The sequence below is a fragment of the Furipterus horrens genome, unplaced genomic scaffold, assembly GCF_987537825.1.
Source record: "Furipterus horrens unplaced genomic scaffold, mFurHor1.1.pri manual_scaffold_6, whole genome shotgun sequence".
In the NCBI taxonomy this organism is placed as follows: Eukaryota; Metazoa; Chordata; class Mammalia; order Chiroptera; family Furipteridae; genus Furipterus; species Furipterus horrens.
In genome coordinates this window covers 113,784,167-113,856,255 of record NW_028327176.1, presented here as the reverse complement: position 1 = coordinate 113,856,255, position 72,089 = coordinate 113,784,167, and the positions used below count along the sequence as shown (strand labels likewise).

At 36.3% G+C, this 72,089-nt stretch overlaps 2 pseudogenes; both read left to right on the top strand.

The window, feature by feature from the left end:
* The first annotated feature begins 25,785 nt into the window (after positions 1 to 25,785).
* On the top strand, positions 25,786 to 27,361 carry LOC150007259 (epithelial splicing regulatory protein 1 pseudogene; annotated as a pseudogene).
* Positions 27,362 to 29,294: 1,933 nt separating this feature from the next.
* LOC150007258 (podoplanin pseudogene) lies at positions 29,295 to 29,681 on the top strand (annotated as a pseudogene).
* Positions 29,682 to 72,089: the final 42,408 nt, after the last annotated feature.

Sequence of the window (72,089 nt, the reverse complement as noted above, 5' to 3'; positions counted from 1 at the left end):
GTTAAACATGACCCAATCCTACAGAATACTCTAAAATTCTCTCTCTTAACTATTGAACGTGCTTTAAACCATTGCTCCACTGACAAAATAATAGCCTTCATGAATCAATATTTGTGAGAAATTATTAATGCAGCTGCAAAAAAAGTGCCTACCTCACTTGTCCAACTTATCCAAATTACAACCCAAGGGGAATGTCCACACAGTTCCTGAACATTCTAAATTGCCTAATAGATCATTTGAGGTTTAGCAAATGGATTTTATACAGCTCCCCTATGGATAAAAATAAGTTTTAGTAATGATCTGCAGGTTTTCTTACTGGACCGAAGCTTTCCCTTGTAGACAAGCTACTGCTTTTTCTGTGGCCAATGAAGGTCCTTTTGGTAAAGATTATCCTTACCTGGGGAACTCCATTTGAACTCCATAGTGATGGGGAAATCCATTTTACCCGTTAGGTATTTTAACAAGTCTGTGCTATTTGGTCAGTTTGACAACACTTTCACTGCCCTTATCATCCTCAAACCTCAGTTTGAAGAGAACTCACTAACAACATTATTGAGATACAATTGGCAAAATTTGTAGAAACCTCCAGATGTGTTGGCTATAATTGCTGTTGGTCCTTCTAAACCTCAGATTCACCCTCTTGGAACTCATAAATTCTCACCCTTTCAGGTAGTGACAGGGAGCCCAATGTACCTGGCCCCTGCTTCTTTTGATCTTCAACTCATAAAAGGAGATGAACTTCAATACCATAAAAGCCTAATTGCTTCTATCAAAATGAACCATGTTCTGGTAGATCACAGGCTTTTCACAGCATTCCCAGGGAGACAAACTGTTAAGCAATACACTTTGCAATTTGGATATTTCTTCTATTGGAAAGGATACCTCTAGAAGAATTGTCTTCAATCTTATTTGAAAGGACCTGATCAGGTTCTTGTAACCAACTCTCTGTGCTGCCAAATCCCAGAGAACAGGCTTTGGGGTTCACATGACGCATCTAAAGAAAGCACCTGAACTTGATTGGACCGGCACACCATCTGGTAACCTGAAGGTGAAGATTTCCTGAAATAGAAGAAGATGGCACCTAATGAGAAAGCTTTCCCAACATATTAAGCCCAGACCAATTAGAAGATTTGTAATTCACAGAAGTCTCTCTTTCACCTATACTACTAATTGACTCTGGATTCCTACCCAAATTCGTAGTATCTGAGTTTGCAGCCTATAAGCTGAATTATTGATGACATTTTGTTTAACAGTTTATTTTGAGACAATAATACTGTTTAATCACTTCAGGTTTTATCCCTGCACTGTGTCTTTCCAAAGCACTCGCTTAATTCTTTCAGTTCTGCCATGTTCACTATTCTAAGATACAGATTTTAGATGGTAAATGCCTAAGAGATTTCCTTCTGACTTCCTTGTTACTCGAATATGACCACCATAGTTGTCCTTTCTGTGCACTTTCCCTCTGATGTGGCACACAAAACACAAAAAAGGTCCTTTCTGTTACTGAGGGATAGAACACCACTGAATGTGGAAAAACCTGACTGTTGATTAGCAATGCTTTCAGAGAAAGATCTTGATCAAAGAAGGAAATATGAAAGTTAATAAACAGAGGAGAGAACTCTCACACACCTGTCACTAGACACAAACTATTGGCCCCAACAGGAGGAGACATGCCTTGCATCTCCAGCAAAAAGTGATACTCCTCTACTGCCTCAGCAGAGGAAGAAAAGATCTTTCCTCTTTTAGTAACATCTAAGCCAATGGGAGACTGACATAAAACTCAGCCAATAGAAAGGCACTGTACTTCAAATTTTCAGATTCTTCCAGTGGACTCTTTGTTTATAATAGCCCCTCCCAAGACCATAAATAATGCTGCTCTCTGTAGTTTGTCTGGATTTATGAATGGTTTGTCATTAGGCTGCCTGTCCCAAATTATAATTTCTTGATGTTCCCAAATAAGCATATTTTCTGGAGAAATATCTGGCTGCCTATTTGTTTATAGTTAATATTACATGTGTGTGTGCATATATACGTATAGAGAGAAGGGAGACAGACTGGAAAAACTGTTTCTTCATGTATTTGTGCATGTGCACACACACACACACGCGTGTGCGTGCACACACACACACACACACACACACAACCAGAATCATAAGTATGAGTTAGTGAAAAAGACGATGCTTTAATTAACTATATCTTTATGTTGCATTAAAGTGGGCAGGAACGATTTGGTTCTTAGTATATAATTTTTTTTTAAATCACAGAAACTTAATAAAATTTGTAAACCTTTGATTTGTTGATTTTTGTTGATTTTGTTGATTTTCAAGAACTGAAAAAGGTATAAGCAGTTTAAATGAAGACACCAAACCTCTCATTGTTATATAATGACGTTGTCACACAAGGAAGTATTTTCAGGTTATATACTGTCTGCCAAATACCTAAATGTTAAATAACTTAATTGCTTTTTATTTTTTCCTAACATTCAATAAGCAGAATTTTTAAGTGTGGCTCAGTGATATTTTGGGATATTTATAGAAGCTGCCACTCATGCAAGAGTGTTAGTGTTAAAGTAGGGGAAGAACATCCTTATTGAATCAGCATTATATTGAAAACATTAATTAGATTATGGTAGCAAATGTAGGAAGATTTTGATAAATGATATCTTATGCTCCAACTCCATTTTCCTGTCTTAGGATCATCTTTCTAAAACTTATCTTACATGATTTTATGCTTAAAAGCATTTAACGGAAAGCTGCTAATTTTTTTCACATCAATATTTTGTTTGCTAAATTTAGAAAGAAATGAGAAGGAACATTTGGACTATAAAACACAAATTATGATCATTTTCTGAGCCTAATATTACACATATCTTATTATTTATAAATTTGAATATTAACAAAAAGTGAATATTCTATATTGACTTCAATAGTCAAGAAAGTATATAGATATGTAAGGAGATACATAATTACCAACCTTAAGGTCACAGCAAAATTGTATTCATGACTATGTCTTCATTTTTAACTTGTGCTGCAGAAATAACTGATCATATTAAGCATGTGTCTGTACTTTTGTTTTCTATTAGAGATAATAGGTTTTCCTTTTCTGTTTCACAGAAAACTGCAAAAACAGCCATTTTTCAATAGAACAAAATATTGAGTGCAGATTAAAGAATATCCATTTTTAACTCTGGGTTTTAAAAATATTATAGGAATACCAGAAACATCATATAGACTCATTCCTTATAGAAAACAGTGTTGCATGGCATTGAACATTAGTGGAGATATGTATAGCTTCCATAAGTTATAAATCAGTCAACAAAAACACATATAAAATATGAAACAGAAAATGATATAACTTATAGACAAGAAATGGCACAAGTATCACACTACATGTTTGGCTTTGAAAATCTGTCAGTTGTTTTCTCATAGTGTGTTAACTGAAGGAGAAAAGTAAAGCTCCAGGATACGTGGTCATGTAGCACTTCATCTGGAATCTCCTAATTGGAGAGGTTGAAAAGCAATTCATCCTTTCAGCTTAAAATGTGAAGCTTTGTGGCAAGATGGCAACTTAGGCAGGTTTTAGATTGAAGTCTTCTTTGCCTCATATGATTATATTACACTTGGTTTGCAGTTGTCTGTAACTTTTATTTGCCCAAAAGAATAAAATGCCACTTTTCAAACATCAAATTATACAAAATTTAAACTTCTCTGCTGATGTTTTCTTATAGATTTAATTTTGTTTAATTGGTTTTATATTATGTACAACTATAAAAAGCTCTTTGAAAATTTCATATATATATAAACTCTACTAGAGAGATAGATGGCATATGTGGCATTTATTTGAATTAGGTAAACTACAATTATAAAATACATTTTACCTTTCTATTGAATTAAATGCTAAAAGAAGGGATAGAAAACACAATTTAATGTTTCAAAATGATTTGTATATAATAATAATAGCCATGATAAAAAGACTTGAATATTTTAAAATGTAAATAGAAAATCCATATTGTAAGAATCCTTTTCTAAAATACTGAAGTGTGTATGATATACTTCATGTTAACCAAGTAAACATTTCCAAAAGAAAAAAAATTTGTCCTGAATTTTTTGAATATTTTAGCACACGTGCCTTTGGTTTTGTTTGTTTGTTTGTTTGGTAGTTCGACATTTTATTTATTTATTTTTAAGTATATTTTATGATTATGTTGTTACAGTAGTCCCAATTTTTTCCTCTTTGCTACCCTCTGCCCAGTAACCCCCTTCCCTCCAGTAATCCTGCTCCCATTAGTTCATGTCCATGGGTCATGCATATAACTTCTTTGGCTTCACCCTTTCCTATATTATTCTTAACTTCCCCCTGTCTATTTTGTACCCACCAATTATGCTTCTTAATCCCTTCATCGTTTCCCCATTTCTCTCCCTTCCCCCTCCCAGCTGACAACCCTCCAAATTAGCCCCATACCTATGATTCTGTTCCTATTCTGGTTTGCTTAGTTGGATTTTGTTTTTATTTTTTAGATTCATTTGTTGATAGTTGTGAGTTCATTGTCATTTTAGTGTTCAGAGTTTTGATCTTCTTTGTCTTAAGTAAGTCCCTTTGACATTTCATATAATAATGGTCTGGTGATGATGAACTCTTTTAGCTTTACCATGACTGGGAAGCACATCATCTGCCCTTCCAATTCTAAATGATAGCTTTACTGGATAAAGTAATCTTGGTTGTAGGTCCTTGCTTTGCATCACATTGAATACTGCTTGCCAGTGCTTTCTTGCCTGCAAAGTGTCTTGAGAAAGCAGCTCATAGTCTTATAAGCATCCCTTTGTAGTCAACTCTCCGCTTCTCTCTTGCTGCTTTTAGAATTCTCTCTTTATCTTTCACCTTTGGCATTTAATCATGATATGTCTTGAAGTGGTCCCCTCTGGGTCCAGCTTGCCTGGGACTCTCTGTGGTTCCTGGACTTGTATGTCTATTTCCTTAACCAAATTTGGGAAGTTTTCCTTTATTATTTTTTCACATAAGTTTTCAATTTCTTGCTCTTCCTCTTCTCCTTCTGGCACCCCTATGATTTGGATGTTGGCATGTTTAAAGTTGTCCCAGAGGTTCCCAAGCCTCTCCTCATTTTTTTCAATTCTTGTTTCCTCATTCTGTACTGGTTGACTATTTTTATTTCTTCCTAATGTTCCAAATCATTGATTTGAACCCCAATTTTCTTCCCTTCACTATTGATTTTGTGTGTATTTCTCTTTATTTCACTTAGCATAACCTTCACTTCTTCTCTTATGAGTTTGTTATACTCAAGCATATCTGTGAAGCCTGTAAGCATCTTTATCACCAGTGTTTGGAATTCTGTATCTATTAGGTTGGCTACCTCCTCATCTGTTAAGTTGGCTATCTCCTCATCACTTAGTTCTTCCACTGGAACCTTGATCCATTCCCTCTTTTGGACCATACTTCTCTGTATCCTCATCTTGACAGGCTCCTGTGTTTTTTGTCTCTGTGTCTTAGGTAGAGCTGTTGCTCCTGTTATGTTGTAAGGGGCAGAGCCTTAGGGATTCATCAGTACAGGGTGACCTGTTTCACCACATTGTGGCACTGTATGTTGGGGAGGGGTCAGAGAGAAAACAACGCCGCTTACTCAGCACTGGCCCCCTTTCCAGGCACTTCTCCCAATTCCGTATGGGACTGGTGCCTCTCTAGCTCTTGCCCTGGCTGTCATTCCCAGAGTGGATGGGTCTGCAGACATTCTAGGACCATGAGGGCCTGTTAAACAAGTGGACTCTGCTAAGGTCCAGCAGCTTCTGCTTCCAACCAACCTCCACTGGTTTGCACAGTCAGAAGCAATGAGGCTTAATTTTCCCTGGTGCTGAGACCATGAGCTGTTTGGTCTAGTGAGGAGCTGGGAATGCTTCCCAGGTGTCCCTCCTGACTTTTTAAAATGTGTAACTCTGCTTTTCATTGTCCTGCCACTGCCACCGCTGTTGCCACCACCACACCACATCCTCTCTGCCCCAGCTCTGTCCCTCCTACCTGTCTGGATGAGCATTTCTTCTTTATATCTTTGTTTGTTGGACTTCCATGCAGTTTGATTTTCTGGAACCTCTGGTTGTTTCTAGTTTTGAGGTAGTTGTATTCCTTCTTAGTTGTAGAGGGAGATGCAGTGTGTCTGTCTACACCTCCATCTTGGCCAGAAGTCAGTAGTGCAGCACTTTGAATCATAGACTGTATTTAGGTAAGTTTTTGTTAATTTTGCCATATTCTTTCAATTTTTAATGTGGATTCTATACAATTTAAATTATATAAAATAGTTTGGTGCCTTTGCTGTAGAAATGTGTTAGTAGTCTTATTCAATATTCTTCCAAAGAGCCAAAGGAGTCAACTGCAGTTCTAGACCAGAATTTGATTAATGTAATACAAAATAGTTCAGAAGCCCTTTTGCTTCTAAAGGATGTATCCATTTTAGGTCTTGCTATAGGTTTATCAGTCTTGTCATTTTTGATAAAAATCATGATATACTGAGTTGTGTCTGCATCAATTCCAGGTCTTTAAATGAAGCTAATGTTGCTGGTTCCAACCTAATTGTTTTGTCTTGCTTCTTGAGGCTACCTCATAGCTTCTCACTCTTACTCCTCTTTTATAAGAAGAAGCCACACTTGAATTTTTCTGTTAACTACTTCTATAGTAACTCAGGTAGACTTGGATGAATTTTCCAGGCAGTACCTCATCTTATCTTACTGTTTCATTTTAATATATGGATAGGACTTCTTTCACATTTTCTAACTGAAAACTATTTAATGTTGTAAGAGTTAGTCTTGTACACATTTCTAGTTTCTGGGAACATGTAGAACCACTATTTCCCCAGTGGGAACCTGTTCCACATGAATCACTCTGTGTTTTCTAGAATTTTTTTTTTTTCCAATTTAGTTTTTAGGTTATAAAGATGAATGGAGAATTACTCTTCTGGCCACTGGAGTAGGGTAAGCAAAATGATTCCATTCAAGGATGTGCTGTAATCTAGTTGGTGATTCTAAATATGTCAACTTCTCAAAGTAGCAGCATCCCTAGTTCTTATAAGCAATACAAGCAGCTATAATCAAAAGAAAATAAGAAGGGAAAAATAAGTGTGAAGAAAGAATGCTGGCAGCAGCCATTGATATATAACTTATAAAGGTAATGTTAAGAGACAGAGAACTGTCTAATTTTTAAAAGTTTACTAAGATTTGTTTGCTCGTGTCTTCTATTATCATAAAATATCATCCTGCTGCATAGTAAATAGAAGTTGATTTTTGCTTCCTGAAAATAACCACTTGACACAGCAGTGTAAGTCTGTGCACTTTAAAAATTGTTTTACCACTTCTCTCCAGGATGGTTATTTTACAATCCAATATAAATGTAATAATCTGGGTAGGAATGTACGGGGTTCTCACCATTTTAGAAACAAGAACTCTCAAAGATATTATTTCACTAATATTAATGTAGTAACTTCTAGTATTAAAAATAACAAATCTTTAATAGTAGAAAGATATTAGGCCTTTAATTTTTGTTTACCAAGCAGCCTTTCATGAGATTTCTAGCCAGCACCATTACCCACAGAGGAAAATTTCACTTTATACTAAAAATGTTATGCAGCAAACCTGTAATCATAACATTGTGTACATAAGATACACCAGTGAGGATTTCCCATTCAATAGTTCACACTCCTTCATCTTCACTGGATCACAGTAGAAATAGGTATTATATAGGACTTACCTAGCTAAACTTCTAAATTAAAAAGTTACCCCCAGCCATGATTCATGAAGTGCCCTTTTCTTCATTTCTCGTGTCAAGGATATTACTGTTGTCTTCATGTTAAATGCTATAAATACAAAGCAGCAACTCACATAGCTGCTCAAGTTTTTGGAAATATTTTATTTCTGAAAGAGCAGCCAAGAAATATTAAGGACCTGAAAAACTAATTTTATGTATTGAACCACTTACAGACTCAAGGGTTTTTTGTTTCTTTGAAGAGTTGTCCCTATGTGTTAATTCAAATACTCCTACTGAATTTCATGAGCCCAGAGGAAGTCAGTCTCTTTTTGGCAATGCTTAAAATGTGTACTTCACTTTAATATATTGTCAAAACCAAGGAACAAGATATCCAAGTGATGACACACACTTTTTAAAAAGTTTCTTACTCAGCCATCTCTTTCACAATCCATTGTGCCCAGGAGGAATATTAGAGAAATATAAGAGGCTAAATTTTAGAGAATTTGGTTGCCAGGAGATGGGGGGGGGATGCATGCATGTGTCCAAATAAACTTTATTTATGAAAACCAGTTTCAGTCCACTAGCATTAGCTTGTCAGTATAATGTATTTTTTAAATAAAAATATTGCATTATATTATGTATTTAGTTCCTGAATCCTTTGGTATCTTCTTAAATTTTATGTCTAAACTGAATGCCTTATTTGTCTCACCTCAGTTCTGGTTCTGAGTTCCTGAAATGAGTTGTATACATACTGAATTATTAGTGGTCAGTTTTGAACCCAGCGTGTTGATGATACCTCTTTCTCTCCTTTGTGCCTAAGGATTCTTTGACCTCCTAATGAAAGTTGTGAGTTATTAGTTACAGACCCAGTTAAATCATTAAATACATGTGTAGCATTTTGTTATTACTTTCATAACATTATTTCTATAAGGAACATATTTTAAGCTCCAAGTAATTATTTCTAAGATTTTTTGTTTTGGAAGATGTGGAAGGGAGAGGCTGAGGTTTACCCACAAAGGGTAGCTTATTTTCATTTTTAAGAGGTCTCTACAGTCATCTGAGGAACACATGATTTATTATTGGAGATGTTTCCTTCAGTACACACAAGTTTCTTATGACATGCAAGTCACCATGTTTTGGGAGGGAAGTGAGTTAATGCCTGTTTCCACGTTGAAAATACAGTTCCAAGAGTGCATGTGGTTCTACTGGCAAAAAAAAATACTCAAAATTGTTGGGGATCCCATTTGGGGCCTACACAGTCAGGGGCAGTTGCCAATGCTCCAAAGTGCCTCTCTGATCAGGTGGTCATCGTCGTCGGCAGCCGTCCGTCTCGAGAGACGATGGTGTAGCTTCTTCAGAGTCTATCTGCACCGCCAAGAATGGCTGTGCAGTCCGACTCGGGAGTGACATGGTATCTGTCTCCTCCCGTGTTGAATCGACATCTTGCGATGACGCTGGAGTGTCCTCTCCAGTGAAGCTGAAGCTACAGAGCCTGGGCAGGGTAATATGGAGGGTCTGCTGTTGCCCATGCAGCAGACCCCCCCTCTCTTCACAGCTGAAGGGTCCAAGGGAAAGACGGAGTCGATACAGCTTGGGTTCAGGTGCGCCGCAGGAGTTGCCGGTGTTGACTACAACGTCAAACCGCCTTAGGGACTCCGGCTCCGGATTTTCTGTCGGGGTTTACTCCCTTAGCCTTTCCCCTGAAGAGGTATGCCGCAAGGCAGCGGAGGTTTTTTGGAGTCAGAGTTTTCCTTCTCTGATGTACCCTGACTGGAAGATCGAACCAGCGACACTTAGCTCGCAGGCCAACGCTCAATCCACTGAGCTAAACCAGCCAGGGCAAGATCAGGTGGTAAACCTCATATATCTCATTTCAGCTAAAATGGCAGAGTAGTTCTTGTTTTTGGAATGACTGCCTGGGAGCTTTTATTTTAGCCTTTCCTATTTGTCCACATCATCAGCCATGTGGCATTGTTCTTCCTTACAAAATGCCTGAGAGATGACTATGGAAATAGGGGTGAAGAATACAACAGGAGGTATTGACACACAGGGTGTGTAGGATATGGGGTCATCCTTTGCTCTTTCCAATGCCCACCTCTGTTATATTAAGGTAAATGGTAATCACTTATGGTCAGAGTTTGTTGGAGGTGACAGACTCAGTAGTCACTTACATTTAAGGATCTTGCAGTGGTTTTGGAGAGCCACACAAGGGTGTTTCCCTTTGTGGGTGACATTCCAGGAATGATTGTAAAAGATAGAGATCATGAGTAGACCCCTCACTCTCCTGTAACTTCAGCAGGTGTTTCATCCCCAGGTACTAGGATGGGTGCTTTTGTTCTAATGCTCCTGAATCCACATGCCCCATTCCAATAGTCATAGTTTCATGTACACTCAATCAGCACTTACTGAAACCAGGTCTTTTATCTAAAAGCATGCATACAAAAGAAAAGATGGACTTTCAATAAAATATGCAGACAACTATTTTGTCCCTTACTTTGTGGACCACAATAGGAGGGGCTTGGCAATCATTGTACATAATCACATGTTCATTTTCCTTATGATGTAGTATCATATAAAGCCATCAAGAGAATCCAGGTAGCTGAACCAAAATTTTCTGCCACCTTGTAGCTGAACAGACAACTGAAGCTTATACCAACAAATCCAGCCTAGGGTTGCCTTTGGGGGAGAGAAATAATCTCATGCCCAAGAATGAGCAGGAAAAAATTCCAAATTTTCAAAATAGGTTATATAAAATCCCATATTGTTTATTCTGATTATTATTTAGAGAGTGACTGAGATGAGATGTTCCCTGTCTAAAGACAGCTACATTCAGTGATGAAAACCTTACCAATGTGTGTGGACTAGGAGGAGATGAGGGACATAGAGTCAAAAATTATTTTAATGCATTTTGAAGAGGGTATTTCAATACTAAATAACACAAAATGCCTGTGGATGTTAGAGTGTGTGAAAAGTCTATCAAAAACACAGGTTGCTGGTTCATTGTTGAGTTACTTTTGGGAAAAAAGATACATCATTATCATATGGAAGATTGTCCAGAAAACTGAACAGACAACACAGATTAGTTTCAAGAGTCATAATTATGTGGCTCAAGTCAGTTGATCACACTGGGAGAGCAGCACATAACATGAAGAAGTGTCAAATTTTGCATGGCTCTACCAAATAGTTCTGAGAATGGTCAAAGTTCTGGTACAGTCAGTATGTCCGGAGGAAGCAGGTGCCATAATATGCACCATGTTGTTATGAGACAAATAGACCAACTTTTTGGCAGGATTCACAATTCTGGCATGCTTTACTGACTTCTGCATAAAAAATAAATTTGTATACTTTGTGCCTGGTCTAGGATAATGGTTCTGTTGCCATGTTTGGTACAATTATGAATATAGATAATAGTGCTGATAGTCTGGGTATAGAAGTCTCTTAATTAAAAGCTTGACTTCATTTAGTCTTTTTAAATAAAGGAGCCCTTACTGTGGGTATCTATGTGACTAATCCAGAGAGTCTGATTAATAGCCATGATTTGTTTCTACCATGTTTAATATATCTCCCAGGAGTTATATCTTTAATATACCAATATGGAATTTTCCAAGTGAAAAACCAAGCAAGAACCCAACCTCTTGGTCAATAGCTCAAGAGTCAGTGAAAATACTCATACATTAAAAACCTAATGCCAAGATGATGGTTTTAAGAGGTGGGGACCTTCAGTCATGAGGGCAGACCTTTCTGGGAAGCGATTAATGCCCTTTTAAAAGAGACCACAGAAACTTAGCTGCCCTTTCCATTATGTGAGTCCATAGCAAGAAGTTGGCAGTTTACAATCAGGAAGGGTTGGTCACTAGAACTTGACCATGCTGTCACCCTGACCCTGAACCTCCAGTCTCCATAATTATTAGAAATACATTTTTGTTGTTTATAAGCCACCCAGTCTGGGTATTTTTTTGTTATATCAGCCTGAAAGGACTAAGCCACATACATCCCAGGTTTTAAATTGAACCTAGAGGTTCTTTCCCTGGCACTGAGAATTCTACCCTCCAGAAATTCTGAGCTGACTTTGTAACCTCACTTCAAACAGCTTAACAATTGGCTAAATGACTCAGAGGAGACTAATCTTGGCTTTCTTGTAGGCTTTTCTAGCTAGACCTTGTCTCCAAAGCACTGTGAGACTATGAGAGAATTTACTCCACCTTTTTGGCCTAGTCCCTGAGCCTTCTCCATTGACCCAGAAATCAGCAAATGTCTTGTATTGAAAAATCACCTTGTGTCTGGGTTGGGGGCAGATTGTACTTCCCACAGATGACTACAGCCATACATTCCATTCTACATGTTCTTCATACAATGAAATGTTGAGAATCTTTCCATTGAGGGATGGGATCTATGTTGCTTCCCCCTTGAAATTGCACAGGATTTTCTTTTAAGCATAGAATATGACAAAAGCAACATAATGTGACTTCCAGGTCTAGCTCATAACTGATTCAGCTCCTGCCTTTCTTTCTAGAATCCTTTCACTCTTACATCCTTCAGCTTCCATATTAACAGTTCAATTGCTCTGAGGACACCAAGCTGTGAGGAAGCCCAAACTATTCTATGGCAATTACACATATCAGCTCCCTCACACACACACACACACACACACACACACACACACACGTGCGCGCACACATGCACATGCATGCACACATTCACACACATACACACACACCACAGAAGAAGGGAATGAGAGAGAGATCCATGGAGGCCTCAGTTATTCCATCCATCCACTGTTCCAGCTCCAGCCACATCTTACTGCAACCTCTTGAGAGATGACTCTGGACTTGCATCACCTAGATTATACTATCATATCTAGCATTCATGCCCCACAGAACAAGAAAATTAAATGATTGTCATTGTTTTACATTTAAGTTTAAGCCTAAAGTTTGGAGTGACTTGTTTTAGAAAATGAATAACCAGAACATCTAGTTTCTAGTCTGTAATGCTGCAGGCCCCATAAAATGGTTGAAATCTCTGCTGTTTCTTCATTCCTCTGTAAAATCTATCTAGTAGGGTCACTAGAAACAACTTGTACCAATATCTGGCAAATTTCCAGAGGAAATAAAATAGTTGGCAATTATTATTTCTTTTCAAAGGGTTTTTCTCTCTCTGGAATTTTAGTGCATCCTTGTTGCTTCCATTTTTTTCTGATGTATTTAAAAATACATTTTTTTGAATTTATTATTTTATTTTCTAGTCACTAGTGTTCTTGTCCTGCCAATACATAATTCATCCTGCTCTCAATTCCTATTACCATTTCCAGCTTAGTTTTTTCCATTATGTCTGTCATATTTTGTATAAAAGATACACACTTGCACACACAGACACACACAAATATTTGCTCAGTTAAAATACTAGAATACTGATCAGTATAGAATCTATAATTTTATGACTACAAAATAAAGTTATAGATTTCTATTTCTAGTATTAAATGATGGATATTTTATGGTTTTTTTTTTCCTAAATGTCTAGTGATAAATTTCTCTACCAGTTCAGAGTGTTATGGATCTAGTTAACAAAATCAGTCACACCCACAGCAAAACGGATGCCTTCAGAAAGGCTGCTCATGTCTCAATGGCCCAGAATGGACTTGACACCCATACACTGACCAACCACCATAGTACGTCCTAGAGATAGTAATTGATATAAGCCAGTTAAGGCCCACCCTGAATTTGGAGGCAAGACAGTAACCAAGAATCTTGGAGTTCTGTTTAAGTGAGGGAGGATATGTGCCAGTTAGTATTCTTTTTTTTTTTTTTTAAATATATTTTATTGATTATGCTGTTACAGTAGTTCCAATTTTTTCCCTTTACTCCCCTCCACCCAGTATCTCCCTCCCCCAGCATCCCCCCCCAAGTCCATACCCATGGTTTGTAAAAAATAACTATCCCTCCCTCTCAGATATTAAGACCCTTTGTAATCTTGTAAAGGACAATGGGCGAAGGTCTCAAGCTCCTCTAGCTGCTTCAAGCTGGACATGGTCGTCGTCCTACCTAGCCTTGGGTCCAGAAATCCCTAATAAGAGTGGGGGTGTGGAGGGGAGGGTGGCCTTCCCACATGGGGAAGGATCGTGCAGACTTCAGGTCAGTTGGCTGTCTCCGGACAACGGCGTGCTTGGTTTAGCAGGCTGGCATCCTTGTTGTGTTCTGGGGGCAACAGATTTGGCAAAAAGGGTTAAAAAGCATCATTCAATCCATAACTACTAGGTGGCAAAAGGCAGGGATTAATTTTTCAATGTTCCACATTAGGAGAAAAAAAAAAAAAAAAAAAAAAAGGGCTTCTTTGGAGGAAGGTGTGCTAGGCACATCTCTCCTGTCCAAAACCCTTTTGCCCATTTTATTTAGTTTGGGCTGAGGGAAATAGTTTCTGTTTCCCCCCTCTCAGACCTCTGGGCCCTTTCTGTCCAAGCCATTAGGATAGAAAAGAGAATTCAGTTTTAAAGTGAAGCCCACAGACCACCCCATTCTTCACCAACTCAGCCATTTAGTTCAGCCAAACTGTTGAGTCTCCGGAGGCAGCGCTGCAGAGAGGATTAAGTGAGGCTTATGCGTACAGACAATCACTCAGGTAATGCGGTCATAGGCTTATGCCCTTTGAAAACAGAAAACACATGTTAATTTATGTAACATAACCAACAAAAAAGTCTCTAAATCTGTAAGACTGTCTTATTGGGAAGACATACAGTTGCAAGGCACTTGACATTCTACTTGCCTGCAACTTGAATCTCTTTGGTGATATCACAGATATGGTTTAATTTTCAAGTGAAACCATTTTTTAAATGAGAAGAAACTTTTAAGACGGTTAGCTGCCCTACTTTACAGTCTGCCACTGATCATTGTGATTTTCCTTGAATACTGATTTTTCTCCCTAAGATTACTCTCCTTGTCTTTAAAGGGACTACATTAAGTCCATTTTTAATTTATCCTGTTCATTTGCATAAGCATAACAAGAGCAGCAAATGATCACTTATGATCTTTAGTTCTGTTTTGCTGGAACTTACCCAAGGAACATTTAGGGTGGCCCTCAGTCTGCTCTTCAGTGCACAGAAGCTGGGCCACATACCTGGCATTCATCCTTGCCTGTACACACCTGTCCTTTCCAAGTCTTTCTGGTTTTCCATTGTGCCTTAAGGTCCCTTCTAGCCATCTTTCAGGAAAACAACCTTCGTTCCTTCCCTGGAGAGATTGCTGTGGACCGCACAACCAACCATGGCAGCAGGCCTTTTATTTCGCGGGCTTTTATTACCTTTGAAAGTCATTCCCAGTTCCTTAGGGCTTTTTGGTAACAACATGAGCCCAAGCATGTCTCCTTTAGGCTTGACATTCCAGTCAAAGGCTTGTTCAGAAAAAGGAACCTCTATTAACAACTGGTCTTATTAGGTCTATGCAAAGAAACTTAAGTCATTACTTACTTGTTTAGAATGCCAGACTCTGGAGAGATCAAATAGGGAGAAAAATATACAATGTGAAGGAAAATCTTTGTCCTAATATTCACTGAACTGGCATTTCCATTCTTCATATTTTCATTTTCCCCCACTAAAAAAAATTTTTTTGTTTGTTTTTCCATTACAGTTGTCTCTCTTTTTTTTTTTTCCCCTCTTGCTTCCCTGTATCCTGCCCCTCCCTTCCCCCACATTCAGTCCCCACTCAGTTGCCCATGTCTGTGGGTCATTTATACATGTTCTTTGATTTTACACTTCCCCTTCTTACCCCCTTTTCTCCCTCCCCCCTCCCCCCTTGTTACTGTTAGTCTACTCCTTGTTTACATACCTCTGGTTCAATTTTGCTCATTTGTTTGTGTTGTTCATTAGTTTCCTGTAATAGGTGACAGCATAACGTATTTTTCTTTCGTTGCCTGGCTTATTTCGCTAAGCATAATTCTCTCTAGTTCCATCCATGTTGTTGCAAATGGTAGAAGTTCCTTCTTTCTTTCTGCTACATAGAACTCCATTGTGTAAATGTACCACAGTTTTTTGATCCACTCATCTACAGATGGGCATTTAGGTTGTTTCCAGCACTTGGCTATTGTAAATAGTGCTGCTATGAACATTGGAGTGCATAGGTTCTTTTGAATTGGTGTTTCAGGATTTTTCGGATATAATCCCAGTAATGGAATTGCTGGTTCAAAAGGCGGTTCCATTTTTAGTTTTTTGAGGAAATTCCAAACTGTTTTCCATAGTGGCTGCACCAGTCTGCATTCCCACCAGCAATGCACCAGGGTTCCCGTTTCTCCGCATCCTCTCCAGCACAAGTTGTTTGTTGATTTGTTGATTATGGCCATTCTGACTGGTGTGAGGTGGTATCTCATTGTGGTTTTTATTTGCATCTCTCTGATGGCTAGTGATGTTGAGCATATTTTCATATGTCTATGGGCCCTCTGTATGTCTTCTTTGGAGAAGTGTTTGTTCAGGTCCTTTGCCCATTTTTTAATTGGGTTGTCTGTCTTCTTGGTGTTGAGTCGTATGAGTTCTTTATATATTTTGGAGATCAATCCCTTGTCTGAGATGTCATTGGCGAATATATTTTCCCATATGGTTGGTTTCCTTTTCATCTTGCTGATGTTTTCTTTAGCTGAGCAGAAACTTTTTAGTTTGATGTAGTCCCATTTGTTTATTCTTTCCTTTATTTCCCTTGCCTTAGGAGATATATCAGTGAAAATGTTGCTACGTGGGATATCTGAAATTTTCCTGCCTATTTTTTCCTCTAGGACTTTTATGGTATCGTAGACAGCATATATGTGGGTCATTCTTTCTAATCCATTCAGCTACCCTATGTCTTTTAATTGGAGCATTTAATCCATTTACATTTAAGGTTATTACCGATAAGTACTTATTCATTGTCATTTTTCCCCTTTGTACTCGTGTTCTTCTCTGTCTCTCTCTGTTTCTTTATCTTCTTAGAGCAGACCTTTTAGCATCTCTTGCATTGCTGGTTTGGTGGAGATGTATTCTTTTAGCCTTCTTTTGTCTTGGAAGCTCCTTATTTCACCCTCCATTTTGAATGAGAGCTTTGCTGGGTATAGTATTCTAGGTTGTAGGCCTTTGTTTTTCATTGCTTGGAATACTTTTTGCCATTCCCTTCTGGCTTGTAGTGTTTCTGCTGAGAAATCTGATGATAGCCTTATTGGAGTACCCTTGTATGTTATTAGTTGTTTTTCTCTTGCTGCTTTTAGGATCCTCTCTTTGTCTTTGAATGTTGCCATTTTAATTATGATGTGTCTTGAGGTGGGCCTGTTGGGGTTCATCTTCATTGGGACCCTCTGTGCTTCCTGGACTTGCGTGACTCTTTCTCTCATCATGTTAGGAAAGTTTTCTGTCATTAGTTTTTCAAAGAGGTTTTCTATCCCTTGCTCTTCTTCTTCTCCTTCTGGAATTCCTATGATACGGATATTATTACGTTTCATGTTGTCCTGCAGCTGTCTTAGAACCTCTTCAGTCTTGTTCAGTCTTTTTTCATTTTGTTGCATTGTCTGGGAGTTTTTGTGTAGGTTGTCCTCCAGCTCGCTGATCCGATCTTCTGCTTCCTCTAGCCTGCTTTTAATTCCTTCTACTGTGTTCTTCAATTCAGAGATCGTATTTTTCATTTCCTCCTGGCTCTTGTTGATAGCTTCTATGTCCTTTTTCATGCTCACGTAATTTTCTGTGAGTTCCTTGTAGTTTTTCTGGAGTTCTTTGAAGTTTCCGCTGAACTCATTCAGCTTCTCCATAATCCATGTTTTGAATTCCATATCTGATAGTTCGCTCCCCTCTATTTCATTTAGCACTCTTTCTGGGGATTCTACCTTTCCTTTTGATGGGAGGTTGTTTCTCTGTCTCCCCATTTTTTTGACTCCTATTGTTTGTTGGTGCTTCTTGGAATGATCTGCACTTCCTGGATCTGCCTCTGGTGGCGTCAGATCATGTACCAGTCTGGCCCTAGGCAGCCTGTTGGAGACTTCCAGGGATCTACTGCTGTTGTCTGTCTTCTTTGATTGTTAATCTATTCAATCTGTGATTAGCTGTCAGGCTTAAGAACTGTGGGTGTGGCAGCTTAATTCCTGTAGGCAGGGCTTTTGCTTCCCCTCAGGCTGACGCCACTTGGAGGGGAATGGTCTACCCGCAGTACTGGGGATGAGTCAGCACTGGGACCCAGTCAGCTGCTCCTCCAGTTCTCCCCTCAAAGCCACCGTGCCAAATTCTCCCCAAGTGTCTCCAGTCCTCTCTGCCTTCCCTCTGCTTGAGCCCAGGGTAAGTGGTGGCCAAAATATTTTCGTATGTGATCCACTTAAGAGCTCTTTTTCTCCTGCTGTTTCTCTCCGGCTAGCAAGAAAGCCTGTGGCTTTTCGCTTTTCACAGCTGATACTATTTTACTTTCCACTCTGTCGCTGTAGGCTGGGAAGCCCAGCTGGGGGTTTAGACCCTGCCCTTCTCAGGGGGAATCCCCGGCTGCTGAGCTGTTTCTCAGTCCCTTCAGCAGCCACCCGTGTGAGCCCAGCCAGCCCTTCCGCGTCTCCGCACTCCCTACCGGTCACGTTGTGATGTAGCGGCCTTTTCTGTCTCTCCGTGGTTATAAGACTTCTTTCCAGCTAGTGTTCCGTTGGTTATTCCAGATGATTTCTCCAAAATTAAGTTGTAAATCCAGACTGGTCCTGGGAGGAGGTTAGTGTAGCTTCCACTTACTCCTCCACCATCTTGGATCTCGCCAGTTAGTATTCTTAATATCAAACAATAAAAATAATTTCTACTGAGAAATTATTAGGCTGCTATCAGAGGGCTCAGAGATACATTATTTAGCTAACCAGTTGTAAAAGTGGAATGGAGAATAAGTTAAGGAAACACCATAAATCCAAGAATGTACTTAAGGACGACTTCACCTACTAGAAATTTGCTGCCATGCCAGAGGATCTAGACATTCCAAAATTGCTCATTTAGTGCTTCCTGGTTTCCTTATTCATTCCAAAATGCTGATTCATAGAAAAGACATGTTGTCCTTATTTAGTGTTCTATACTTGAAAGCTAGGACCCACATCCAACATTTCTTGGATATATTCAGACTATTCAGATGCTTCATAGTAAAACAACAAAGAACAACTGCCTTGATATGTCCTCCTCTTTTTTGTGTCGCTGGTTCGATCTTCCAGTCAGGGCACATCAGAGAAGGAAAACTCTGACCCCAAAAAACCTCCGCTGCCTTGCGGCATACCTCTTCAGGGGAAAGGCTAAGGGAGTAAACCCCGACAGAAAATCGGGAGCCGGAGTCCCTAAGGCGGTTTGACGTTGTAGTCAACACCGGCAACTCCTGCGGCGCACCTGAAACCAAGCTGTATTGACTCCGTCTTTCCCTTGGACCCTTCAGCTGCGAAGAGAGGGGGGGTCTGCTACATGGGCAACAGCAGACCCTCCATATCACCCTGCCCAGGCTCTGTAGCTTCAGCTTCACTGGAAAGGACACTCCAGCATCATCGCAAGATGTCGATTCAACATGGGAGGAGACAGATACCGTGTCACTCCCGAGTCGGACTGCACAACCATTCTCGGCGGTGCAGATAGACTCTTAAGAAGCTACACCATCGTCTCTCGAGACGGACGGCTGCCGACGACGACGACGACGAGATATACCCCTTTACCTTCCACTGTAAAGTACAGTTCAGTGTTTTTCATGTATCTCCACTGCGTTCCATATCAAACTCAACTGTGTTCCAGACCCCAATGACTACGGCCAAATTATACCCGTTGTTGCTATGATAAATTACCACAGATTTGGCAGTTTAAAACAACTAAAATTTATATCTTGTACGTCTATATGACAGCAGTATGATAGGGTACTCTCTGAGCTGCTTTCTTTTCTGGAAACTCTAGGGTAGAATCTTTCTGAGATATAAATTGACACTGACCTCCCTTGCCCCCCCGCTGTGGTTCACTTATCTCTCTGGCTGACTGCAACCAGGGAAGTTTCTCCATTTTTGTTAGATTGGACTCCCCAATCCAGGATGGTCTCCCCATACCAAGATACTTTTTTTCCATTTTTTAAATTGTTATCCTAATAAAGCTGTCCCATTACCCCCCCCAATATTCTCCCCTTCCCTGCTCCCCCCTCCCACAGTCAATCTCCACTCTGTTGTCCATGTCTATAGGTCCTTTATAATAGTTCCTTGACTAGACTCTTCCCCTCCTCGCCTTCTCTCCCATTTTGATCACTGTCAGTCTGTTCCTTGTTTCCATGCCTCTTGTTCTATTTTGTTCATTTGTTTGTTTTGTTCATTAGGTTCCTGTATTAGTGAGATTATATACTTTTTTTCTTTCATTGCCTGGCTTATTTCACTAAGCAAAATGCTCCCAGTTCCATCCATGTTGTCACAAAAGGTAGGATTTCCTTCTTTCTTTCTGCTGCATAGTATTCTACCATAAAAATGTAATCACAATTTTTTTGATCCACTCATCAAAGAAACTTAGGCTGTTTCCAGCATTTGGCTATTGGAAATAGTGCTTCTATGCCACATAGGGGTGGCATAGGTTATTCTGAATTGGTGTTTCAAAATTCTTTGGGTATAATCTTACGAGTGAAATGCCTAGATCAAAAGGCAGTTCCATTTTAATATTTTGAGAAAATTTCATACTATTTTTCATAGTGACTGAACCAGTCTGCATCCCAACAACAGCGCACTAGGATTCCCTTTTCTCCACAGCTTTGCCAGCACTTGTTATTTGTTGATTTGTTAATGATAGCCATTCTGACCAGTGTGATGTGATATCTTATTGTGGTTTTCATTTGCATCTCTCTGTTGGCTAGTGATGTTGAGAATTCTTTTATATGCTTATGGGCTATCTGTATATCCTCTTTGGAGAAGTGTCTGTTAAGGTCATTTGCCCATTTTTTAATTGGGTTGTCTGTCTTCTTGTTATTGAGTCCTATAAATTCTTTATATATTTTGGAGATCAAACCCTTGTCCAAGGTATCATTGACAAATATCTTTTCCCATATGGTTGGTTCCATTTTCGTCTTGCAGATGTTTTCTTTTGCTGAACAGAAACTTTTTAGTTTGATGTAATCCCATTTTTTTATTCTTTCCTCTATTTCCTTTGCTCTAGGAGATATATCTGTGAAAATACTGTTATGTAAGATATCTGAAAATTTTCTGCCTATGTTTTCCTCTAGGACTTTTATGGTATCATGGCTTATATTTAAGTCTTTGATCCATCTTGAGTTTATTCAGGTGTATGGTGTAAGTTGGTAGTCTAGTTTTATTTTTTTGCATGTCACTGTCCAGTTCTCCCAGCAACATTTGTTGAAGAGGCTCTTTTCATTCCATTTTATCTTCCTTCCCCCTTGGTCAAATATTAGTTGACATATAGACCTGGGTTTATTTCTGGGCTCTCTATTCTGTTTAATTGATCTATATGTCTGTTCTTATGCCAGTACCGGACCGTTTTGATTACCGTGGCCTTGTAGTATAGTTTGGCATCAGGTATTGTGATTCTACCTACTGTATTCTTCTCCCTCAAGATTCCTGGGGTCTGTTTTGGTTCCATATAAATTTTTGAAGTATTTTTTCTAAGTCTGTGAAATATACCATTGGTATTTTAATAGGGATTGCATTGAATTTATAAATTGCTTTGGGTAGTATGGACGATTTAATGATGTTGATTTTTCCCATCCATGAACATGATATATGCTTCCATTTATTTGTATCTTCCTTAATTTCTTTCTTCCGTGTTCTGTAGCTTTCTGAGTACAGGTCTTTTACCTCCTTGAGTAAGTTCATTCCTAAGTACTTTATTTTTCTTGTTCCTATAGTAAATGGATTTTTTTCTAGTCTGATATTTCATTGTTGGTATACAGAAATACCTTTGATTTCCGAATATTGACTTTGTACCCTGTTATTTTGCCAAATTCACTTACAGTGTTCCCTCTATTATCACAAATATTATGTTCTAGACCCCCCCCATGAAGTAGGAATGTTACATTTATTCTACATTCTTAAACCTATGTAACTTCAATAATATATGTATACAATACTGCAAAATCTCATGACATAGCAAAAAATCCGCGATAAAAAATTAAATATATATTTAAAAATTTCGCAATACATTAAGTCCGCGATAAGTGAACCACGATATAAAATGAGACTACCATATTAGGCTGAGTAGTTTTTTTCATGGAGTCTTTAGAGTTTTCTATGTACACCAGCATGTCATCTCCAAATAATGACAGTTTTACTTTCTCCATTCAAATTTGGATGCCTTTTATTTATTTTTCTTGTCTGATTACTGTGGCTAGGACTTCCAAATCTATGTTGAATAAGAGAGGAGAGAGTGGACATCATTTTCTTATTCTTGATCTCTGGGGGAATGCTTTCAGTTTTTGCCCATTGAGTATGATATTGGCAGCAGCTTTCTCATATATGGCCTTTATTATGTTGAGATATGCTCCTTCTATTCCCACTTTGCTGAGCGTTTTTATTATAAATGTGTGCTGAACTTTTTCAGCATCTATTGATATGATCATGTAATTTTTGTCTTTCATATTGTTTATGTGGTGTATTATGTTTATTGATTTGTGGATAATAAACCATCCTTGCATCCCTGGGATGAATCCCACTTGATCGTGATGTATAATCTTTTTATTGTGTTGCTGGATCTGGTTTGCCAATATTTTGTTGAGGATTTTAGCATATATGTTCATCAGTGATATTGGCCTATAGTTTTCTTTCTTTGTTGTGTCTTGACCTGGTTTTGGAATGAGAGTAATACTGGCCTCATAAAAAGGGTTTGTAACTCTTCCTTCTTCTTGGGTTTTTTGGAATCATTTGAGAAGGATAGGAGTTACTTCTTCCCTAAATATTCTATAAAATTTGCCAGTGAAGCCATCTTGTCCAGAGCTTTTGTGTGCCACAAGTCTTTTTTTGTTTATTTTTTGTTTTTTAATGCTTTGATTTCACTAGTTGTTATTGGTTTATTCAGGTCTTCTGCTTCTTCTTGATTCAGTTTTGGAAGACTATATGTTTCCAGAAATTGGTCCTTTTCACAGAGGTTGTCAAATCTCTTGTCATATAGTTGTTTGTAGTAATTTCTTACAATCCTGTGTATATCTGTGGTATCAGTTGTGATTTCTCCTCTTATGTTTCTGATTTTATTTATTTGGGTCCTCTCTCTTTTTTTCTTGATGAGCCTACCTAAAAGATTGCTGGCTTTGTTTATCTTTTCAAAGAACCAGATCCTGGGTTTTATTGATCCTTTGAATTGTTTGTTTAGTCTCTATGTCATTTAATTCTGTTCTGATCTTGATGATTCCCTTCCTTCTACTCGCTCTGGGCTATGTTTGTTATTGTTCTTCTAGTTCTTGTAGCTGTAGGGTTAGGTTGTTTATTTGAGATTATTCTATACTTTTTATGTAGGCCTGTATTGCTATGAACTTTCCTCTAAGGACTGCCTTTGAGTGTCCCATAGGTTTTGGGCTGTTGTGTGTTCATTATTGTTTGTTTCCAGAAACTTTTTGATTTCTTCCTTGATGTCATTGTTGACCCATTCTCCATGAAGTTGAATGTTTTTGAGTTTTTCCCTTGAGGTTGACTTTCAGTTTCAGGCCATTGTGATCTGAGAAGAAGATTGATATAATCTATATTTTCTTGAATGTGTTGAGGCTTGTTTTGCGTTCTACCATTTGGTCTATCTTTGAAAATATTTCATGTACATTTGAAAAGAATGTATATTTTGCTTCTTTGGTATGAAAGATTCTGTATGTATCAATTAAGTGTATTTGATCTAGAGTATTGTTCAGTGCCACAATATCCTCATTGATTCTTTGCTTTGAAGATCTGTCCATTGTTGACAATGGGTTGTTAAAGTCCCCTTCTATGTGTGTGTTGCTGTTGATATCCTTCAAGATTTTTGTTATATTTTTGGGTGCTCATATGTTGGGCGCAAATATGTTTACCAGGGTTATATCTTCTAGATGGATTGTTCCCTTAAGCATTATGACATGCATTATTTGTCTCTTTTTATGGCCTTTGCTGTGGAATCTGTTTTGTCTGATATAAGTATTGCTACCCTAGCTTTTTATTTTTTGTGTCCATTTGCTTGAAATATTTTTGTTCCATCCCTTCAGTTTTAGTCTGTGTAGATCTTTTGTTTTGCAGAGAAGGAAAACTCTGACTCCAAAAAACCTCCGCTGCCTTGCGGCATACCTCTTCAGGGGAAAGGCTAAGGGAGTAAACCCCGACAGAAAATCCGGAGCCGGAGTCCCTAAGGCGGTTTGACGTTGTAGTCAACACCGGCAACTCCTGCGGCGCACCTGAAGCCAAGCTGTATTGACTCCGTCTTTCCCTTGGACCCTTCAGCTGCGAAGAGAGGGGGGGTCTGCTGCATGGGCAACAGCAGACCCTCCATATCACCCTGCCCGGGCTCTGTAGCTTCAGCTCCACTGGAGAGGACACTCCAGCGTCATCGCAAGATGTCGATTCAACATGGGAGGAGACAGATACCGTGTCACTCCCGAGTTGGACTGCACAGCCATTCTCGGCGGTGCAGATAGACTCTTAAGAAGCTACACCATCGTCTCTCGAGACGGATGGCTGCCGACGACGACGACGGAGATCTTTTGTTTTGAGGTGGGTCTCTTGTAGACAGCATATATGCAGATCATGTTTTCTTACCCACTCAGCTATCTTATGTCTTTTGATTGAAGCATTTAATTCATTTACATTTAAGGTTATTATTATTATTTTATAATTTATTTATTTGTTTATTTATTTTATTTTTAGAGAGAGGGGAAAGGAGAAAGAGAGGGAGAGAAACATGACTGTGTGGTTGCCTCTCACTCGTGCCCCCAACTAGGGACATGACATGCAACCTATTAATGTACCCTGACTGGGAATCAAACCAGTGACACTTGGCTCGCAGGCCAATGCTCAATCTACCAAGCCGCAGCAGCCAGGGCTTCATTTAAGGTTATTATTGATAGGTACTTATCCATTTTATTTTTCCACTTTGTATCTGTTTTCTTCTCTATTTCTGTTTCTTCATTTTCTTAAAGCAGACCCCACTGGGGGGAACCTGGATTCTTTCTTAGCCCTTGGAAGCTCCTTGCATGCCACCCCAGGGTGCTCCTGGGCAAGTACGGAAGGCACCTTTCTCCTTGGACTGCCCCAGGAGCCAATACTTTTGTTGCTACCAGCTCACTGAGTTTTTCGCTATGTCCTGGGGTATCAACACAATGATCTCAAGTGTTGCAGATAGAGCAGGCCATCCAGAGGCAGCGGGTGGTGGACAGCTGCATGGGGGATAGCCTACACACCACCTTCTTGGCAGGACCTGCAGATGCTACAAGAGCATGGTGGGCTTGAGCAGCAACAGCTTTGGACTCAGGGGCAAGGGCATGATGCTCAGCCCTTCCAGTGGGCTCAGGTCTGCTCCACTTGGTTCTCACTTATCACCAACCTTGAGGCGCCTGCTCACATGGGCTTTGGGGGACACCCCAGCTTGAGTAAGATGAGCTTGTGAATTCTCTCCTCCCTGGTGTACTTATGTGCTCACCAGCTTACAAGCACTGCAGTAGACTATTAACACTGAGGACACTGTGTCCATGTGAGTCACTAGCACTGTGTCTACTTTGTCCAGGTGCTGCACCAATTTCCAGAAGCTCGACTTGGGGTTTGAGCTGCCATTGACCAGTACTGTGAAGAGTGGATGGGGCTGCCTAGGAAGATGTAGCACAGGGCCAGATGAGCCTGGGTAAGCCTATGGAAGCCCTTGGCTTGAGCTGCTTGAAGGAAGATGGCTACTCCAGCAGCTGTACCACAGGCCCTCTGAGGCCGGCGGCTGCACACTTCCTGCCCAGGGTGTGGAGGACCAGTATGGACTTGGGTGGTTGGTTGTTTTCTGTACCAAGTGAGTCAAAGGGGTGGGGTGAAACAAGCACTTTCTTTTTTTCTTAAACGAGGTTTAGCATGAATTTTCTTGTTCTCACTTCTACCCTATCCCACCACCTCCTGACCCTGCTTCTCTCCCCACCTACCATCACAATGGTCTCTCTGGCTTACATGGTGGTGCGTTTTGGAATCACTACTGGGATCATTGGAGCCAAGCTGGGTCTGCATGAGAAGCAGCTGATTTTGATGTTATGGAATGTCATAAACCTGGCTGTCATGAAGTGGGGTAGTTGCACAAGTTATTGTTAGACCTCATTGTTTGGAACTGACAGAGGATTGTAAAGAAGAAACTAAGTTGAGGTCAACGCCTGTACTTGACACCTCAGGTAGACCAAGCCATCAGACAGCTTAACCAGTCTAGTCATCAATGTAGCAAAATGAAGGGTAGGGACTCCTCTTGTCTTTGTACTGATGTACTTCATGTCAGGCAAATCCTGCCTCCTGATGCTTCTATGAATTATTGCTTGTATGCTTCCATTACTTTTTTTTTTTTCACCCACACCTGATATAAACTGGATGTTACAAGCAATGAGAGTGTTTAAATGTTAAGAATAACTTAGCTTCCTGTGCAGAGCCTCTCAAGTTAAAGATATGGGGAATACATTTTTAGCAGTGATTTCACCTTATAATCACAAAGTTTTAGATTCAGAGAGAGTAAATTACATATCTAAAAGTGGCACTTGCAGCAAAATGGAAGTTATTGATAACAACACTGTAATCTGGGCTTTAGGTTTACAATGACAGTCTTTGGATTAAGATATTGCAAAAATCTTCAAAGGACTCAACATTGCCAAAGGACATTCCGTGCTGTGTCTGAATGCCCAGAGTTGAAGGACTGGTGAAGCTCTGATTAGGTTTACAAAGGAGGGGCACAGGGGCCTAACACTACAGAGGCACAAACATTACATGGAGGCTTGGTACACTGAGGTTCACAAAGCAACAGGTAAAGATATCATTAAAATTGCTGGTGGTACCTCTAATCAGGTATTACAGTTTCTCTTCAAGGAAATCCAAGTCCTTGTCCACATGTGGGGTTCCCTTTCATGACCACAGCTGATGAAATAGTGGTCTTCTCTGGACAATATTGCCCCATTACTAGGGAGAAGGAAGGCATCCTCCTTATTACTTAATCAGACAGTAGGCCAATAGGAGATACTTTGCCCTCTTTACTTGAGAAGAATATGCACAAGACACATTGAGGAAGAAGCATAAAGACATTGAACTGTTCAGGAGCATAGCAAGTGAAGTTCAGCAGGTGCCATATCAATTCCCCTCAGCCCCTATCATTCCACTCCAACCCTTCCCATTATTCTAGTGTTACCTCAGCAATTTTTGTCCCTACAAATATTAGAAACTGTGCACACCTTCAAGGTCTTTCCTACACAGACATAACTGAGGATATGTTGGACTTTCTAGGGCAGTTTTTCATAGATACACAAACTCACAATATTCAAATGGTGTTGAATGACCAGGGCCACCTATCAGGAGATGCCTTTATCCAGGTGAAGTCTGTAGACAAAGCATTTGTTTCATTAAGAACAAAAACAAAAAAATGATGGAGAGATATGTCCAAGTCTTTCACTTTTCTTCTGAGGAAATGGGGGCACTGTTTTTGTTTATATTCACCAATTTATTGTTTAATAAAGGATATGGCAAAGGGTACAGATAAGCAGCCAGATGAAGAGGTATGTAAGTTCTTGAGCACAGGGGCATTTGCCCCTGTTTAGACGTCCCTGACACATGAATATGTTTACCAACTTAGAAAGTCCTTGAACCCCATACTATGGGGATTTTTATAGAGGCTTCATCACATAAGTATGATGGGTTATTAACTTCATTTATACCTCCTCTCCTTTTTTATAGGAATGAGAGGTTGGTCTGAAAGTCCCAACTTACTAAATATGCCTTGGCCTTCTTTTGACCAGCGTCTGTCCAAGATCCAACCCAGAGTCACCACATTAGAACAAAAGACACTCCAAGAAATTTCAGGATATAGGAGTTGAGTGCTCTTATCACTCAAGAATTGCAAAGATCTTAGTAGATCCTTGTCAGCAACTGGGATCAAAGACTAAATGTTAAAACAAAAGATTCTCCTAGCACCTCTATTTATAAGGAGATTTAGGAGCTGAGTCAGGAAAAGAAACAGAGACCTGAATAGTATTTCTTATTATTTCACACCAGGCTAATCTGAGTGCATTTTGGTCCACCCTACACCTCACCTTCCCCCCACTCCCCTACCACATGACTTATCTGGCTGAACCAAAATTCTAGGCTGTTGAGGTTTTCCTAAACGAAGTTGCAGCTTTGATGTCAAGAAGTGATGCCAGGATGTCTGTATTAGTTTTCAATTGCTGCCTAAAAAATTACCATCAACTTAGTGCTTAAAGAACACCCATTTATGAGTTAGTTCACAGTTCTGTGAAGGGTCTCATAATCAAAGTGTTATTCAGGCTGGGCTCTTAGCTAGAGGTTCTGGACAAGAATACTTCCAGGATCATTCAATTTGTTGGTAGAATTGAGTTCTGTGTGGTTGAGACTGAGGTCCTCATTTTCTTGCTGGCTGTCAGCTGAGGGTCCATCTCAGTTCCCAGTGACCACTCTCTGGCCATTTCATGTGGCTTCCTCTATCCTCAAGCCAGAAATGGCATATGGACATTCACATATGCCCTCCTATGGGCCCCAGCATCTCAGCATTGCATCCAAAGTCAAGAGAGGTGGAACTTGAGCTCAGCCTTTTTTTCCAAAATGCCAGAGCCACAGAGTCTGCCAAGCTCTCTTGGGCAGCTCCTAGAGTCTGCCTGCTACTTTCCCCTGGAAAAGGGTGCAGGTTACCACCTCAAGCAGTCTCTGGCCCACTTACATGAAGAAAATAACTTTAAAAAAAATTCAAGCCATCAAATTCAATATTAACAAAAGCAATACCACATTTGGTTCTAAAATTACCGGCAGCACAACGAACAGTTTACTTTTCATAACAAGAAAAACGTAGGTTTGTGCCTTACTCTTAAAACAAAAAGGACATTTAATAAAATGTTTAAAATTTTTAAATAAACCACTATCGCATGAACCTTCTTTTCCTTCCTGCTGGGGAACAACAGACTAAAAGCCTATTTGCCAGGGTTTAGGGCCCTCCACACGTCCTGGCACCCTTTGTCTCCCTACAACCCTGTAACTTTAAACCTGACCTGAGGTCATCCTTTATCACTCTAGCTAAACAGAGCCAGAGGTCAGGCTTAATGACTCCAAACTGAAACCAGAATGCTCCTGAATGCTCCCTTGTCCTTTTTGGGAGAGATAAATGCTGACTCTGCTCTGAAAGTACCCAGTTGTAAAGTTTGTTCCTCCAGCTGTTTCAGGTGAGGAATCCTTCTGCACTGGAGATTTTCTTCCCCACGTTCCAGCCCCCACCTTTTGAACTCTGCCTGCTGGCTACAGAACAATTTTTTAAAATCTTGTCAATACAGAAGCTAGTTGCTGGGCCATAAAGAAAATAAGTTAACTAAGAAGATGAGGCAGTGCCAGTTCTGTTCTTCATTTTAGGAAGCACATTGCTCTGGGTCCTGTCAAAGGGAGCCAGTACGTCCTAGCCAGAAGATGACGTTATGACTCCAGGTGTGGAAGATGGCGTGGTGCCTCCAGGTGCCAGTGAGGATCCCCATGAGTCTGCTGCCTTGACAGCTCTGGTGCCAACAAACACAGAGAGTATAATAGACATTCATATAGAGGATCTGTCAACTCCAGAAAGCACAATCCATGCCCAAGAAGGAAGCCAGAGCACCACCACCCCAAATATGGTGACTAGTCACCCCATGGAGAAAGTGAGTGAGGAGACACAAACAAGAGTTGAGAGAGATGGCGTGGTGACAATGACTTTAGTTAGGTTCTTACTAGCTTTTGCATTCATTGATAGGATCATCATTGTTGTGCAAAGAAATGTTGGGAAGGTACTCACACTAAAGGGAATTGTGTCATTCTACCAATATGTTTAAAAAAGAGTTTCCAGCTCCCCTTGTCCTTGAGCATGTGGGAGAAGATGACCCATGGAAATGTTTGGCCACACCACTTAAAATCCATGCTAATCACTCCATGCATCATTCCACTTGCCTGAAGTAACCAAAGGAAAGATAATTCAGAAGACTTGTTCTTCTTTTGAAAAGTATTTTAGATATAAATTTTAAAAAGATGAAAGCTATAGAAAATGGAACAAACTATATAGACTGATTTGTAACAAATATAGATGATATAATTCATTCAATTAGAAATTATAATCATGTCTTTGCTCTAACCATTCTCTTGTTAAAACACAAAGGAATCTGGAAATATTTATATCAATGGAGTTCTTGGACCTAGTGCAATGTTGGTGAGTTGAATAAGCATTCTGTAATTTCTGACCTTTTAAATAGTCACATTCCAGTCTAGTTTGGTCTATTTTTAAGGCCTGATTTGGTGTGAATAATCAAACAGAAAATCTAATTTTGAATAAAATGTAATGAGCAACTGATTTTCACTGGTCTAGATAAATCATTAAAAGGCATCTATTTTATATTACAAATAGGAAGTCTTTGTTTTGGAGAAGGCACTTTGTTTCTCCTAACAAGGCTACCAGGCAGTTTCTAGGTTTTTTTTTCTACCTTCTCCAGAAATGACTTGATGACTCTAAGGTTTGCTCCTACCTGCCCCTCTGCTTCCATCAGACCGTGGAGAGCCATGGCTAAGGAGCCAGTTTTCTTTCTTTCAGATGACACAATCCTATAGATTGGCTGCTTTCTTTTGGCATATGGAGATTTTAACCCTGTATGCCAAGGAAGCTTCTGGACATCCAATAGTGTCAGAGGCTCAGGTGTTCCATAAACCAAAAACCACAGTGTCCCCAAACCAAAAGAGACCCTGAGTGTACCTGACTCACCACAGGAAAGAGAACTTGGCAGTTTTTCTAACATTGACTTTCTGCTTTGGAAGAAAATATGGGGAGCAAAAGTGTTCATTATAAAATACCAATTTTAAAGAAGTATATGGATTTAAAGTTTTGATTTAAAAACAAAAGCTATTTCCAGTCTTTATAATATAGACCATATATTCCTGTGGGATTATAATCAAAAAGACCAAAATAAAGGAGCCCACACTGCCATTCTGAATTTGTATTATCCAATTTAGTTAATTTCTTTCTATAGAACAATTGAATTCTTCCCAAACAAAACAATTTATACTGAGTGGATGCTTAGTTATGATTGTAGTTGTAGAATTCTTATTTCCACTAAAGTTGTTCAAGTTCATAAAACAGGAAAAAGTAACTATGAGTGGGAAAAGCGAAGCTTATTCCTCTCATTTTTTGAAGTCATGTGTGGATAATATTTGAAATAGTGTGATCTTATGATGCTCTAATCCAGCTGTTCCAACAACACAGGATTTGTATTTGAACATCAACTGATTGAAAGAAGGAAGCTTAGAAGAGCTTTATTTTATGAGTTGAAGTACCCTTTCATTTTATCAGATTCTGGATCAGGAGTTAGAAATAATATCCTTTTTTTTTCCCATCTTTTTTTTTCCTCACTGTGAAAAACAAAAATTTCAGGTGAACATATATTATGACATTTATGTCCACAAAACTTTAAAAAAATTAATATACATAACCCATGTACATGAACAATGGTGTGGGGATTGCTTGAGTTAGTAGAAGGTGTTGGGCGGAGGGGGACAAAAGAGGGAACATTGAGACAACCGTAATAGCATAATCAATAGAATATCATTAAAAATATATAAAATGAATAGACAAACATATTAGAAGTATTCATTTGTTTAGTCATCTATTTGAAAACTATTTAGTAAGAAAACTATTTGGTAGGCACTATGATAACCTCTAGAAAAGCATGAACCTACAAGACAAACACACTATGCCTTCAGGAAACTTAGAGGCATTCAATTTGGGGAAATATATTAAAATAGTAATATAATGTAGTATTTAGTAACTAAAATACGTGCTAAAAAGGAAACAAAAAGGTGGATACGACAGAGAGTAATGACAGTAGACAGGCATAGAAAGGATGATCAGGAAGGGCTCTGGGAGCAGGTGACATGTAAGCTGACACATGGGCAATGAGGAAAAGCTGTTCTGAAAAGAAAAGAGAAAATTTCAGGAAGATGAAAACTCCAAAGCTTGTATGACTGTCTTCAAACAGTAAAGCTGCGGCATCCTTGAAGAACTGAAAGAAAAGCTAAGTGATTTAAACTAAGTATGTGATGAGTGTGGAGAGAAAGGGAACAGTCAGACATACAGAACGTCAAAGGCAGTGAAATGTGTTTGACTTTTTATTTCTTGAACAAAATGAGGAGTCACTGAATGGTTGTAAGCAGATGAGTAAAATTTGAATGAGAAGGGGTTAGGAGGGTTTGGACTTTCAAGAAGAGTTCTTTTTGTCAAAATTCATGTAAGAGATAATGATTCCCTGAGCTGAGGGCTAGCCTGCAAGTGCAGAAAAATACTCAACTTGATATGAACTTTGTAGATAGCACAGGAGTTATGGTGACCTGGATGTGGAGGGTAAGGAAAAGGGAAAATTTGAGATTGACTGTGATTTTTTTTAATTGATTAATATTCTGGAAAAAATCATAATTTGTTTTATCTTTTAGAAAGAGTATGTTTACTATCCAAGGATTGTCTTGTGGTTATCAGTGATAAAAATGTTAGGGTCAAGAGTAACTAAGACTCAGCAAAAGATAGAGGAGATAGGAGAAGGTAGACTTTACAATACATTAATTTATTTTCAGAAGGCTATTTGAAAGGTGTGCTAGTGTCAAAAGGGTAATAGAATTTTTCCAGTAGAATATTCAAGATGTATCTTTTTGTTCTTTCTCTAAATGATGATATGCAGTACTATATTATTATTGCAATGCTGAAATCCTTTGAGTAATTGTGTATTTGTGTTAACATTTCTGATATGTGAAAGGGCTAAAGAGGAAAATATTATTTCTGAGTAGCAGGAGTTATCTATCTATCATCTATAATTTTATTAAAATATTTTACAGACTGAATAGTTAATACTTTAAAACTTAAAGTAATGGTAGTTATAATGTATCAATTAAAGAAAATGTTCCAAAATATGCTGGCTTAATGGAAAATAAAAATATTTGTTATAGATAAATATAAATTTCACAGTTAGTGCTGCAGACATGATTTTTTTCTAGAGCCAATGTTCCCTCTGCCAAAATGTCCTGTTTACTTGGATCATATCAACAAACTGGCAGACCTGGCCAGTCACTGCCTACCTGAGGGCATCCTGGCTTTCAAAAGTTTGAGCTCCATGACAAGGGACCTAGTGATTCTTATTCCATCTCACAAGCTCTTTTTCCTTATCATCTCCTCTGTATTATCTAATGATTGTCCTAAACATTGTGACAGAAACTGCAATTTATCTATTCTTTATTGATTCTCATCTTCTTCCTCACCCACAGAAAGCAGATTTTGTTGTGAGGGGAGTGTGCCTGGCAAAGAAAACTGCTTTCTTCTAGTTTCTCATACAAATAGGGCTAGCCTGTATATGCGCCCTGGCCAATGAGCTCCAATAAGATATTTTATTTATGGAAATGGGGAACTCAAAAGAAGAAGGAGTTTAAATCAACTGGCATATGTCGTTTTGTCTTTCCTCTTTCTTACTGCCTGGAAAGCAAGTGGAATGGAGAGAAACCCAGTGGCTATCTTAAAAGCATGAGGTTACCATGCGGATGAAAGCTTAAGGATGGCAGAGCACATTAGGGAAGCTAGCAGGGAGTTGATTACGTCACTGAGTTGACCTGGAAACCCAACTATACATTTCATTATTTGAGAGAAATATGAGTCTCTTTCTTATTTTAAGCTTTAATTTCTTGCTCCTGTTACTCAGAGTGTAACATATGGATACATCACTCTGAGAGAGGTGACTCAGTTAAAAATGTTTCTGATTACAATTTCATAGAATCCTGTAATTTTCTAATGGGACCCTTTATGGTTTGTAAACGTATTTATTTATTTCAACTTCGAGGGATTTTTAGGAAAGAAAAATTGCCAGTTATTTTAGTTGCCAACAAACTTAGAGGAAATTAAATCCTAAGCTATATGTTCCATACTTGATTCTGAAAAGTATTAGTGAATAATAAAATGTTTTTAAAATGTTGAAGAATGCAATAAGTAAGCATGCATGGTAAAATGTTTTCTATGAAATTCCTAATCCATGAAATATTTAAATTTGTTAATTTATGTTAGGAAAAAAATCACTTTTGAGTTATTAGGACTTTGGGTGAGACACTAAATTGTAGTTAGGAGTTGCCCTATATATTGCAGGAAGTTTAACCCTTCTGGATTCTACTCCTTCTCATGTGAGAGTCAAAAATGCACCCTGACTGCTCAGGACACATCCTTCTGCCCCTCCTTCTCTCACCTCTTTCTCCCTCATCTCCCCTATTGAAAACCACTGGATCATGTAAAATCCAAGACAATTCTGGTTTGAAAACATATATCATTTATTCTTCTATTCCATTTGTTTCACATTCAAATCTCTATTTATCTCTACTGATTTAAAATATTCAAGTGAGGTAACCTTTATTTTTCTCTAATAATGAAATTCTGTCCACTCAACCATTCTTTCTCTCTTGATTTCCATGAAATATGTTGAAAGAAAATAGCATAAATTTTAAGAAGTAACATATTAGCATAACAGTTATCACTCTATAATGAAAACAACACAGGATTTTAGTCTAGATCCACTACTAACTTGCCACAAACCTCTTAGAGTTTTTATTTATCAGTGAACTATAGTTAACAATATTTTTATTTCTACCATAGTGGAGTTATTAAAATTGTATGGGTTTATATGTGAATAATTATTTTATGTGAAACACTAGGATAGTGATTTTTGTTTGAAATTTACAAAATGTAAAATGTCTACATATTCATATATTCATTAATATATTTCTTGAGGCTCAAAGAATTCGATTATTACTTTCTGATGAGTTGTATCAGACATAAAGTGATAAAAATTATGAATATTCCATTGTTTCATATTTTTATTTGTAACTACATTTAAATTTAAAGTGACTATGGAAGAATCACAGATATTTGTAACCATCCTCCCTGACTTACAACTCCTTTACAATGATACTTTTGAGGCATGGTTGGTATGGATTTTATTTTCAAAAAAGAAAAACTATACATATTCAACAAACTCTTAAGTAGCATATACTTTGTGTCACTCTGTTTACTAGTATTAAGTAGTTTAATCTACCTAATAAACTTATGATAAATACTATTACTTATAAAAGGTTGTATGAGTATTAGGTGTTGGAAACTAGATTGAAATTCAGGTAGTCTGACTAAGGAGTTCATATTCTTAATCGTTAATAATGTAAATAATATATATTTTTTATTTAAAAACTAATTTTGATAAAATAGTTATTCTAATTTGAGTTTTAAGTGTCATTTTAAGCTATAAAAATCAAATATATATATTTTTAAGCTATAAAAATCAAATATATATATAAATATATAGTTTTGCTACCTGGTAGCTGCTTAGTCAAAATCATATTCTTTACTTTTTTCAAAAATAAATTTCTGAATTGAAAATGTCTAATGGATGATCCAAATTGCAAATGTTCTATTTGTTTTTCTGTTGTTATTTATAGCAGTTATAGAAGTACACGTTTTAATTTATATATACTTGGCAACACTGTAGCAAGTTAGGGTATGACAGAAAGGAAACATGGAAAATATTTATCAACTATAGGGAATCAGTGTGCTTTTAAGTAGAAACTGTATAAAATGCTATAGATATTCTTAATTTTTCCCTAATGACTCATACTACTAAAATGGGGGAAACCTCAAAATATTATTAAATTGTGAAAATATTATAACATTATAAATAAAAGTTTTCCCATATTTTATATAACACACATTTAAGTGAAATACATGTGTATGAAAACACTCTCATAGAGTAGCATCATGAATAACTGTAATAGCTTCAGTGTTTAAATATGGACAATGTGGTGCTACAGCAGATATTATTTTTCTCATTTAAAAAAAATTTACTTTCAGAATATAAGTTGAAGACATGGAATCTCTTTTCTTTGTTTAATGCCAGCTAATATATACAATGTTATGGTTAACATTTCCTCTTATACTGAATCATTTTTTCTTTTCTATCAACATGATAACATAAATATCTTCTAATTTCTAGAATTACATTTTCAAGTACTATATAATTTTAGCTAGTAACATTTTAGTCATTTTAAAAATTAAAATATTAAAATGAAAGTCTCACCTAGTTTGCAATACCATCTCATATATCAAGTTTATATATTTAACACACCATTTTCTTTTCCAAATAATCTCAATAATGTTCTTTGAATTTTCCATCACCATTTAGATTTCTTATACCAAATCCTCCTGCCCCCACAATCATCATGCTGTTGTCCATGTCCATGAGTCCTTTTTCCTTTTTTTCTCAATTCCCACTTTAACCACCTTCCCTTAGCTGTCAGACTGCTTTCTATCTATAGTCTGTCTCTATTTTGCTTGTTAGTACAGTTAGTTCATTAGATTCCCCATGTGAGTGAAATCATATGGTATTTGTCTCTGAGTAGCGTATTTCATTTCATGTAATGTTCCAGGTCCATCCATACTGTTGCACAGGGTAAAATTTTCTCCTTTCTCACAGTCAAGTAGTATTCCATTGTGTAAATGTCCCACAGTTGTTTTATCCACTCATCTATTGATGGACACTTGTGCTGCCTCTGTATCTTGGCAATTGTAAGTAATGCTGCAATGAACATAGGGGTGCTTATGTTCTTTCAAATTAGTGTTCTGGGTTCCTTCAGATATATTCCCTGATGTGGGGTCACTGGGTTAAAAGACAGACCCATTTTAAAGTTTTTGAGGTGTCTCTATACTTCTTTCAGTAGTGCCCGCACCAATCTGTAAAAGGGTTCCCCTTTCTCCATATCCTGGCCAGCACCTGTTTATTGATTTATTGATGATAGCCATTCTAACAGATGTAAGATATCTCAAGGTTGTTTTAATTTGCATTTCTCTGATGATTAGTGATGTCTGAGTATCTTTTCATATATCTATTGGCCTCTGTATATCTTCTTTGGAAAAGTGTCTATTCAGATCCTTTGCCCATTTTTTAATTAGTTTTTTAAAATATTTTATTTATTTATTTTTAGAGACAAGGGAAGGGAGTAAGAGAAGGAGAGAAACTTCAATGTTCAATAGAGGAACATTCATTGGTTGCCTCTTGCAAGAGACCCCAGCCAGGGACCTGGCCCAGAACCAAGGCATGTGGCCTGACCAGAAATCAAACCTGGAAACCTTTTCATCCTGGAGGCAATTCCCAATCCATTGAGCCACACCAGTCAGGGCTATTTTAATTTAATTTAATTTAATGTTATGATAAAGCTTTATTTTTTATATATTTATTGGGATGACATTGGTTAAAAATATTTTACAGGTTTCAAGTGTACATTCTAATATACATGATCTGTATATTGCACTGTGTGCCCACCACCCAGAGACAAATAATCTTCTATGACCATATATTAGATCTCCTTTACCTGTTACTAACCTCCATTCTCCTTCCCTCTGGTAACCATCATACTGTTATCTGTGTCTATGAGTTTTTGTTTGTTTGTTTTTTTTGTTCATCTGAATCTTTCAATTTTATATCCCATGTACTGAAATTATTCTTGAAATTAACTTAGTTTTACTTTCTGAGAAAATTCTGTTATCAATATAACTATATTTTTCCTCAAATTTCCATTTTTTGTAAAAAATAGACAATTGTATGTCTATGAATTAGGTGATATATAAATGGAATATATGTATGAAATAATTTGTTATATGCCTTTCATGTGGTAGTACATTTTGATGATGTCTGAATATTTAATAACTTGAGTGGTGTTGGAACAGAACAGACACTAGTTGTAAACACACACACACACACACACACACACACACACACACATATAGGATAACTCTATGGTACAAACTTAGAAAATATTAGCCCTGGTATGTCACATTCAACATAGTATTTTACAGATTTATTCACATATGTTCTTTGATCCCTGGGTCATTCTTCTTTTGGTTGCCCAGATAACCTATGCCCTTCCTGCCTTTAAATCTCTTTACAGATCACCTTTGAAGTGACCATTAATTGACTACCTTGTTTAAAATTGCACAAACTCTTCCTATTACCTTTATTCTTAATTTTTCTCCATTGAAGTTTTTTTTGTTGTTTGTTTTTTGTTTTTGTAAATAAGATTATATTGGCACACAAATCTGCCTTTTTACTTATGTATTGTTTATGGTTACTTCCCCCTTACAGAGTCAGGTTTGTGTAGTTATGAGAGACTGTTTGGCTGACAAGACTAAAGTGTTTACTACTTGAACCTTCACAGTAAAAGGTTTCCTAGTTCATGTGCTAATTTACTTATTTATTATGTTTGTTGTCTATCTCACCTCACTAAATTATAAATTCTGTAAAGCAGAAGTTTTCTCATGTTTTTAATCTTTATTATTTCTATATTTCCATTGCCTGTAATAGCACCTGACACACAGTAGACAATGAACATTGATGTATAATGGATGCATAAGCAAAAATGAATAAAATGTTGACTATTTTCTTTATATGTCTGCTCTCTTCACTAGTTAATCCTTTAATGATTTTAGTTTTGCATTTCATAAAAATATAGCAGATGTTTATAAATGTAAAAGATAGGTAACAATATATAAAATTATTTTCAATAAACATAATTTGTGGCAAATTGACTATAATAAAATAATAAATTATCAAATTATTTATAATGGGTTTTTAATCATTGTAAATATGTTATGTATAATATTCTCTTTTTTATCTTTAATAGGTATAATCTACTGGCAGAGAGAAAAGTAGAAATAGTTTTACTCTTTGAAAGTGGAAGTGACAACCAATATTGCTATTTTACTTTTAATATGACCAGAAAATTTAAAAAAGTGAATGTGAAGAAGCATAAAAGAAAGAGAGTGCTTCATTTTAATGTTTATAGAGACAAATAAAGTAATATGAAGAGTTGTAGACTTGAACAAAATATATTTAGAAAGTAGATTTTTAAAAAGTCACACAAAATAAAACATAAAATTCCAACAGCCTTTAGATGTGACCATAGCTTAAAATAAATGCACAAAATGTGTCAAATAAACTCTGAGAAACAATATGAAACAATATCAGTGAGGAAGAACAAAATACCTAGAATATGAGAGATTGTTCAAGGTACTGGTAATGTTAAAAGCTTATGCACGTAAAATTGTCAAACATTTTCAGGAAGGTAAATCTGAGACGAGCCTGAGACTTGAAAAATGACATGGCCAGAAAAATGCATTTTACTATTTCTATGAGATGAAAGATGAAAAGGGAAATAATTGTGCCCAGTGCTGAGAGAAGATGGTATAATGCTTTACATTGAAAATGAGAAAAAATAATCCCCCATCTTACTGTGGCAGGTTGGGTTCCCAGGTGCTAGAAAACATATTCTGAGACAGAGATTAACTTGCAGGATGAGTATTTTGGGGAAGATCTCTGGAGATTAACACCAGTGGAAGGGAGCAAAGTAAATAACTGGACAAAAACAGAACATGGCATGTACCACTAACAAAAAGGACCCCACCTGTGGTGCTCTAGAGTTATGATGGACCATCAAAATTGCTCCAGGGTGGAAAGAGATAACCAGGCCATTTGTCCCCATGCTGATCAATCATTGAGTGATGCTGCTACTGGAAGGATTAATAATGTGGCTTAAGGCAGGTGTTTTCAGCATAGTAATTTGCAAATAGGATTTAAAGCTTAAAATGTCTTTTGGCAGCATTTATAATTGTGTCAGTGAGGAGGTTAGTTCATGCTAATGTCACCTAGAGTCCACTTACTTGCTGGTTCTGGGAGTAGTTCTCACGGGCTTCCTCTTGCTGAGGTACTTAGAATACGACGGTTAGTATGAGCCCTTGCTTCTACAGCTAATGTCAGGACTGCAACAAAGGCAGTCATCATCGCTGTCTTCTGCTGCCCATTCTTAATTTCCCTTACCTTTTGGTGGTTTATTTTGTGTCATTTATCCCTGAGCATTCTAAGGCTTTGACTACATGCCCTTCTCAGACTGATGGTGCTTCACTCTTCCACTTATTCTTATTGTTCACATCTTCTATACCTTTGCTGGTTTTGGTATAGTGAATTTATCTATCATTAAGAGTTGGCTATTAAAGTCTCAAACTATTATTACTTATTTTCTTACTTCCCTCTCCAATTGTTTTTTTAGTATTTGATTGCTGTATACCTGAGTTTTGCTTTTGTGTATGTATTTTTTTATTAAAAGATGTATATCCTCAAAATAATGAAGAATTTCATTACATATTTTTGTCTCTAGTAGTATATTTTGTTTTAAAGCCTATTTTGATGAAATTAATTTAGCCATTTTGAACTCTTTTATGTTTTCTTCTTGTATGATATTTCTTCTTCCATTCTTATTATCAGCCTGCTTGTTCCTTGATAGGGATAAAATTTGGGGCTATAGCTTGACATTCCCTCTCTTTCACTTACTTATTGATATCACTCCATTGTCTTCTAACTTACATAGTTTCAGACTAGAAGTCTTCTGTTTTTTTTTTAATTTATTTATTTAATGTTTTTTTATGCATAAGGTCACTTTAACTTCCTTCAGTATTTTATCATTCATTTGTAAGATTGAAATATGATATATCTAGGTGACTTTTTTGCTGGGGGTGGGTGTTTATCTTGCTTAGTTTTCTCTGAGATTCTCAGATTTGTAGTTTGCTTTTTGTCCTTAATTATGGAAAGTACTCATCCATTATGCCTTCAAATATGTATATATATATATATTTTTTTTCTTTCTGGGACTGAACCACACATATAACAATACTGATGTTGATTTGAAGCTCTTATTGATATTTATATAGTTTTGTCTGTCCCTACCTTTTCCTCACTATGATTCAGTAATTTTTAATGACTCATCTTCAAGATCATTAATTATTTTCTTGGATATGTTGAGTCCACTGAAGTGCCTTTAAAAGACATTTTTTTATATGTTTACAGTTTATACCATTTTATTTATTCTTTAAGTTTTTATCTCTTTTTTAAAATTCCAACATTCATATATTAATTATAGTTATTTTAAATTTTGTCAGTTTAATTTCATTTTCATGCCTGTGTGTGTTTATGATTATTGTTTTGTATCCTTTGAGTGACCTTCAATCCCTTTTCATTTATGTCTCTTTGTTGTTAAAAGCCATACCTCTTGTATATAACAGTGTAATCTGAGGTAAATAATTTTATGCCTGAAAATGGGTACTTTTTTGCTTTGATTGAACCTTTAATGCAGAGTATTAAGTTTACATAATAAGTAGGATTGAATTTGAGTTTTTCTCTTTTTCTTGGTTGCTATGGCTACCCTCAGTGAACCACTGGTTTTAAATTTTTGTAGCTATATCTTGAATTTAAGGAACAGATTGATGTTTCAGAGCAATCCTGCTGAAGGGTGAAATTTAGGTTTTCTCTATGTGTTATGTCTCATGGGAAGTTGTTAGCATTTTCTTGTTCTTTTCTTGTCTGTCTTTCAGGAGTAATTTGTTATCCAAAGTGTGTTAGCTTGACAGTGAGGAGCATAATTCAAGAACTTAATTCTCTTTTTTATAATTAGACTTCACTCTTAGGTATGCACTGTGTTCCTGGGTCTCAAGAATGTGTCCTCATTTTTCCTCACCCTCCCATGAATGTAACTGTGGGCAGATGTGTATTCTTGCCCTTACCGTAGGAGCAGTTTTCATCTTTTGCCTTCCCAGATACAATGAGTTTTCACTTAAGCCCTAAGAACAGCAATGCTTTGTGTCCTTAAATACAGAGATTAAAGCTTTGTTTCACAGTGTAGCTAGGGAGAAAAACATATAGATGAAATTTCTTGCACTTTCTGCACAGCTACTATTCTCCTACCTCATGGTAGCTAGCACCTCACTAAAGACTTCTTAGGGTTATTTCTGATCTTTTCTGTTGGTGTCCATTGGGTTTGTACAGAAACAGGCTTCAAGAGTGTGTGGACTTGCTCAATTTCTGTAGTCCCCAGTCACAGATGTATACTGTCTATGTATAAATGTTTAAAGGCCACATTTAGCATTTGCCAAAATTTTAACTATTCAGCCAGAACTCTTCTTACTGATGTCCACTTGCTTCTACTCATATGAGCAAGTACCCACATCTCCTCTCTCCCAAGAGACAACCTCTATTTTTAGATTTTGGCCAGTTTGTTGTTCTGTAATCTTAGCTATACAATAAGTTTGAAAAAGAAAAATCTTGAATTACAAGTTAATTGTACTATTTTTCATTATGAAGTGAGAATGACACCCCTTTCAGTTGCCTGACATCCAGGAGTAATATTGCACTTAATTTTTAATTGGTAAGTAATTTTTCTCAGCTTTCTGTTTTTTCCAGATTATATTGACAATACAACACGTGCATAGAAATAAATGCTCAATTTTATTGTCTTTGTAGCTACTGTTTCTCCTGTTATACTTCACATCTAAACATTCCATTCCTTGTGTCAGTGACTGTGTTCCCTTCACAATGTAGTATATTGATTTATTACCAGTGAAAATTTTATAAATTGCATAGATACCTTTTGTCAGGTACTATCTATACTTCATCTACCTCCATTGACAGGGTTCTCCCTGTTGTCAACACAGCAGGTGTTTCAATCCTAAAATATCTTAAAAATTTTTTACCATTCCTGTCCCCAATGCATTCAAATTGGGTTCTACAGGAGGCATAATATAAGTTATAGCAAACTGTGAAGAACATGTATGGGGACTTACTATTGGAGTCAACATTCTTGGAAGAGAAAAAAGGAAGATAATTGGACATAGGAAGTTGAACCAATGAAGATTTCCACTAACTCCACAGGAATTTTGAGAATTAAGATGGCATGTGAGAATTGTCCTGAGTTGGAAAGAGGGGTCTTCCCACAGAACATGGCACTGGGAAAAGTAGATATCTTCAGCTGAGCTTTATAGCCAAGATTTGTCAATTGGCAACACTCTCTGTAGGTGGGGGTTAATATCTCCATTTGATACAGAAATTTGGGTGCCATATTAAAGTATCCACCAATTTACCTTTTATTTATCATTTTCTTTCAAATGAAAGTACCTTAAAATTAATAGTCATAATCATTAGGAATCTGAATATTACAATATTCATATATCTGGTGGCACAGAGTCTACTGACTAGCTGAGAGGAAGAAAATTAAGCAAGCAATACAAAATTCTGTAGGGTGAACATGCATAATATGATTTGGTTAACAACTTTCTCATCTGAAAAGTGCTGCTTCCTATTCATACCTTAGAAATGGAAGTACCTGTGTCCATATACATTTACTCTTTGCTTCAAGAAGCTGTTGCCATGAAAGTATCTGAGAAAACAGTTTATTCAGCTGAGCAAATAGCTCTCAGATAATATTTTTCATGCTTGGAGAAATAAATCACTTATCATGATAACAGTTCCATCAAAGCTTACCTCAGAATCCTCACTTCACTTTGTCTACTGATGGATCTGTACTATTGTATAAAAGAATTGTTCAACTCTAAAAAGTTCCCCTCCTCAAAATACCAGCTTTAAACCCCTTGAACTGGGAATTAATAATCTTCATTAACTTCCTCTGTTTGAGACAATAAAACAGTATAGATGTAGTGTTCTCTGTTGCAGCAAATTTAATAAATTTTGATTTACTTAGTCAATAGATTTTTTTCTAATGGTCTCTGAGGGAGACTATAAATGCCATTCTGAAGATCACCCCAAAGACCCCCCAATATCTTCTTGCTGGCATGATTTAAGAGCCTATATTCAGAAATTATGCCTTCCTCCAAGACCTTATATGTATCCTTTCCAGGAATCTCTTTGACTGCTGTAGGAAGTTATGCCCCACCTTTGGTCTTAGTTCTGATTTCTCTTTGTCCATATCAAGAATCGCCAACCTGGTTTGCAGACTATAATTGTTCATTATGTCATGACTTCCTTCCTTCTACAACAGCAGAGTTGGATAGGTGGGACTGAGACAGTGTGGTCACCATAGCTGAAAATATTTGCTACCTACTCTTCTAGAGAACATTGTTTCTGAACTCTTTTTTAGATCTGAAAAGCTGAGTTTATCTCCCAAGAATGGCAATCTCTCTTTTACAAATCATTTCATTATGTGCTTATGAATTGAAAATTCTTAACATTGGTGGAAGTGTGACTTCTAGTAGCAACACTATAGTTTTTGTCTGTCTTTCCTTGTTATTGTTTTGTTTTGAGTCTGTAAGAGGAAGTTTAAGACAGAGTAGTCAGAGATAAAGAAGTCTGTCCTTCAAAATGGTTCTAAGGGCTAATAAGTCAGAAAGTCTTATAATATATGTATCTTTATAAAATAAAGTTTCCCATGGTCAAATTTTCAAAATGTTACACATGAGTTTTCTATGTCTTGTCTTTGTCTATTTTCTGTTTGTCTACATTAGGAATTGACAAATTATGGTCTTCTGACCATACCTGTTCAATTACATGTGTGGCTGAGAACTGCTTTATTTGGCTACTTCTACCTAAAACTGGCTGTTTTATTACACTGCAGTTGGCAATGGTTGGTCTTTAGCTGGCTATGGAGAGACATTTGGTTTTATAACACTGTTCCTATAAACCATTGTAGTTATTTTAAGATCTTATGAGTTTCACTGGACTTCTGAGCCAAACACAACTTTCTTCAGGTTTAATTTATATGTGTATCTTTATGCATCTCTATAACTTCCATAATTCTATCAAGGACAAAGTGGAAATTAACTAGCAATTTCAGAACACAAAATGGAAAAAAAAATCCCACGAGGAAATCCTTTTTCTTATCTGTCTAAAGGGGAAATTCCTTAGAGCAGCACAGAAAATGCCTCTATTTGTTGCCATACTTCAGAGGTGAATGATCTCTCATAATTTCATCTGCATATTTTTATTCATTTTTCTGATCTATTTTATTGCTGCATGAATGGATCATTCAATTTGTAGGTAATTGCCCTCTGTAACTAGACAACTTTTACATTGAAAAATCCACAACAGGCCAGAAATCTCCAACCCACTAGAATGTCACATCTAAAATGACAGGTTCCTGTCCCTATTCAAAAAACAAACAAACAAAAACTGGTAAATCTTACATAGGAACTAGCCTTGTAATTAATCAGCTCTGTGTAAACGTAGATCATGAAAAAGGACCATGAAACAGATGTTAAATATGTAGAAGCAGTCTTTTGTTATGGATCTTGAAGTTTCACTTATAACGAATCTTTCCTATTTGCATCTATTTGCATATTTACCTGATGATTTCTCCTCTTTTTAAATGTAACTATCTAACAATTGTTTACTTTTATGGAATGTAATAAAAATAGAAAATATTATTTAACAAAGAATAAAGATATTATCTCAAAAAGAGTACTGAATGACCTATAATGGCTACCATAGTGAGTGGATTTTATGGAAGAGAGCCAGTATTTAGAAAACTAGTTTGTAAGCTATTGTAGTTATTGAAAGCAAAAGTTATGAAGCTTTGAACTAAGTATTAAAAGAACAGAAAAATAAGAAGATGGACAAATTAGCAGTACTTGACAATTTATTGACTTTTAGATTCCTAACTGAAATATAGAAAACATCTAAATACTTTATGTGTGATCATTTTCCAACTTTTTGTTCATGAACCATCATTGGATGATTGAAGAGATGTTAATATAGTTCTTCTTCACATCAGAATTTAGAGCCCTGGACTAACAGAGATTCTTCTGTTTTCAAAACCAGGTTTCTAGAGGGAAACCTGGGCAGCAGGAGAGCAATCACTATTCTAATCAATGAGAAGGGGAGAAGACATGGAGAGATAGCCCTAGAAAGATTTTGTGGGTAACTGACTATATTACATATCATTTTTGTTCATTCTGCATTTACTAGAACTCAGTCTCAGGAAAGGAGACTATAATGTATTTTGGTGAGCAGATAGTAGTCACTTCCAAAGTAATTAACAAAATTTAACCTTGGAATTCTTTGGAGTCACAGAGAATGGATAAGCTCTATATGGAGTGCTAGAAGTCTAGATATAGAAAATATTATTCTGATTACTAAAATGAGAAATATTAATATTTAAAAACAGCATTTTGAACATTATTTCTGAATATATTTTAAGGTGTTGTTAAAGGGATCCAGTGATCCCACTTCTGGAAGTATATCTGAAAGAATGCAAAACCCTAATTTAAAAGAACATAGGTACCTCTATTTTCATTGTATCATTATTTACAGTCACCAAGATATAGAAGCAGTCCAAGTGTCCATCAGTAGATGAGTAGATAAAATAGCTATGAGACATTGACACAAGAGAATACTATTCAGCCATAAAAATAACAATTTGCCCCTTGCAACAGTATGGATGGACCTGGAGAACATTATGCTAAGTGACCTAAGCCAGTCAGAGGAAGACAAAATTTATATGATTTCACTCATATGTGGAATCTAATGATCGAACTGAACTAACAAGCAGACTAACAGCAGGATGGCAGCCACAGGGGAGGAGGGGGTGGAGGGATTGAGCAAAAATGAAAAAGGACTCTTGGACATGGACAACAGTTAGGTGATTATGGGTAGAAAGAGAGTATAAGGGGACTAAATAGTAATTAAAAAATACAATAAACATTTTTAGAAATTTAAAAATAGTTTGTAAATTTTATAAAAATGTAATAAGCACTAAGTGCAATTTGCATTCTTAATAAAATGTCAACTTAAATAAAATAATATAATTTAAAATTTTGCTAAGTTTTCTACCTTGACATACAAACAGTGGATCTCTATATTTAATTTAATGTGAGGAGAAAGGTTGAATAAGCAATAGGATAGGACGTATGGCCAGGAACTTGGAACTCAAAACACACCATGAGAGGGCAAATGTCAGCAACAGACACAATGAGGTTCCCTCAGGGATACATGACTGTAAATGAAAATGGAGAAAATCTTAAAAGGAATGCAGTATAAAGTATAAGACAGAGGTCTAGGAAAACAGGAGGGCAGTGAAGAGTCTGGGATCAAGCTGTAAGGGTTTAAGAATGGGAGGCTGGATTTCAATGTACCAGGTCTCTGGACTTCAGTATTCCTAGTAAGAGTTGAAGAGAACCATAATCCTACAGTATCTGGGGTATTGGGGAACTCCCCAAAACATCTTGCTCATGGTGAGCCAAAGGTTTCTCCTCAGGCCAAGAATGGCTCTTTCCATCCTCTTGTATTCCCTTGCTGCAAGTTTTTTACTCCTTGTTAAGTGGCATTATTCATATGATTATTTGATGTCCTGTTCTCATGAAGAAGTGCTGCAGAGCAGGATGCAAACTCCCTGACTTATCTTCCTTTTAGTGGCTGCTCTAGTGCACCTCAGACCCCACATATTGCGACTTTCATTCTATATCTGTTGCATCATTGGCAGCTGAGGGCTCAGTGCTGTCTCTTTTGGTCTCCCTTGTCCTGTTGTGGCTGCTTGTATATGTAAAATTTATTAAATAACATTTGTATGCTTTTCTTTTGTTGATCTGGGATGTCAGTTTAATTCTGAGGTCAGCCACAGAACCCAGAATGTAGAAGGAAGTGTTTTCCTTGCCTATATTAGTTTTGATGTTCTTTTACTATGGAGATTTCCCAGTGATATATGAGATCTTCTATCAGAATGCTTTAATTACTTTTTGGAAATGTATTGAAATATTTTTTCATAAAATTATTATTTAATGTTTTTAAAAACTATAAATAATCAATACTTAGGTTAAAAAATCTTGAGTGATTCACTAATCTAAGACATATGGTATGCATACTTTTTGATTTGTAATGTTTATAAATCAAATGTTTATAATTTTTGAAGAAAACTATAGTTTTAAAAATAACCTAGGAAAAATATTTTAATAATTGAACAATTTATAAATTATACTATCAGAGAGCCATATCTGAGTCTCTTGTGTTCATTTAAATAAATGCATTGTGCATCATAAAAAGTTTCATTAAATGCCTTTTGTTTAGTCAGCTTTGTAATTTTACTTAACAATAGTCTCAACAGAATTTGTTGTCAAGACAGTCTGAATGTCAGGGCTGCCTTGTATCCTTCTAACTTCAAAAAATATGTAGCTCAAGTGCAACCATTTTATTATATTGCAAATGAAAGTGGCCTGGAAAGTAAGGAGATATTTAATAAGCTTAACAAATCTGTGTTATAACTCATTACAAGAATAAAAGGGGAAAATAATATTGCACTGTTAGTTGCCTATTATATTAATGCTGCAATTTTCCAACCACACAAGACTATTAAAAATGAAGAAAAAAATTTCCTCTAACTGTTATCTCTGAAAATTAAAATTATATTTAAGGTTTTATATTCTATTGAGCATCTTGCCTTAGTGTTTCATTAAATTATGAGGAGGTTATTTCAGCTGATGTTTTTTCATAGTTGAGAGACAGATTTGAGATACTTGATTTTGTGTATTTTATTTTCTGACCATATTGTCGTATATAGATCAATTAACCTTGTTTACATCTAAAATAAAAGTTTTAAAGTAGTTTACTTATTTATTTTCTGTAGCAAAATGGTGCATTTTGCTTCAGTGTCTCAAAAATAAAACACTATAGTATTTCAAGAGTGGTGGTAAACAACTTTAACAGGATTTTATGGTTTAAAACATTTAATTTACTAAGATAAAATACAATAAAAATGTATAATTATGAAAAATCACTTAAAATTGATATGTGGAGATGTTGAACAACTTTTTCCTTTAATTTCTATTTAAATATTTTTTAAACAATCTAAAATTTAAAAAACAACTTGTCTTTTGTGCTATTGGAACATAAGTAAAACATGAAAAGACAAGGACTTCAGTTACATCATACTTGAATTAAATATTTATTTTGAAAATAAAATTAAAATTATTATAGAGTATGGAAGACAATGAATACATTATAAATAATTAAGAAATACAGTACCTACCTTCAGGAACAAAGCATAGTGACATAGTAAAAGTATTATTTAATTAAAAATATAATAAAAAGTTAAAACATTAAATGTGCCAGATGCAAATAGTTAATAAGTAAAATTTAAAGTAATAATTATTTAAGTATATTTTATTGATTACATTGTTAAAGTAGTCCCAATTTTTCCCCCTTTGCTCCCCAATGCCCAATACCCCTCTTCCCTCCAGCAATCCCACCCCACTTAGTTCATGTCCAATGGTCATGCATGTAAGTTCCTATATTATTCTTAACTCCCCTGTCTATTTTGTACTAACCGATTATGCTTCTTAATCCCTGCACCATTTCCCCATTTCTCCCCCGTCCCCCTCCCAGCTGATAACCCTCCAAATAATCCCCATACCTATGATTCTGTTCCTACTCTGGTTGTTTGCTTAGTTTGTTTTCTGTTTTTTTGTTTTTTGTTTTTAGATTTAGTTGTTGATAGTTGTGAGTTTGTTATCATTTTAATGTTCATAGTGTTGATCTTCTTTTTCTTAAAGAAGTCCCTTGAACATTTCATGTAATAATGGCTTGGTGATGATGAACTCCTTTAGCTTTACCTGGTCTGGGAAACACTTTATCTGCCCTTCCACTCTAAATGATATCTTTGCTGGATAGAGGAATCTTGGTTGTAAGTCCTTGCTTTTCATCACATTGGATACTGCTTGCTACTCCCTCCTTGTCTGCAAAGTTTCTTTTCAGAAATCAGCTGATAGTCTTGTGGGAACTCCTTAAGGTAACTCTCTGTTTTTCTCTTGCTGCTTTTAAGATTCTCTCTTTAGCTTTCACCTTTGGCATTTTAATTATGATGTGTCTTGGTGTGGTCCTCTTTGGGTCTAGTTTGTTTGGGACTCTCTATGCTTCCTGGATTTGTATGTCTATTTCCTTCACCAAATTAGGGAAGTTTTCCTTTATTATTATTATTTTTTACATAAGCTTTTAATTTCTTGCTCTTCCTCTTCTCCTTCTGGCTGGCACCCCTATGATTTGGATGTTGGCATGTTTAAAGTTATCCCAGAGGTTCTTAAGCCTCTCCTCATTTGTTTCAATTCTTGTTTCCTCATTCGGTACTCGTGGACTCCTTTTTTTTTTCTTCCTTATGTTCCAAATCATTGATTTGAATCCCAGTATCCTTCCCTCCACCATTGGTTTTGTGTGGATTTTACTTTGTTTAATTTAGCATAGCCTTCACCTCTTCCCTTATGTGTTTGCTGTACTTGAGCATATCTGTCAATCCTGTGAGCATCTTTGTCATCAGTGTTTTGAACTCTGCATCTGTTAGGTTGCCTATCTCCTTGTCTGTGAGGTTGGCTATCCTTGTCGCTTAGTTCTCCTACTGGAGCCTTAATCCATTCCCCTTTTTGGGCCATACTTCTCTGTCTCCTCATCTTGACAAGCTTCTGTGTTTGTTTGCCTCTGTTTCTTATGTAGAGCTGTCACACCTGTTATGTTGTAAGAGTCAGAGCCATAGATATTCCTCAGTACAGGGCGACCCGTTTCACCATGTTGTGACACTGTTTGTGGGGTACTGATTAGAGAGGGAACAATGCTGCTTACTCAGCACTTGCCCCTTTCCCAGGTACTACTCCTACTTTGTATGAGACTGACACCTCTCTAGCTGTTACCCTGGCCATCATTTCCAGAGTGGGTGGGTCTGAGATGTTCTAGGATTGTGGGGGCCCTTTAAACAAATGGACTCTACTGAGAGAATGGCAGTTTCTTTCTCTGCCCCAAAGCCCACTAGTTTTTACAGTCAAAAGCAATGAAACTTTATTCTCCCTAGCGCTGGGACCGTGAGCTGTGTGGTCTGGTCTGGTGCTGGGAGCACTCCTCAGGTATCCCTCCCATCTTTTTAAAATGTGTGACTGCAATTTCTGCTGGCCTGCCACTGGCATCGTTGCTGCTGCCACCACAGCACATCCTCTCCACCCCGGCTCTGCCCATGCTTCCTGTCCAGATGAGTATTTCTTCTTTATATCTTTGTTTGTTGGACTTCCATGCAGCTCAATTTTCTGGAAGTTCTTGTTGTCTCTAGTTTTGAGGTAGTTGTATTCCTTCTTAATTGTGGAGAGAGATGCAGCATGTCTGTCTAGGCCTCCATCTTGGCCAGAAGTCCCAACTATAAAAGCAACAATTCTTGAGTTCAGTGCAGTTAGATGACTCAAGGAACTAAAGGCTTCCAGGAATACCTCATGGAAAATAATGGGACTTGAATACAGCCTTGAAAGATCTATAGGATTTGGAGAATGACATTGAATGTTGGCAGCATGGCATGCAAACATAATTAAAACAGCAGAAATGCAAAATACAAAGTGTGCAAGATATTTTGGGGGTTCCCAAAAAAGACATTGATTAAATCTGTTGTTTTATTGGAGAGCAGTAGAGTAAAAAGAGAGTGTGGGGCAAAGTTGCAATATTTTGAGTAATTTATTTGAACATGACTTTAGGAGCAAAAAAGAGTAACTGAAAATTTTTGAGTACTTGAGTCACATGATAAAATATACATTTTTAAAAAAGATTAAAAATAATCAGTTGCATAGGAAGAATTGAGTATTGCAATCATATTTTATTGTTTTTCTTTATTGTGAATTATATCCTGTTGATTGTTATTTTCTAAAGGTATGGCAAAATAATTTATTTTTGAACATATCTACTATCTAAACATTGGTACTTTTCAGGTTCTCTGAGTCTAGCCTAAGTACATGCAACCATTGGCAGAAACCCAGCATGAGTATGACATGGTTAATCAATTAATTTCATAATTCTTACTCTGTCTTGTTCCAGACATTTTTTTAAAACAACAGTAAAAATAAATTTCAATGAGAATCTCAATCCATTGTCTGTGTGGGGAAAAGTGTAATGTTAGTTAGAAGAATGTAGAGACCACCCAAAGTAGAGATAAGTGAGAGTGTTCATTAGATCAGTGGCAGGATTGGGATGAAGAACATAGAACTAAATTAAATTGTAAAAATAGACAGGGCAAGATTTTGGATTAAATGGCTATGACAAAGGGAGAGTGATGAGTTCCAGGTGAACCCAACTATTCCAGCTTTAGTAGCAGACTACTAAATGAGAGGTCAGTTATTGAAAGAAGAGTAGTTTTAGGAGAAATGATATACTTCTTGAATATGTCATGCTTGGAGAGAGAAAAGAAAAAATTCTGAGAATCTCAACAGTTGAGAGGTCCTTGAAGCAGAAGCCATATTGAGGAGGAAAGGTTAGAAAGGTTTGAGGATATTCAAAGAGCAAAGATTTTAAGCAAGCCAAAGGAGTGTTTCAAATAAGAGTATGTGATCAATGATGCCACATGTGGCAGAGATGTCCCATAACAAAAAGTCTGCCAAGATATAGAAACATTCTAGTAAAGTATTAATCTAATGGGACCCTGAGGTACAGTTTATAAGGAATTGGTGAACATTTTTCTTTGAGTAAAAAAAAAAAAAATCCTTAATTTATATTCATTGCAATGCACTGCAAGGATAAGATGCTCTATTTATTATAATAAATTGTCTCTAGAGCACATTGAACTTCCTGGTTAATTAAATAATGCCAAAATTTATTTCTATTTATGTTTTATTATTTTTCCCTGGTGGAATCTAAAACATCTAATAACTTGGGCCAGAATGTATAGTGCATTTCTGGAGCTACATTAACTTTTCCTTCTTCATTCAATACATTGAAGACAATAAGATGCTTGACATACCCGTACAAATGTAGGGAAATTGGTTTTATTCATCTGTGTGATCAGGGAAAGTTTCACATTAATCCTAGAAATTATCTCTGAATATAGTCAGTTTTCTTATTGTATAAATTACTTTCTGCAAGACTCGAATTATTTTTGAATCCACACTGATTTGGCAGGTCATGGCCAAGTTTACCTAACAGCTGCAAAAGAAATGTTTAGAAGGAAATAACTATGGACCTTTAAGTTACATAACAATAACACATAAATGTGTATAAATGCATATTTACACAGAGACAAGTATAATAAGAATATAAGATAACAATTTTATTATTTATCCTATTCTTTTCTTTTTCAGAACAAGTCCCTTTGCTCATTCACTGATTGAATAGTAGATAAATTGATTTAACAAATATTCACTGATTGTGTATGATGAACCAACATTATTCTAATATCTAGGGATATAACAGTAAACATAGCAAAGTTTCCCTAATTCTCAAGAGACTTACTATTATTAGTAGGGGTTATAAATGGTAAATAAAACAAGTAAATAGAATTATTAGTAAGTGGTAAGAAAAACCTAAAATAAAGGATTTTGATAGAAAGTAATAAGTTGAAAGTGTCTAATGTACATTGCATGATATTATTTGGTTGCCCATCCAACATCCACTGTTTTCTTACTCCATCACAACATAACCACAGTCTTTATATCTCTAACCCTCTGATGCCATCCAAAAACTGGTCACAGGGGAAGGCAATTCTATCCAGAGCTTCAGCATGACATTTACTTAATGTAGTCAATCAGAGCACACATAGTATTCATATGATCTAAGTTTATCCAATCAGGTTAAATAAATACTTTATTTCATGGATGAGTGAAATGAATCCAAATGTTAGAGTGCAGCAGAAAATGTACCAATGTGGTTGGCGTTTAGAGGGAAACAGAGTTTCAAAGATGCTATAAAAGGAGATGGGGACAGACCATGTAGAGTCTTATATGGATAATTCTTCATGGATATAAGTCATGGATATATACACAGTGTGTGTTGAGAATTCTACATCTTGTATAAAGCTCAAGGAAGAGAAATAAGACATTCCAAGAAAGGTTGCAGTATTTTCTATTTAAGTAGGAAAGCATTTCATAAAGGATTGGTGTCATTTTTTATTTTGAATTACTAATGAAACATTGAGCTATTTGCATAGCTAAAATAACATGAAATCTTGGAAAGATCCAGACTATGTATGCATGGTACATAAAGGTTCATAAACATGTGGTAGGAAACTATAACTAAGAGCTTTTTACTATTTATTGAATATCTTATAATAAGCTATGCAAGACTTTATTTCTGCAAGATGTGAGGGAACTTTCTTTGATTGTTTCTTCCTTTTTATTTCCATTCTCATTATCAAACTCTTTAATTATTACTAAGAATTACAATATTAATTTTGACTATCATTTAAGTTGGATAATTTAACATTTTATTGGGTAGCTTCTAAGCCACATATATATCTATAGTTATAGACACAGCTGATTTTCAAGGTACTGAAATACAACAGAAGCTGATGTTAGCTCTGAGCTGTTTATAGTGAGGAAATATAGTATTTATTTCTGTGTATTTTTCCTAAGGTGTATTGATATTTACTTGTTAATCCCACACTATTCTGTCTCTTTACAGTTCTATTTATGAGTTAATTTCCTTTTGTTAGGTTTTTATTAATATCTTAAGAATATTTTTTCATATCACTTTACACATTTTATTGAGAAAATATTTACTGACTGCCTGATAATTGTCACAAAAAAGAAACAATGATGTGGAATAGATCACAATTAATTCTACCATATTAATAGAACTTGTCCAGTTTTAAATGGCTAAAACTAATAATGATTGAGGAATGAGACATTTCTCCCTTTTCTGTGATAAGACAAATTTCCAGTTATTCTCTCATTTCTTCATCTGTATTCTCTGCAAGCCCTGTAGTAGAAGAGTTTATACTACTTCTCTGACAGTGAGAAAAGTAACTTGAAGTTTCAGGTAGCTTGATAGATATATAAACACTATGGCATTTTCTGGGTAATACTTTTCAATATCCTCTATGCAACAGGTTATGTGTTTGCTGTTTACTCAGTTGTAACACCACAGAGTAAGTGCATTGTAAATTCTAGAAGAAAGGATGTTACTTGTGAATTAGGCAGCTGTGGACCTCTGTACATGTTAACAATAACAGTGCCTCTCTTCTTTAAATATTTCATGTTAATGTTGTTAAACCTGTTTGTAAAACTAGACAGAGTATTTTGTTTACATATATGGTTTTGTATGTGGCCCTGTTAGTATTAACTTTATAGGCTCCTCTTTCTTAGACTATAGGGATGAAAACAAATTTCCATCAACACATTTATTATTCTCCATAGTTGATGGCATTATAGGCTCCAGATTTTTACTCCTCCCTGATCTGTAGTATTTGCCATGTGATCTATCATCTCTCTGCAAAAGGTATCTTAAAGAAGTGCCATGTTTTCTTCTCTTTTAGCTTTGGGCTTAGCCATGAGAATTGCTTTGAGTAATAAAATGAGAAAGAAGGATAGTGTACTAGAGTGAAACCTAGGCCCAAAGAAGATTTGAAAGTTTCCTCTTGCCATCATGTGTCTCTATTAACACCATGAAAAGAGCATCCTGGGCTGGAAGAGGATGAGAGATATGTAGATGGAACAGAGTTGATCTGACCAGACCAGATGAGCCAGCCTTCAAACTAACAAGCTAAATAAAAGATTATTCTTTATTGAGATTTTATGGTTTTATTTTTTTATGCAGCATTATTTGGGGTACAGTTAATCTATACACACACACACACACACACACACACACACACACATATATATATATATATATATATATATATATATATGTATATATATATAAATTTTATATCCATACCATATATCAGGTTTCACTAATAAATTAAGGTACAGACAATGGACATGAAGTAGGCAAATCTGAGTCTTTCCTAGGCATTTTATATATGAAAACGTGGGAAAATAATTCTTTATCATCTAGGATCACCACACTGTAAGGAGATAATCCAGACAAGCACATTTTCTTGTTTGTTGGCATAAAGAGGAAGGCATCCACAGTAAAAGAAAATGTTGCTGACACAAAGGGATGAGCAGACATTAGAAAAAAGGGACAAAAAAGAGCTTTCAAAATACTTCAGTCCATAAAGTCTGTTATTCTTAATAACTTTCCACTCCTTTCACCTCACAGTGGTTCTGAAACCTGAGCAATATTATAAGATACAGACTCTAAAATGTGACACTGGTTAATTTGAGGCACTGAGTGAGGCAAGATCCTTAGTTAGAATGAGAGGCTCCTTGTTATGCAAGGAGTTTTTTAGCAAAACATTTTAAGGATCTCAATCCAGTGACTGAACAAGCTTAATATTTCCCCCTTCTTTTACATTATTTTAACAATAGCTCTTTAAAGCAACTATACTTATTTTTATTTACATATAAAATAGAACCACAATTTTATATGCTTAGGTCTGTTTGGATTTTTAATATTCTGTTTTATTTATCTCTTTTCTTTGCCTTGAGTTGACACCAATTGTTTAATTACTGAGTACTTTAATTTGATGTGTGTTTGTATATTTTATATAGATATTTAAACCTGTTATGACTATTCTTCCACAATTTTCTTGTTCATGATTTTTGGATATCCTTAACATTTTATCTTTCAACTGAATGTTAGAGTCAGCTTGACAATTTCTTTAAAATGTGTTGTGTGTTGAATTTATAAATTACTATGGGGAAAATGGAAGTCTTCATAACATTAAATATTCTCATCTAAGAATAGGATTTTTCTCTCCATTTCATCAGTTCATCTTTTATTCCTTTATTAGAGCTTTACAGAATTAGTTATGTCATTATTACACATCATTTATAAAAGGATGTATGTTTAGAAGACTTGGTAGAAAAGTCTTCAGTTATTGAATTTTGTTTGCTATTCTTTATAAACTGCAGTAATGTCGTCGTCGGCAGCCGTCGTCTCGAGAGACGATGGTGTAGCTTCTTAAGAGTCTATCTGCACCGCCGAGAATGGCTGTGCAGTCCGACTCGGGAGTGACACGGTATCTGTCTCCTCCCGTGTTGAATCGACATCTTGCGATGACGCTGGAGTGTCCTCTCCAGTGAAGCTGAAGCTACAGAGCCTGGGCAGGGTGATATGGAGGGTCTGCTGTTGCCCATGCAGCAGACCCCCCTTCTCTTCGCAGCTGAAGGGTCCAAGGGAAAGACGGAGTCAATACAGCTTGGTTTCAGGTGCGCCGCAGGAGTTGCCGGTGTTGACTACAACGTCAAACCGCCTTAGGGACTCCGGCTCCGGATTTTCTGTCGGGGTTTACTCCCTTAGCCTTTCCCCTGAAGAGGTATGCCGCAAGGCAGCGGAGGTTTTTTGGAGTCAGAGTTTTCCTTCTCTGATGTGCCCTGACTGGAAGATCGAACCAGCGACACTTAGCTCACAGGCCGACGCTCAATCCACTGAGCCAAACCAGCCAGGGACAACTGCAGTAATGTACTTCAGGAATAAAAGACTTAAATTTACAAAGGCCATCCGAAAACAAAAATAAGAAAGTTATATATTTTTATGGTAAAGGTTCTTTATATTTCCAGTCATTGCTTTTAGACAGCTCATAAATAGGTAGGCTAGAAATAGTGATATTTGAGGAAACCAGAGGGATGGAGGGAAGCCTAGTTCTTCCAGACTTATTCTTAAACTTTTCCTTTTGAATTCCTCTCCCAATAAAGAAAATGCACTTAGAAGTGTCCTGTCAAAAAGATAATTAGCATTACATTTCAGTGGAGTGTGTTGTTTCATGTTAGTCTAAGGTAGAGACCAAGTCACAAGCCATTGATCTGAGGGCTGGATGATTGGTTGAAAGAAGAAAACCACAAGTTCAGTGTGTTGACTTCAATATCTCTAACTTAACATGAAGTTTAATACTGATTATGAAGCAGTGGAACCCTTCAGATTGAAAATTACTGATGGCCACCTAGGGTGATAAGGGACCAGTACTGAGAAAATGAAGTTCTGGCAAAAATAATAGCCCAATATTTCTCAACATTTAAAACACCCCCTTAGCTTATAGTTAGAATAATAGGAATTAGGCATCTAAAGGGCACCATATTCAAATTAAGAATATGCTACTCTATTTACTGTTATTTGGATAGTGCATAAAAGAACACCCTAACTAGTAAAACCGAATCAGCAACATGGGGCCTCTTTCTACCTCCAGGAACATGATTTAAAAAATGGATGTACCCTCACATCTTGACTGCCAGTGTGTAGAATATGCTTCTTGCTGGTGACCACTGGATATTGCTTCCTATTTCTCCTTTTATATACCTGTATAAAAATTTTGTTGTGAGTATGATTGATTATGAAGTATACAATTTTGTCACTTATTAAAAAGTTTGCCATATTACAAGAAAACAAAGATTGTGGGTTCAAAGACACAGTGTTGAGAAAAAGGATTATTGTCAACTGAAAACCCAGGTTAGGCTATGTAAGATAAATAGAATATTATTTTTAAAGCAGAAAACAATTTCTGTTTTATGTGTAGAAACAAAATCTCTGAGTGATGCTGCCTGACTGATAATATGTGACTCAAATGCTAAGCCTTGGATAAGATCTTCTTTGTTTGTAATTTTTCCAGGAAACAAGTTTTACTGATTATATGAAGTAACCAGTCCAAGTTTATGGAACTTGTCATTTGTGCAGAAGTCAAGGTTGCACTGTTACCAATAGATTAAGCAGCCATGTCAAGATTCATTGGATGTATCACAAGGTGACCCATCTTAATCTGACTGAATCCAAGGTTCTTCATCCAGGGGTTCTCTGCTCAGGGTGATACCAAGTCGCTAGGTATGGGGATGTGTTTTGAGAAGGGTAAGGAAGGAAATATTTGTAGTTTTATGTGGGGCTGTTATTTTATGTAATATTGGATTTTTTTGAAATACATAAAAATTTTATTTATGAAATTCAATTCCAAAGAGACAACTAAAGAGCTACCCTTTTTTTTTGTTTCATGTTTGCTTGTTTACTTGCTTGTTTTTATGGGCTTTACCCCTAGGCCTTACTTCCAACTTTTTGTTCAGTTACAGCACCTGACTTCTTCCTGATCTTAGGGGAAGATAAATAACTTAGCCTGGGATAATCATATTTTTCTAATTCCTCTAATCCTTTGAACATGATTATTGAGCTAATAATAGCATGTGTCATATCACTCTGTGTGGATTTTATAGAGAGAATTCATGCATTCATTTGATAAATATTTTAGTATCAACTATATGATAGTATTTTTACTGCACTAGGAATGCAAGAGTGACTAAAAAGGATATTAAAAAATTATCCTCTTTCAAAGAGCTTTCTGTGAGAAATGAAGAAAAAATTAAAATAAGTCTCTTTATGTATCTCCATATCTCTATATATCATACCTGATTTTTATATGATTTTAACATGTGAAACAATACACTTTAAACATTTTTTTCTTGTTCTATTATAGTGGTCTCAATTTTCTGCCATTGCTCTCCCCTGCCCTGCCCACCTCTGACCCTGCTCCCACAGCCACTCCCCACCTCTGTTGTCCATGAGTCATTTACATTATTTCCTTGACTAAACCCTTCCCCTTCCTTACCCCCTTCTCCTCCTGCCCCCTCCCCACTGGTCACTGTCAGTCTGTTCCTTGTTTCCATGACTCTGGTTCAATTTTGCTCATTTGTTTTGTTCGTTAGGTTCTTGTTATAGATGAGATCTTATGGTATTTTTATTTCACAGCCTGGCATATTTCACTTAGCATAATAGTCTCCAGTTCCATCCATGCTGTCACAAAAGGTAGGAGTTCCTTTTTTATTTCTGCTGCATAGTATACCATTGTGTAAATGTACCACAATTTTTTGATTCACTCATTTAATGATGGGTGGTTAGGCTGTTTCGAACACTTGGCTGTTGTAAATAATGCTGCTATGAACATAGGGGTGCATAGCTTTTTTTGAATTGATGTTTCAGGATCCTTAAGGTATAATCCCAGCAGTGGGATCACTGATCTAAAGGCAGTTTCATTTTTAGTTTTTTGAGGAAATTCCATACTGTTTTTCACAGTGGCTGCACCAGTCTGCATTTCCACCAACGGTGCACTAGGGTTCCCTTTTTCCCTCATCTATGTTAGAATTTGTTGTTTGTTGATTTGTTGATTTGTTAATCATGGCCATTATGACCAATGTGAGGTAGTATCTTATTGAGGTTTTAATTTGTATTTCTCTGATGGCAATTATGTTGAGAAACCTTTCATATGCCTATGTGCCCTCTGTATTGGTTGCCTTGGAGAAGTGTTTGTGCAGGTCCTTTGCCCATTTTTTAATTGGATTGTTTGACTTCCTGGTGTGGAGTTGAATGAGCTCTTTATATATTTTGAATATCAAACCCTTGGTCAATGTATCATTGGCAAATATGATTTCCTATGTGGTTGGTTTCTTTTTCATTTTGCTGATGTTTTCTTTATCTGAGAAGAAACTTTTTAGTTGGATGTAGTCCCATTTTTTTCCCCTTTATTTCCCTTGCCCTAGGAGATATATCAGTGAAACTATTGCTGTGTGGGATATCTGAAATTTTACTGCCTATGTTTTCCTCTGGACTTTTATGGTGTCATGGCTTGTGTTTAAGTCTTTTATCCATTTTGAGTTTATTCTGGTGTATGGTGTAAGTTGGTGGGCTAGTTCCATTGGTTTGCATATACCATTTCAGATCTCCCAACACCATTTGTTGAAGAGGCTATTTTTTACTCCATTTTATGCTCCTTCCTCCTTTGTCAAATATTAATTGACCATAGATACCTAGGTTTATTTTTACTATTTGTTCTGTTCCATTGATCTATGGGTCTGTTCTTATGCCAGTATCAGACATTTTGATTATAGTAGCCTTGTAATATAGTTTGATATCAAGTATTGTGATTTTCCTCTACTTTGTTCTTCTTTCTTAAGATTGTTGAGGCTATTCAGGGTCATTTTGAGTTCCAAATAATTTTTTGAAATACTTGTTCTGGATCTGTGAAATATGTCATTGGCATTTTAATAGGGATTGCATTGAATCTATAGATTGTTTTGGGTAGTATGGACATTTTAGTGATCTTAAGTCTTCCAATAGATGGTGTGCCATTAAGTGGCATATATGAGATTGTGGCCACTTAATTGGAGATTTAGACAATAAAAACCCCAAGTCAAAGGTGAATAACTAAGAACTTTATTAAGCAAGAGCAAAGCAAAAGTAAAAATCAAGATCATATATCACTAGATGGGAGTTCACCAACACCCAAACATAGATTCTGGGGAATCCCAGAGACAGCATTTGGGGTCCAACTGGGAAAGCTCCAAGCAAAGCATCTTTCTCTCAGGTGGGATTCTGAAGTCTTACTTTGAGGGTTATGCTTAAATATGTTTTGGACAAAAGTGGCTACACACCAAAGACCTTGTGTGACTTAACTAACTAACAGGTTCCTCTGGCAGAAGGGCCAGTTATCTCTGAAGAAAAAATTAAATGTTAAAAGTACTAATCTGCCTATATTTTTATTCTTACAATAAAGATCATGGCTCGAGCATAAACAGGGAGGATTCTCAATGTTCCTTTAACCCATCACATGGACACAGTGTATGTTTCCATTTATTTGTATCTTCCTTAATTTCTTTCGTCAGTGTTCTGTAGTTTTCTGAATACAGTTCTTTTACCTCCTTGGTTAAGTTTGTTCCAAGTTACTTTATTTTTCTTGTTGCTATAGTAAATGGGATTTTTTTTCCAGTTTCTGTTTCTGATATTTTATTATTGATGTATAAAAATGCCTTCGATTTTTGAATATTGACTTTGTATCCTATTAGTCTGCTAAATTCACATATTAGCTCAAGTAGTTTTTCGGTGGAGCCTATAAAGTTTGCTATATACACTATCATATCATATGCAAATAATGAGTTTTACTTCCTCCTTTCCAATTTGGATGACTTTTATTTCTTTTTTGTTTGTTTCTTTGTTTGATCGCTGTGGCTAGAACTTCCAATACTATATTGAATAAAAGTGGTGAAAATAAAAACCCTTGCTTTGTTCTTGATATTAAGGGAAAAACCTGTAGTCTTGCCAGTGACTCTGATATTGGCTGTATGTGACTCATATATGACCTTCATTATGTTGAGGTATGCTCCTTCTATTCTCACTTTGCTGATTCTTTTCATCATAAATGGGTGTTGTACTTTATCAAATGCTTTTTCAACATCCATTGATACAATTATGTGATTTTTGTCTTTCATTTTGTGTATGTGGTATTTTACATTTATTGATTTGTGAATATTATGCTATCCTTGCATCACTCAGGTGAATTCCGCTTGATCATGGTATATGATCTATTTAATGTACTGCTAGATCTTGTTTCCAAATATTTTGTTGATGATATTAGCATCCACGTTCATCTGCGATAATGGCCTGTAGTTTTCTTTCTTTGTTATGCCTTGACCTGGTTTTGGAATTAGGGTAATACTGGCTTTATAGAAAGAGTTGGGTACTCATCCCTCTTCTTGGATTTTTTGGAATAGTTTGAGAAAGGTGGGAGTTAGCTCTTCTCTAAATGTTTTATAAAATTTGCCTGTGAAGCCCTCCAGTCCAGGGCTTTTGTGTGCTGGGAATTTTTTGATTACTGCTTTAATTTTACTAGTTGTTATTGGTCTATTCAGGCTTTCTGCTTCTTGTTTTAGTTTTGGAAGACTACATGTTTCCAGAAATTTGTCCATTTCACACAGGTTGTTAAATTTTTTGTCATATAGTTGTTCATAATAATTTCTTATAATCCTTTGTATTTCTGTGGTATTGGTTGTGAAGTTGTGATTTCCCCTCTTTTGTTTCTGATTTTATTCATTTGGGCCCTTTTTTTTTTTTCTTGATAAATCTGGTTGAAGGCTTTTTGATTTTGTTTATAATTTCAAAGAAACAGCTACTGAATTCATTGATTCTTTGAATTTTTTTTTTTTTTAGTCTCTATATAATTTAATTCTGCTCTGATCTTGATGATATCCTTCCTTTTGCTTGCTCTCGGCTTTGTTTGTTGTTGTTTCTTTAGATCTTTTAGATGCATGGTTAGGTTGTCTACTTGAAATTTGTCTGTCTCCTTTAGCTAGGCTTGTATTGTTATGAACTTGCCTCTCAGAACTGTCTTTGCTGTATCCCATAGGTTTTGGACTGTTGTATGTTCATTTTTCTTTGTTTCCAGAATATTTTTTATTTCTTCCTTGACCTCATTGTTAACCCATTCATTATTTAATAGCATGTTATTCACTCTCCATGAATTTGAATGTTTTTAAGTTTTTTTCCTTGAGGTTGGTTTCTAGTTTCAAGTCATTGTGATCCAAGAAGATGTTTGATATGATCTCAATTTTCTTGAATTTGTTGAGGCTTGTTTTGTGTCCTACCACGTGGTCTGTCATTGAAAATATTCCATGTGCATTTGAAAAGAATACATATTTTGCTTCTTTGGGGTGCAAGGCTCTGTATATATCAATTAAGTCTATTTGATCTAGAGTATTGTTCAGTGCCTCAATATACTTGTTGATCCTTTGTTGGAAGATCTATCCATTTTTGACAATGGGGTGCTAAAATCTACTATGAGTGTGTTGCTGTAGATATCTTTCTTGAATTTCTCCAATGTTTTTCTTATGTATTTGCATGCTTCTATGTTAGGGGCATATATGTTTACCAGGGTTATATCTTCTTGATGGATTGTTCCCTGCAGTATTGTGAAAACCTTCCTTGTCTCTTTTATGGTCTTTGCTTTGAAATCTATTTCTTTGATATAAATATTGTTATCCTTACTTCTTTTTTTCATGTCTGTTTATTTGAAATATGTTTTTCCATTCCTTCACTTTCAGTCTGTGTAGATATTTTGTTCTGAGGTGGGTCTTTTGTAGAAAGCATATTTGTGGGCCTTTTATTTTTTTATTCATTCAACTACCTTATGTATTTTGATTGAAACATTTAATCTATTTACATTTAAGGTTATTATTGATAGGTACTTACTCATTGTCATTTTTTCCAGTTGTGCCTCCCCGCCCCCCTCCCTCTCTCTCTCATTTTCTCAAAGGATTTCCTTTAGCATCTTTTGCAATGTTGGGTTGGTGCAGATGTATTTTTTTAACCTTCTTTTTTTTTTTTTTGTCTATGGAACTCCTTATTCTGCCTTCCATTTTAAATGAGAGCCTTTCTGGGTAGGATAGACTTGGTTGCAGGCCTTTGCTTTTCATTAGTGGGAATATTTCCTGCCATTCCCTTCTGGATTGTAGTGTTTTTGTTGAGGTAACATATGTTTGCCTTATTGGAGCTCTCTTGTATGTTATTTGCTCTTTCTCTCTTGCTGTTCTTAAGATTATTTCTCTGTCTTTGAAATTTGTCATTTTAATTACAGTGTGTCTTGGGGTGAGCCTCCTTGAGTTAATCTTGACTGGAACCCTCTGTGCTTCCTTGACTTGAGTGACTTTTTCTCTTATCAAGTTACGGAAGTTTTCTGTCATTACTTTTTCAAACAAATTTTCTATTGGTCCTTTTCTTTCTGGTATCCCTATGATATAGATATTATTATGTTTAATGTTTCTCTGCAGCTCTCTTTAACTTTATTCATTATTTTTCAATTTTTTTTTTGTTTGTTTGTTTGTTTTGTTGCTCTGTCTGGGAATTTTTTTTCTACGTTGTCCTCCAGCTCACAGATCCAATTCTCTGTTTCATCTAGCATTCTTTCTACTGTGTTCTTGACTTCAAAAATTATATTCTTTCCTCCTAACACTTTTCATAGTTTCTGTGTCCTTCCTCGTGCTGGTGTAGTTCATAGTAAATTCCTTGTATTTTCCCTGGAGTTTTTTGTAGTTCTCACTGAGCTCATTGAATTTTCTTATAACCATTATTTTGAACTCTGTCTGATAGTTTGGTTGCCTCTATCTTATTTAGCAGTCTTTCTGGGGATTTCACTTTTCCTTTCGATTGGATGTTTTTTAGTTAGTTAGTTAGTTTGTTTGTTTCCCCATTTTAGTTGACTCTCCTTGTTTGTTTCTACACCTCAGATTGATCTGCTTTGACTCCCTGTTTTCATGGCGTGACCATCTGTGGTAGGAGAAATATGTATTCAGTGGTACAGTCTCCTCGATATCCTGATCTTGATGCTCTTGAGATGAACTTTATACCATTTATGTGGGCTCTCTTGTTCTAATTGAGTTTTGGTTGTTATTGGGTCATTCTTTGGTGAGTCCTTCCCTCTGACTTTCTAAATTAGAGTCACTCTGCCCACCATGTCTTGTATGCTGTTATACTGGTGCTGCTAGAATAAAACCAAACAGCCCAGGGAAGAAACCCACACCCCCAAAATTAACCTCCACCCACAATCACACTATCAACCGCAAATAAGTAGAATTAATAAAGATGTAAAGAGAGTAAGACTATTATAAGAAAGGAAAAACAAATAAGAGATGACTAACTGAAAGAAAAATTATTTTTGAGGGTGTAGAGGGAGGATCAATATTAAGAGTAGCAAATAGTGATAAGGCAATGAGAGAAAGTAAAATTTATATTATAACTAAAAAAGGGAGGAGAAGGAAGAATGAAGTTAGAGAAGCAACATGTATATAGTATTAGGTTTAAACAGAGGTCATATATATATATATATATATATATATGAAGAGAGAGAGAGAGAGAGAGAGAGAGAAGACAAAAATAAGAGGAAAAAGAAAAAAAAAGAAAAAACAGGAACAAAATAGAGAAAAAAATCCACCACAGCACTACTGACAACCAATGAGCAAAGATTAATATAGGTGGGAAGGGAATCAGAAGGAAAAAAAGAAAGAAAAGGTTAAAACAATGTCTATAGGAAATGGAAGTGATTTTGAGGTGATAGAAGGAGAAGTAATATTAAGAGTGAGGAATGAAAATGAGGCCAAGACAGAGAAAAAGAAATATTTAAAACAGAAAAAGAAAAGAAAAGAAAGGTCAGGAGGAAGGCAAAATGGAGTAGAAAAGGGGAATGATAAAAATGGAGACTTGAAATATAAAAATAGTGAATATCTAGTGTAACACTGAAGAAATGCAACAGCAACCACTATATCCACAACAAATGAACAAAGATTGAACAAGTGGAGTGGGAATAAAGATATTTAAGAACAGGGAAAAGAATGTGAGATGACTGATGACAAGAAAAATGGTTTTAAGAGGCTGGAGAGGGGTGAAATATTAAGAGTGTGGAACGGAAACAAGTCACAGCAAGAGAGAATATAGAATTTAAAATGAAAATAAGAGAAAATAAGAAGATAAAATGGAGTAAGGGAAGAGAGGAGCAAATATGAGATTTGAAATAGACAATAGTATAAAAACTAGTGACTTAACATGTACAAACTTGATGGACAACAGATAAATGTTAAAAAGCTATGTAGGTGAGAAAATAATGCAAATTTATAGTGGGCTCATCTTAGTAGTATCTAGTGCTTACCACTTTCTTCTCTTCTTGATCTTACCCTGGTGATATCACATGGTGTCCCCATCTGGCTGTAGGCAGCCTGTTCAAGACTATCAGTGATCCACAGTCTGTGGCTGTCTCCTTCATTTGTTAATCTAGTCAATCTGTAACCAGCAGTAAGGTTTAAGAACCATGAGGTGGTGGGCAGAGTAATTACTGCAGGTGGAACTATTGCTTCCCCTCAGGCTGATACCACTTGGAGGGAGTCGTCTGCCTGAGCAAGGTGACTCCTGCAATATGGGGGATGACTCAACATGGTGATCCTTTCAGCTGTTCACTTTGTTCTCTCCACAAAGTCACCATCCCAAAATTCTCCTCAAGTGTCTCTAGTCTACTCTGTACTCCTTCTGCTGGAGCCTAGGGCATTGGGTGCAAGTGAAATTTTGTGTTTGTCTCTTTAAGAAGCTCTCTATGACTCTAGCCATCTCTTCTTGGAAGACAGAAACCACGCCAATTTTCTCAGCTGGGTGCTGTCTGGGTTCCTCTCTGTCTGATACTGTAGGCCAAGGGCCTAGTTTGGGGTTTAGACCCTACACATCTTAGGAGGAACCCACAGGCCACTGAAATATTGCTCTGGACCTTCAGCCAGACCTCTTGTATCTCCTCTGCGTTCTCTACCAGGCACATTGTGATGATGCACTTTTTTTTTCTGTGAGTGGTTATAAGACTTCCCTCCAGCTATTGTTCAGTTGGTTATACCAGATGATTTCTCCATAATTTTATTGTAACTCCAGATTTGTCCTGGGAGGAAGTTGGTGGAGCTTCCACTTACTCATCTACCATCTTGTATCCTCCAGCCTTGCACTTTTAAATGAATTGGCCCTGATTAATATATTAATACATACATATTTATATATGTGCATGAGTATATGTCTTTAGACTATGTTTTTTAGTGTAGCTTTGTGATGTTCCATCATTTTCTATGAAGTATCAATAGACATCTTTCTATCACTTAAAAAATGTCCAATTGTATTATTATGTAAATTGTTACTAGTGCTACTATCGTATGAACTTTTTTCTATAAGTTATTTAGAACAGAGCTTGGCACATAGAAATAGTGCAATAAGTTTTAGTCATAATACTCATATTTAAATCTCATTTCCTTGGACCAAGGGCATATATCTATAAGATGGTTGGCTGCAATTTTAATGCAACTTATGGATGGTTTTCTCTGGGCAGAGCTAAGTAGCCCATATGGAAATAAAATATACCATTCACTTTATATGAACCAGGCTAAAACCAGATGAGCAAATTAGCCTAGATACAAAGTTGGCTGCAGTGGGTAAGTCATAAAATAAGGAAATGCATTTGGAATCTGCAGTCTCATCTGTTACTAAACTCAGAGTAAACACATGAATACTGCTATGTGTCACTGTTTAACATCAAGTATTTTTATGTGAAATTATTAGTATTTCAGGGAGGTCTTTTGTGTGGGAACAGATTTATTTATGTTTCAAGGATAATAGGCCTATAATAGGAAGGGTAATGTAGATCTATATTGAGAGCATAATGCCACAATTTCTGTGGCTTGTTAAGATCTAGTGGGTGCACAGAGACAAAAGCACTGAGAAAATAATGAGATGATTATTATGTGTTTTAAACCACAGTTAATTACACAAATTACACATATTAAGTGAAAGAGAATTAACTACTTGCTTTGTACATCCCTACTTGTAGCATGAGGTGGCCCAATGAATATAAAAAACAAGATATTAAAAGAATACCCATTTTCTCAAAAATATCACAAGAATCAGAATAATATTGTTTATTCCCTATTGCTGTTCATTATAATTACTTTAAAAGTTTGATTCAAAAAATGAGAAGAAAGTGGGTGCCGTCTAAAGCATAACAAAGTAAAAGTTAACAAAAAAAATGTTTAAGACACACATACACATACAGTCACTCTCCTTCGAGTCTTCAAAGTCTCAGAAGTTAATGCTGATTAGATCATTCTTGCACAATGATAAATGCTGCTAAAACATCTCTAGGATTAAATTAAACACAAGAGTTAAAAATATCACAGAATAAAAGTTTCAAAATTTGAGTAAGAACATGTAGGGACATAAGTATGAAAATGTTTGGCTTCTTAGCCAGGAGAAGGAAAGGATAATTTAATAACATATTTCAACTATTTTCCATGCATGTTTTCTATGCTTAATGGACTATGACAGTTTTAAGATATTAAGCTAACTACCATTTTTTTGGTAATTACTTTTGTTTTTAACCTGGAATCAATATGTAGAGATCTTCAGATATCACATATGGGCAAGGTCTCTAACCTTAAGTTAAATATTGTGCCACTACCCTTAAAATTTCAAATGTTTTCTATATCTTAGGAATCAGAAATCTTGGTGGCATGGATTCCATGAATATAAGACCCTTGACTCAATACATACAAATTTGCATAACAATAAATAACAAAATGGTGATTTCAGATATACTTATTAATTTGAAGATTGATTCTTTAAGTGTTATACTTATAGAACTTTGATGGTTTGCCTTATGAATGATATTTTATCTTGAAGGTGAACTAGAACTTCCTAAGAAAAGTCACCTTCTTTTGGAAGAGTGATTAGGGTCCATGTTATTTCACTTCCAACTAAGAATTTCTCTGAATGAAGCCTCTACTGAGGATGAAAGTCACCAATGGAAGCAGGTATCTCTGAACTGCCATCTTCTATCCTGCCTTTCAAATCAGCAAATCAGAACACTTCTCTTGAGCAGGTCGAGCTAGCTCAAATCAGTTCAGACGTACATTGATCCTGCAGATCATGACCCTAATTTTTATAGTCACTTTGGAAAGAATGGACTCTCCCTGAATTTGACTGAACAACTTTTTTTTTTTTTTCATTTAACTGCTTTGAAAGCTATCTCTGTGAATAGCACATTTCCACAATAGAAATACAAGGTTCTTTTCTATCTCAATACTGTCAGCCCAAATGACTTCAAGCAGTTTCAGTTCTGCCATCTGTAAGAGATGAATTTGTTCAATCAAGTTAAATCACTGTACCAGCTCAGTCACTGCACCAAAAAATACTCTAATTTTATCTAACTCTTCTTATTCTAAGGTTAAATTAATGTCTGAAGTTCCACATTTTGCTCCAAACCAGTCACCAGTCACTTATATATTTGTAGAAATATATTTGTAAAAAATAATTAAGGTAAGTTAAAAAGTTACATAGAATGAAATATATGTTTGGCTTATATTAAAAACTGTTTCAAAATTTATTTTTATTTTTATTATTTTATTATTATTCAAGATTTATTTTTAATTGAAAGAAGTAATATTTTCTGAATTTTATTAGTTGGATTTTAATCTACACAATTTATATTATTAGATACAGTGTGGTCTACCTTAACACATGTATACACACACATGTACATGCACATAGAAGCTCATATTCAAAAGCCTAAGTTTCACATCACCTTTAAAATTTCCTGATCTTCTAGGTCCTATTCATCTCACACCAAATCTTTTTACACATTTGACTTTGTATACTTATTTTATTTTCTCACTTACAACTACCTTCATATGTCTTCAACCCTTATCTAAAGATAAGAACTCATTTCATTGTTTTTATTTTATTTTTTGTTATTCTATTACAGTTTGCCATTTTCTCTCCATTGTTCCCTCCCAACCCCACCTACCTCTTCCCTCTTCCACAGTCAATCCCTACCCTGTTGTCCATGGGTCATTCACATTTTCCTTGACTAAACCCTTCCCCTTCTTTTTCCCCTTCTCTCCCTGCCCCCTCCCCTCTGGTTACTGTCAATCTGCTCCTTGTTTCCATGACTCTGGTTCTATTTTGCTCATTTGTTTGTTTTGTTCATTAGGTTTCTGTTATAGGTGCACTCATACAGTATTCGTCTTTCACCACCTGGCATATTTCATTAAACATAATATTCTCCAGTTCCATCAATGCTGTAGCAAAAGGTAGAAGGTTTTTTCTTTCTTTCTGCTGCATAGTATTCTGTAGTGTAAATGTATCACAGTTTTTTGATCCACTCATCCACTGATGGGCACCTAGGCTGTTTCCAGCACTTGGCTATTGTAAATAGCACTGCTATGAACATAGGGGTGCATAGGTTCTTCTGAATTGGTGTTTCAGGATTTTCAGGTATAATCCTAGCAATGGAATCACTGAATCAAAAGGCAGTTCCATTTTTACTTCTTTGAGGAAATTTGGTACTGTTTTCTGCAGTAGCTGCATCAGTCTGCATTCCCACCAACAGTGCAGTAGGGTTCCCTTTTCTCCACATCATCACCAATACTTGTTGTTTGTTGATTTGTTAATGTTGGCCATTCTGACTGGTGTGAAGTCATATATCATTGTGGTTTTAATTTGCATCTCTCTGATGACTAGTGATGTTTTGCATTCTTTCCATATGCCGATAGGCCCTCTGTATGTCCTCCTTGAAGAAGTGTTTGTTCAGGTCCTTTGCCCATTTTTTAATTGGATTGTCTGTCCTCCTGGTATTGAGTCATATTAGTTCTTTATATATTTTGGAGATCAAACCTTTGTCTGAGATATCATTCCAAATGTGTTTCCCCATATGGTTGGTTTCTTTTTCATCTTGCTGATGTTTTCTTTTGCTGATCAGAAACTCTTTAGTTTGATATAGTCCCATTTGTTTATTCATTCCTTTATTTCCTTTACTTTAGGAGATATATTGGCAAAAATATTGCTACAAGGGATATCTGAAATTTCCCTGCCTACGTTTTCCTCTATAACTTCTATGGTGTCATGGATTATATTTAAGTCTTTGATCCATCTTGAGTTTATTCTAGTGTTTGGTATAAGCTGGTGGTCTAGTTTCATTTTTTTTCACATCCCTGTCCAGTTCTCCCAACATCATTTGTTGAAGAAGCTATTTTTTACTCCATTTTATGCTCTTTCCCCCTTTGTTAAATATTAATTGGTCATATAGACCTGGGTTTATTTCTGGGCTGTCTATTCTGTTCCATTGACCTATATGCCTGTTCATATGACAATACCAGACTGTTTTGATTACAGTGGCCTTGTAGTATAGTTTGATATCAAGTATTGTGATCCTTCCTACTTTTTTCTTCTAAATATTTACTGAAGATAATTACTTCTACAATAATTATTTCTCAAAACACTGATAAAACAAAGAGAGACATGTTTTAAAATCACAAAATGGGGTATTTAATATAGCTATTAGGAAATAATCTTTCACATTTCCAAGTATGTAATGTGCAATAGCAGCCATTTTGCATTCACAAGTCTCTCACTTAAGGTCTAGCTAATTCTTGCACCTTGTTTATGTTCGGTCCTTTGCTGCATACTAGTCCTGCTAGCTGCTATAAGTCTTCTTTCTTCTCCCTCCATTTTCTTGATTTATTTCTAAATAAGTTTCTGTTCTCAGTTTAGAAACTGTCTCCTTTTGCTTAGACTCCTCATACCAGTTAATTGTCAATACTATTTGATTGCATAGCAAACATCTCACAGAACTAAGAAGAAGCAAAGGTTTTAACTTTTTCTTATTCTTCTTAAATATTTTCCATTTATTTTTATTACTTTATTTCACTATACTGAAATATTAATTTTTAATTAAATTATTTTTATTGCAGGAGAAATTATATATATATCCATCATGCAAACTTTAGAAAATCATAAAATAGAAAATAACTCACTTGTTTTAAAAAGTGAATCTCAAAAGTGAACTTGTGACTGGTATGCACAGGAATAGACATAAACTGAAATAATATAAAAATATAAAATTACAAAATTAATTCCCATATATTAAATGACTTGGACTTTGGAACACTCCAATGAGGTTGCCAGGTTAGGTAATCTAATCTAAACTGAGATACTAGGATTATGTGATTTGCATCAGTTATCATATTGGTTTACAGGAATATTTTGCTAATCTCAATAAATGCCCCTCTGCATTTCCCCCTCAAGATTGCCCACACAAGAAAGTATGATGTGAGTTTGACTACTCTGTGGATGAGAGCTTTATTCCAGTTGTACGTATGAAGAAATTATGATGTAAAGAAACTCAATTGCATGGCTAATAAAAGAGTCAATAATACAACTCAA